At 41.6% G+C, this 72,089-nt stretch overlaps 2 protein-coding genes and 2 long non-coding RNA genes across 17 annotated transcripts in view; 1 reads left to right on the top strand and 3 right to left on the bottom strand.

The window, feature by feature from the left end:
- LOC111269212 (uncharacterized) overlaps positions 1–734 on the bottom strand; it is a 21,835-nt gene extending 21,101 nt beyond the window's left edge. For all 3 annotated transcript variants that reach the window (XR_002688037.2, XM_022852350.2, XM_022829894.2), the window contains exon 1: positions 106–734. Coding sequence is in view for 2 of the 3 variants with exons in the window: in XM_022852350.2 (XP_022708085.2) it covers positions 106–502 (397 nt within the window). In the remaining variant the exon portion in view is untranslated. The remainder of the gene's footprint in view (positions 1–105) is intronic.
- Positions 735–26,570: 25,836 nt separating this feature from the next.
- Positions 26,571–52,131, top strand: LOC111258532 (uncharacterized). 12 transcript variants are annotated; one of them, XR_015314270.1, is made up of 8 exons: positions 26,594–26,960; positions 31,700–32,121; positions 35,293–35,521; positions 41,462–41,700; positions 49,402–49,520; positions 49,802–50,042; positions 50,384–50,494; positions 51,691–52,131. XR_015314270.1 is itself a non-coding variant. In XM_086967613.1 (4 exons), exons 2-4 carry the CDS (start codon positions 32,098–32,100, stop codon positions 35,805–35,807), a joined length of 300 nt encoding a protein of 99 aa, XP_086823739.1. In that variant the 5' UTR covers positions 26,571–26,960; positions 31,700–32,097; the 3' UTR covers positions 35,808–36,645. The 12 variants fall into 12 exon arrangements, 1 of the variants encoding a protein (XP_086823739.1); XR_015315060.1 differs by having other exon boundaries at positions 50,335–50,494; XR_015316035.1 differs by lacking the exons at positions 49,802–50,042; positions 50,384–50,494.
- LOC111264883 (uncharacterized) lies at positions 39,731–40,448 on the bottom strand. Its single transcript, XR_002684370.2, has 2 exons — positions 40,084–40,448; positions 39,731–39,815 (listed from the first exon to the last, which is right to left on the bottom strand). It is a non-coding gene; the product is annotated as an uncharacterized LOC111264883 (long non-coding RNA).
- On the bottom strand, positions 50,814–59,371 carry LOC147754036 (uncharacterized). The gene is made up of 3 exons (XR_015311067.1): positions 59,059–59,371; positions 55,475–55,561; positions 50,814–51,332 (listed from the first exon to the last, which is right to left on the bottom strand). It is a non-coding gene; the product is annotated as an uncharacterized LOC147754036 (long non-coding RNA).
- Between the last annotated feature and the right edge of the window lie 12,718 nt (positions 59,372–72,089).

Raw genomic sequence — 72,089 nt, 5'->3', positions numbered from 1 at the left:
ATTGAACCAGCGATGTCTGCCTGTTTTTCTTTGAAGACCGCTCAAGCCACCAGGTCAGATGATTTGCACTAGATACATGACGCCGAAATCTAGCTCATTGCTTACCAATCACCCGTAGATTTACAACGGTGTTGATCGAACGAGCTCGCTTGAAGTCAACTCGACAGCGGTATTCGCCTTCGTCCGAGCCGCGAACAGGTTCCAACTGTAGCTGAGCGACGGACGATGATGAGGACCCCTGACTATTCGACCCAGCGTGTTGCACAGTCGTGAGCACGTCATGCATCGACTCGATCGGTGTTGAAGGTGGTTCCCGATGGTCGAAGCCGTCTATTGACGAAGTTGAAGTTGACGATGTCCAACCAAAAGTGAAAACTGCACGATCTTTGAGCATATCAAGGGAAGATTGTCGCGCTGACTGAAGGTCACCGCCCGTTTCCCGCGCGTCAATAGTGAATAGCGGAGCCGGAATATCGTCTTTGTACCAGAGCACAAGAGCCATCTCTTCGTCGCCGTCACTTCCGCTACTACGCCATTCTGGACCCGGAGTGACTGTGCATGGCAAGGATACCGATCCGCCCTCGATGGCCGTGAAGACGATCGATGCTGGGAAACCCGCACAGTATTTAGAACACGAACCAGAGGTATTATTATAAGACTACAGGCGGCATTGTAATCGGACAATTGCATGGATATTCGTGTTTTGCCAGTTGGATAGTTTGAGAAATCCAAAAAGAAGCGGGGATTCAATAAACTTAATAAAAAAAAAGAACTGCTTGTTAAGTAAATGTGTCACTGAGAACGTTCTCTTCAAGGCGCTCTGCTATTAGGTGCGATTTTACCTGGATCGTTCTACCTAGAAAACACAAAAGCGTCATGTCGTAAGAGTTTGTATCCGGAAAAAATTTCCAAATGAAACAAATATGCAGTATTTTCCATGTTAGCAGGCTAGCACAGCTGTCATTTCGAGTCGAGTAGGGCCGGACCACGAATTTTCCTGTCTAAGCTTAACCTATTTAATCGCCATTTATTGTGAGCGGGTAAATAACCGACAAGAATCGAAAGCGCCGCAACTGTTTACCTTGACCTGAAATACAAACAACAGAAGCGTACATATTAGGTCAAATACGTATCTAATGCTTCGTTGAGTTTCGCTAGTATTTCCTCGTAATTTGTACGTAGATCAGAAAATTATCTTCTCGGATTTCTAATTAACTGACCTTCACTTAAAGCTAGTCCATATGAAATAACGATATCCGGTGGTAATGTTTCTAGTCGATACCTGTATCTCGCCTATTGAAGGCTATTACCAGTTGGTCTTCACGAGCTTCGGTGAGCCGATATACACGAGCACTGCGATCAAACCAACGGTTAAAAACACCCGACTCTAAAAAAGCGCGATCGATTACTGGCCGTAATGGCTTTATTTCACCGCGTTGCACTATTTCATTAAAGTTCTTTTACATGACCCCGTCGCCCACCGTTCAGCCTTCAGCCCGTTCTATGAGAGGAAAAATGTCGCGCTAAATAAATGCCTACCTAGCATGTTAAATGTTACCTAGCATATGCCTAAGCAACCTGACACTCCGTAGTAGGACTATACTTAAAAAGTGGAGGATACAGCCGGCCAATTAGCAGGACAACTGAAAAGTCAGCTTTCAATAGCCTGTTGATAATAGCACACGGAAACTAGGACGCCTTGCGTTCTGAAAAAGAATTATTTCAGGTAAAGTTTCAAAACCTCCTTTTGTTATATGTAAAGACATTTGTAATAGCTTGAAATGCGACGGGTCGCCAACCTGCGATTACAGCACGTTCATATTCCGGCCGTTATTTCATTTATTATATTTATATTTCATGACATTTCCTCATCAAGAATCATGAATGGAGTGTCGATTCAGTAAAAGATGGAATTATATATATATATATATCTAATTTATTTAAGTGGGCTGTGTTTCTGTTCGGGTTTAGAGTTGATAAGAATGAGACACAATGCATTTTTCTGCTAGCTTATTACATTACATCGGTCAATGTCGGCCATAATCCGTCCTCAAGGCGGGTCTAAATTAAAGATCGCTAGCTTCATTTCATGCTCATGCATACCTTGCTCTGTCAGTTGATATATGGATTCTGGAAGCAATCATATCGATACGATGAAATAAGTCTCTAGACGCCAGGCCCATAGGGTTCCCTCTGTTCCGGAGGCTTTGAGATAAGGAAAAGTGAATTGATCAATGTACTACCATATGTTTGAACCTAACAGAATACGAATTCCAATATTGCATAGCTTCGTTAACTCGTGTTTTTAGAGTACAGCCATGCATAATCAGGCCACGTCCTCTGACGTTGCGAAGATAGCCTTAGCTGAAGTTAGGTTCTTCGGGAAATCATCCAACGAACTGGGAACAAGTAAGATATATGGAACACTGCGCACTGTATAAATTTTTGCTAGTTTAATATCTCTATTCATGTTTGTTTTTCGATAATAATTACTACGTACTTCACGTTACTTCCAGAGCCTTTCAGAAATAAACCCTTTGTTTCTTTTGGGCTTCACAGACGTATCTTTCTTGCAATGCTTGTTTTATATTGAGTATCGTTCTCAGTGTGTTTATGAAATGTTGTCTCAAAAAGCTAGCAAGTACTCCTATTTTGATTAGCACAACTTTGGTATACGTGTTCATCTGTTAATTTTCACTTAATGGTGATATTCAAGTTTGACTGGATAAATGCATTTATTTACTATATATTTTAATGAAAGATAATTGAATGTTTATGACAAGACAGGGATTATAATAGTAAGGTTTGTTAAACTCGGCTTGTATGGGGTGCATGCAAACGGGCCTTTGCCTGAAGCCTGAAAGCTGACTCTGCAAATAGGCATTGGTTTTATTTCAATTCAAGTATATTCCGAACTTCCTACAGTTCGATGCGTCACTAGAGCGGAGAGAAATTTAGTCAAATATGTTTAGTGTGCCTATACTTCTATATTTCGAATTTTACGTTTGCTATCGCCATTGAACAAGCGTCGCATCAGGACAGACTGCTGGATAGCTCCCAGCACGGAACGAACGTTGTCTTTCTGTCTGCTAATATGTTATGCCCGTTAAACAGATACGCCTTCCACTCGGAACCAGCAAGGTTGATTTTTTACTACTAACATTATGACAGCATACGCTGAACGCGTAACACATCAACAAGCCTCTTGTTGCCTGATGACTTTTTGTCCACGTCAATTCTTCTGCCCACCAATTCTAGGCTCACTGTTTCTTCTGGATATTATTGCCTTTTTTTATATACGCTACGTACTTAGGAGAAGCTCTGTTTGAGCAAACATCAGCTGGCCGATTTTCGATAGTTTTTTCCATACGATACTCTACAGAGTTTAGCGAAGAATATGTATCGTAGAATGTCATTCGTATTGTAGGAAATATGGAAGAAATCTTCCTCACGGAAGTAGCAGGTTCGTGCACCGAACAACTTATATTATCCAGCCATAGCCTTTTTTTTTGTGCAGCCAGGAATGGAGGAGTTGCATTGCTGCCAAGTACCAAATAACTCGCAAAATCAGAGAAGGTAAAACCGATCGATCATCTACAATAGCTATCCGATTGAAAAGGCTAGAAAATTCGTCAAAATGATCCAAACAATAATTTGTAATGAATTATCAAGTCCAGTAGAAAAACTATGCAACTGTTTTCAGGAGGAGAGTATATATTGTCGTCATAAAAGCCCAAGACACTTCGGCTTTATAGCCCGCCATGAGGCAAAAATTCGATCTTGATCTCTCAGCGTCATTGACCACAAGGTCGCGTAATGCTGTTTCAATCGGACCTCATCATAATAGTCCTACGTTCAATAGTCCGTTACAGGTATACTTGTTATTGCATTGTGGTTTTTTCCTTGGCGTCCTTCTGTTACGCTGCTTTATACCCCACTGGACACATCAATGTATTTTGTTCGGTCGTGTGGCTTTGGTGATTGATATTTTCTGACATTTTATTCTAATTATTCCTCTAATGGGTTTACCATCACTTGGTAGTAAATATCCTGCAGTTTCATTGTTACTGAGTCGACACTGTCCTACCGTTTACCTCTCACCCCCTTTTCTGTATTTTCCTTGCTGTTTCCAAGTGTAGTCGTCTTTTTTTTCGATATTTCATAGTAATAGTTGATTCTTTAGCAAAACCAAGTATATAAAAACAACAACACTATCACACTTGATTCTATCGAGGCAAAGATAAAAATTATTTTTTTACAAGCCAAATCTCATGTCTGCTATGCCGATAAATTTATAAGGTAAAATAAGCAGGTGTAATAAGTATGTGAGCAGGTAAAATAAGTAAGTGAGCAAGCAGGCAAAGTAAGCGGGTGTTCGATCATGCTGAAGATAAAATTGCCTGAAAGTCCAAAGCAATGGCCATCGGCAGTTACATCGCAATTAATACAATATCGAAGTAAAGCTTTTTAATTGCTTTTTTTTTTCTGAGAAAAGTTGATAACACTCAGAAGGGACGTATTATCAAAATGGAGGACAAACCAACGGTCGTACCTGCAACTGACTTTTATAAATATCTTTTTGCTGCTGGAAAATTGGCTACCGGTTTGCGTCTTGTATTAAAGGTAACCTAATCACAGGTGACACCGGTCAAGTGTCTTGGCCTTGTTTGTCCCGAGAGTTCCTGCTTGATTTTCACGGCGCAAGATTTCCATCGATGTGTTCGGGAACTATTCGAGCCGATTTGCATAACTTATCGTATGATTACTTATTTTAGTAGGCGAAGCCCCTACTTCCGACTCGACGACCTTAAGGGCACTTAAGATTATTCAAAAAGTTACAATTACCGTGAACGATCTAGAATTGACGTATTATTGACTTGAGTTAATCTGTATTTATATTAATTAAGTGTGCTAACATCGGTAGCTTCATGAAGTTTCTCTCTAAACTTGAACTTAACAGTGTAACTCTCCGATCAACGCATAGCTCTCTTCTATACGAAATGATACGTTTCAATGTGCTTCTCTATGTACAGTTTCTCAGAAATGTATTTAACATAGTAACACAAATACTTAAGTGTTCATTATAAAATATCTAATGCTATTTTATAACAGGTCAATGTAATGGAAGCAGCTATTACATTTAAAAATAAGGCTTTTGAACGGGAGGCTACCAGTAGAATTAATTAACACTTGCACTATTTCTCTAGCAATCGCTTCCGGTTGAGTGCACCTAGGCTACATTTCTAAATCAACAACAATTTTTGCCTAAGCCGAATAGAAAAGTTCGCACGCAATTTCAGGGTAATACTCTGCGTCAGTATACGTACAGGACTATTTTGCATAGGCCACCCTACGCAAACAAGTTCCAGAATGGTCTTTCGTTCTCTAAATACGATTGACTTCCTTCTTTATTTATCTTCTGAAACGCTCAATTTCACCTTCTTTCGTATCTCTTTATATCACCCAAATTCAAACAGCAAGGACCTATTTTCTTATTTATCGGTATTCTAGATGTCCAACTCACCTTTTTTGACGCCTTTTTTCTGACTGTACCCGTATGAAGGCTGTGACAGCTGCGCCTGCGCTTGCGCCACACGTCGTCCCCTTTCAACAACAACACCTCGGTCCATTCCCATGTCGGACTGTATTTGGCCCGCATCAATCTGTCCTGCGTCCGACACGTGTGACCTATGCCGCAATTGACCCCTCGTCGCGCGACCCCTCTTCATCCATTGTTGCATTTGCGAATGCTGCTGCTGTCCTCCAGCACCAGCCATCTCCAGCCGCACAGTTTCTAACGGCCACCGATCTGTTATTAGCAAACGACTCTTATGGGTATCACGGTTAGTACGAGTTCGAAGAACTGTTACCAATTTCGCCAGTCCTTCATGAGCAGATTGTGAAGTAGTGACCGACCGCCCACTAATTTCCAAACTGTGTATTTCCGAATCTTCGCCCTTCTTAGTGCTCTCTTTTGGGCTGTTTGATATAAACGGGTTGTCAACCTTGTCCTCGGTGGTATTTGGTCGTTCCCGGCCCTTCCCAGGTTTCGAGTCATCGTAAGTAACGTTACGAATGCTATTTGCCATTGACTTGTGTCCGGCAGAAAACAAAGAGGTCGCCATAACTTCGCCACTAACCTTAGCCACGTCAACAGCTGACGAAACACGAAGATCCTTTCGTCGGGTTTGGTATTTGGGTAAATAGTTCCTATAATGACGATGATCATCAGCATGAGTTTTCGTTTTCAACAGAGCTGCCGAACGTTTCGCACCTACAAGTGCTCGCTGTCTGTTATTCGCTAATGCAGCCGACCTGGTCGTTTCCTGACTAGCTTCATTTAGCATGTGCAGAGCTTTCGAACGCTTTCCACCGTTCGGATCGGCCCCGGTGACAACGACCGCAGAATTAACATGGTGTAGCGTTTCTGTTGCCTCTTGGCTGTAGTGATGCTGTTCCTGCTGATGTGATTGTCTTTTACTGTTGCTACTTACGGCAGCGCTTTTAGCCGCACCACAGCTCAGGTTATCACTACCAATACCGGGTTGCTGTTGCCACGCAAAATGCTGACCATACAGTTGCTTCAGCAAGCGACGTTCGACAACTTGCTCAGCGACGTGTCGATAGTCCCGAGGTTTACGATGCGCAGTTGCCATCGGCGGTGTTGAAAATTGCTCACTACCGCCAGCGCCATCATGAGGCGCCAGCACCATTTTCCCTCGAAGACCAGCCGATTTTTCGACACTTCGCTGGCCTCGGGACGCCTGTTTAGGCCATATACTAGTAGATGTCATAGTCGATATCGGCGCGGTCTGGGCTTGTAGCTGTTGTCCGGACCTGGGCAGCGTCGCTGGCTTCTTGAATGGCTGCGCATCAGCAACGATTGCTGTCAACATTGTCGCGTTACGATCAGACACAAAGTCAAATTGTCCAATCAGATCGTGCTCTTTTGGTCTAAATGCAAAGCCACCACTGGCTCCGCTGCCGCCGCCGTCGCCGCCGTCGCCGTCGTGGGGAGTAGATCTTCTAGAAGTGGCCGTATCCGGCCACAGCACTGCGATCGCGACGAATATAAGCGCCGGCGGCCAATCAGGCCACAGGTACATCCTCATATCACTGTATCATATCATCTGTGTGCCAATATGTTCAGCACATAGTGAAGCTACGGTGCAGCAAGCTGCTGCAGTGGCAGTAGCAATAGCAGTACATCAAAGAGACACGAGATAACGACATTTTCCTCTGCCAAGAACACTGAACAACCATGAGCATAGTCCGCGTCCTGTTGTTATCTGAAAAGACTCGCGCGAAACAAATATGGTTGAGTTAGCACTTTTATCGAGGCGTCAAATAAAAGATGCGTGACTCACGAGTACACCTTGGGTTCCATTTCTATATACGGGGCCAGCTGGTTTTTGCGTATTATTCTAGATATGAATAGCAGCTTAGACCCTTATATGTTCAAAAATCCTCTAAGGCTTCACTTGTGGCTACTCGAACATCTGCAATTACCCCTTAAATACGTTGAACATTAGATTAGTTTTTATACATCTGGCTCAATTAATTGACCAGTAATCCTGGAGAAAAAAGGTAGATGGCCTTCTTTGACATGACACGAATAGATTACCGACTATAGCTCAATTTAACTTCATATATGAAAGCCTGTATAACAGCCTTCACTAGTATACTTAGTATTGTACGGCGAACCTGTGTAGGTCCTCACCATTATTTCCGCGAGACTCATGACAGTACCTCAGAAGGCTAATCACTAGTAGGTAAAGTTCTAACAGAGCCACGACAAGTTTTCGTTTGTTGTCATAGAACGAGCCATTACGGCGATCGGCTTTGTGCAACAGTTATGGCTAACTATGCGCTGAACATTTTCTTTGAGTGTAAATATTGTAACACATTTATCGAAAATGTTGTCGAAACTCGCGTATTTCGTTAGTCCGTTTAGCCCGTTTTTATCTCTGAAGCAGTGTCGCTGAAATGCCGGTTTTCCGAGGGGACTTCACTCGGCTACTGACGAAAATTCAGCAGAAATTCAGCAGAAACATTTGCACTCTTTGAAGTACTTCTGAGCGTTACATAATATCGCGTTGATACATATTCTAACAGGTACATATGGCTCAGACTAGATGAATGATACGTAGATTAGTCTTCTTCTTCCAGGTTATCGAATGCTCCCGACCATTTCTTTTTATGAACGTGATCGAGTTCTCACAATGACCATAGCTATGCAAAATCAACGCTAAAATACTGGTTTTACTGGTTCTCTATAGGTGAAGTCAAGTTGTTAGGTGCAATCATTCGTATTAACTTCTCGAAGGTGGACTGGCCTCTATACGCTGCCCTGCCGTATTGTTGCCGGTCGCCTCGTAGCAAACAGTCCGCTATTGAAGTTTACAGCTATATATATATATATATATATATAGCTTATAAGATCAATATGCTTTTATCCAAATCAATGACCACCTTTTGAGCTGCCGAACAGACATGGTTGGTTCTAACAAGTATCATACTGGTGAATTCTCGCCATTGGCGTAATATTTCAACCTACGCTGTACCTGCGTGCACGTACTTCGTCTAGGAAATAGTCAGACAAAGCTGTCTGCCGGTCTATTGGCGCTTGCATCGGTTGCGACCTTCTCCAACGGCGACATCCTGCGTCCTGGCCAGAAAGACTACAGATAGCTATTTGTTGGCTATTCAATTGCCCGTGTCCACGGACACGAACAAATTCAAATACTTGAAATTGAGTCCTGCTTAGATAAAGCAGACGCAAAGCTGCTGCGGATGCTGATATAGACCTTGTCCGGCTTAACAGCTTCGTACACAGTATTAGGACATGGGGCCTCATACAATATTAATATACTCGTTATGCAAATAGAAACCGCTGTTATGGTGTTCTGAATTTGGAAAGAGTACGGCTCCTGACAATCTTCGTACGGTAGAAATCGTGCATAGTATATATGTGTTGCTAAGAGACTGAGGCACGCTATGCGTTTCCTTATGACGAGTTACGTCGCACGTAGCGAAAAGAAGTTGAACTTTGCTTCCGAATTAGAAGCTTAGAAGGGCAACAGCTCTTAGAAGTGACTCCTAAACTTCTCCTTGTGGATTAGCTGCGTTAGGGGTAGCTGCACAGATCGCATGCCTAACAGAAACGAATAGTAGCGTGTCGATATTTATTAATGTTATTAATAAATTGTATGAAATTACCTACATACAAGGAAATATAGCAGTCGGTCACTTAATTTTTGATTTTTTGTTTTTAGTCATCCTGTTTCCTTTTTTGGTTTCCTTCTTCCCTTTATCGACGGTGTCGGTAATAGTGTCGTTACTACTTCTGACCTACAAGGGAGCCTGAGTGCTTAACTGTGTATAATTGGCTGGTTTAGCGGTATGGAGCTAGGTTCGTTCTATAGATTTCATTAGACGATACGAGACTATCTTGCGTATAGTTGCATTTCGTTTGTATTTGTATTTCGGAAGTATATTATGACAAATTATTTCTAATACAATATATCTTCAAAATCGCCTATGGAATACTTTAAAAATTCAGCGGGCGAGTCCTATGTATGGACATCGTACAGGATGTCGATGATTTTTTTTCTCTAGCAGACAAAAGCGAGTGAGTATCGGTTGAGGCGTTCATCAGAGTGAATCAAAATCAGCAAAAACGGTCAACTGTTATTAAAAGGACTGTAGCACTTTCCTATGCGGAGAGTGATACAGACGCTCAAAGGAAGCTGTGATAACCGGCAACTGGTAGATGCATATTTACAAACGCTTGCCTATGAATGAACGAGGCCATTATACTACCATATTGCATATCCTAGTTCAAGGTCACATAGCCTAGTTAAAATAATCACATCAGCATATATCTTTTAGGTCTTTTAATAAATGGTACATTAAACAAGCTCCTTTCGCCTGAGGACGTGTTCAAAATAGGACAAACTACCACTAATCGATACTACCTCTGTACGAAATGTTATACATGCACTATCGCATACATATTAACTTGCGAACGTTCTAGTCGGAAAGTGAGCATTAAAGGTCACCCTTGCTTGAAATTTCCGCTATCTATCTGCCAGCATCTACGGACAGAATCTCAACTACGCAATTTCTGCGTGCTCGCTTTGATTAGTGGTCCGAACGTAAACTTGCTAGCTATCGTACCTAATCCCCCTAGCACATACGTCTACGGATAAGACCAGTGCTTCGACGTGGATCTCCTAATCGTATTGTATCTGACTCCCTTCTGTTGACGTAACTTCTGTTACAAACAAATGAAAAAATCCAAGAAAAGCGGAGTGGCTATCCATGACAACTAAGCTGCGCTTGTCCGACGGGATTCCTACATTCCCGACGCCATTGGCCTCTCGCGCCGAATGGATCTAGCTTCGCGCCGCACTGCTCAGTGCTCTCCGTAATCTCGCACGCAGTTCCATTGTTTATAAAGCCGACTAAGGGGGCCCGCGCAACTTCCGGCTTCTGATGCGATCGACGGCATCTTGCACGTGTTTGCGGCACAAAACCAAATCTTCCGTCATCCTGACATGCATGTTTTTGTCAGGTAGTATTCCGTAAAGATTTCGACTGTTTTCCCTGCCTACTATCCTATGCTCCGATCCGTTACCTAACCTAAATCGATGCCCAGAAGACGCTGTACCCGCCACGCGGCGAACAGTTGTTTGCGCACGGCACGAAAACCTCGGCTGCTTAAAAAGCGCAGATAGCTCTAACACCGTTTCAAATCAAAGGAATAAAACATGGTTTGCTTAAGTAGTCAGCTATGTGCTTTTCAATTTTCTCATAATCGAACGAACACTCTTTCAATCTCAATCAATTGTTCGCTAGTCGATCTGCCATGAAATGGACATCATCGTGCAGGTCTTAAGTGATCGAGTTTGCCCATGAAGCCCGAGCCGCACGCCCGTTCTGACATTACGTGGAGATAGCACAATTTATTGCGGCCGTTCACACCAAGAAACACCAGACTACCCAAGCTGGTTGTCTCGAATTACCCGGACTAACCGAACTTACAAAGTCACCCTCGTTGCGCTAAGAAAATTATTGAAAAGCGCTGAAATTACTGTTCTTCAAATGTTGCCCAAAAAAGTGAGCTCTCTGTCCAGCTTTTTTTTTTTAGCAGCAACCGCTTGGCAATCTCGAACTCTGGATACGTCTGCTAGCGAACCTACTTGTTTCGAAGGGTAGCGCTCATTCAGGATCGTTTGAAAGCTTTACCATGTCCCCTCTGCATCGATTTTGAGATCAAAACCGGCCGGGGCCACTCCCTGTAAATGCCTCCACGCCCGCTTTACAACCTAATCTAGTAGCCATTTCTCTTTCTTTGCTTGCCGCTTCTACTCCTTAACCCATCGCTTGGCCTTCTTTTCATCGAACACTATCGGGGGTGGCTAGCAATGAATCAACTATTCCAGCAACCCTTTTCTTAGAATAGTTAGCTCATCAAACTTAGTCCTTACTAATTATTCGACATTAGGTTTTCGTCCCTAGTATCCTTTAATAAGCTCAATACAATTAGAATGCTCTGTTCTTGCAAGCATTAACGTGTCGTTTACAGGCCACAGATGGTGTTGGAAATAGTGTTCAACGTAATTTCTAAAACAGATCTTGTTTTGGCGATTAAAATTTAAAGCGAAACATAATGACACGATAATGTCCAAATTTATCTAGTCCCACAAAAGTGGCAATTGCTAAAAATGAAGGCTACGCAAGTTGCGGTTCGTAAGAACTCGATGCAATATTTCGAACTATCTTTCGGATTTCTATATTGCTTCTCGGCTATGTCATCGGCAACGTTCGATGATCAAAAGGACCTGTTCTGTGTATGATTCACTATGTGCTCTTGTATGTGGCCATCGCAAGCACCCCCTAGAAAGGGTGCGCACCTTTACGTAAAAAAATCCGCTAGATCGGAAAATAAGCTACTACACACATCACAGAGGTCCCTAGAACAAGTTTCTCTACTCAGCTGATGTAGTCTAATTAATATTCAAATTTGGAGCGCGCGAAATAGCTCGGATCCTAACGGGCGTCCGTTCGGCATTAGATGCAAGGTAAATGCATGGCCAGCCTAACTGGACTTAACTGTCTGTATCCATCAGGGCACAGAGAGAGATCCGAAATTTCAGTTTCAGCTACAACAATTAGCCCGACTATAGTCTCCCATGTATGAATTGATCCTACGGATGCTCAAAATCAGACACGGGTCGATGAATACTGTCGAATAGATACCATTCCGAAAATTGCCGGACGGTAAAAGTGGCATGGGGGCTAACCCTGTAAATTATGCTAGTCTCAAGAGCGCACACAGCCTAGTCGTATCGCCCTTTGTTTACAGGTTAACATGCTTATCGCTTTGAGATTAACAAATTGACATCAACTTTAGAGAAACTATTGGGACACAGAAATAACGACACGTGCACAGCAATGAAAAGCCATTTTTTTTTTAAATTCTTCAATTTGAATTGTACGATTTGGCAGTGTTACAGGCACAAATCTAGGAGGATTCTTATGATACTGCACCGTTTCATCCATGGAGGCCTAATCCGTTTGAATAAAGATTTCCTCTAATAGCAAACTCGACAGATCGTCTGAATACGAAGTATTTATTTCACTGAGCCCGCCATTGACGTTTGTGTGTATTTATCAAGTACTCTAAATGAATAATGTCGCTTGAATATTCGTCATACCGTATAACGTCTCTTCGACGTAGCCTGTGCCCAGCTCAAGCAACGTAATTATGACAACACACAGATCTGTGCCTACGTGTTCATTCTAGACAACGGATTTGATTGAGCTGGGCGGGCTGTATTCTTCTATGTAAGCCAATATGGCGATGTTTCATCGATCAGAGGTGATCGACACGTACACTGCTATCTATCGGGGACAGGATTAATAGAGCGTCTCTCCTAGTACATCATTTGAGCGAGGTCGTACTTGCTAAACGGATTTCGTCAGCCCTAGCTACTTCATCTAGCTGTTTTTATTAAAATTTGGTGTTTGTATGCGATTGATTCATATTTGGAATTGGGGGGCGCAATTTTTTCCAACACCGAAAATTTCTAATGCTCATCTAGAAAAAAAGAGTTGAATGGGCGTAGGCCGCAGCGGATGGGCAGGCGGCGTCTGTATGATCGATGGGGTGAAACCGTCATGTAGTGCTAGAACCCTACCCTTTTGAAAAAACTGTGGAACTGTACACTTGAAGGCAAAAAAACGTTGACCTACGTTGAAACGTTGAAAAATAGACCTATTACGTCAAAAATGGTGATTTATGTCAATGACCTATTCTTGAACTGGTTCGGTGGGCAAATTTTCGTATCTGTGCGTGCAATTTCTACGTATGTTAACAGTCTAGATGCTATAAACAGCATAAAATAAAAATGCTTCGTGCCAGCGGCTCACGGTGTTTTTAATAGAACTGACACAGTTCGTTAGAAGATAAACGCAAATACAACAATGGGTCTCGATGCGTTATGATTTACAGTGGTCTTCTGCAGAAGAGTGTTGAACGACTGGATCGAAGAGCAGAGAATAGGGCATAAATTAATATACAAGCTTTGTGCTTAATTTTATATTGTAAAGTTTTGTAACGGTTAAGGGTAATAAACTATAAATATAAAATAACTAATGAACAGGGTTTGTTGTATGCAGAATATCATTACGAAAGTATGATATTTTTTTTAATGTGTTGAATTAATTATGCTACGATTTTCGATTTTATAGCAGATAGTATACTCATTTTCAATTTCTTGTATGAGTTTTTTTTTATAAAAAAAAAAAAAACACAAACATTTGATTCCAATACTTTGCTATTTATAATGGCAGTTAATGATTTTGAAACTAGAACCTAAAAACCCATGCAGACAGATCGCCTGATGAACGCTTTTTTCCAGAGTTTGTTTCTTAGAGATATTTCTGTTGTTTTCAAAGAAAAAGTTTTCCCATTTGTTTGGCGCTAAACTTCAACAAGCAAAAGTAACTAATATTGAAAAGACAAGGGGTAAACCATTGTGAAAATTTGATAAAACTGTGTTTTGAACTATATATATATATATATATATATATATATATATATATATATAGAAAGGCTCGCGCATATTTGCTTGTTCAAATACAAGGTTTTCTAAACCTGGGCACTGAAAAGAATTTTAATATAGTTATAATTCTATGATATTTTACATATCTATTTTGTTCGTCGTATCTCGAGATCCGTGCATTGTAAAATTCACGTAAAGCAAAGCTCTGAAATAAACTATTTACTAGCGAACTGCCTCTTCTACCTGGCATCGCTTGAAATGGCTTCCTTTGAGAAATTTCATAGGGTTTATAAAAAAGAAGTTAGGGCTGCAATTTTTACCGAAATTGACGGTTTTCGCTTGATCTAATCCCATCTACGCGCTTCCTTCCTATGTAACTACACATTATACAATACATAGGTACAATCAGTTGGCTATATCTACAGGTTAGCGACATGAAACAAAGGTTAATGGGTTTGCCTCGTCGCTCGCAATAACACTGGCTTTACCAACCGCGCAGGAAACGAACATTAAAAGCTTCAGATCACGTATCGAACATCTTTAGCGGTCGAAAAGGCCCGCTGACACAGACGTCCTGATAGGCAAATTTATGTAGTCGATATGCTTCCAGTCGAATCCACTTGTCTCGGAGGACAATGTCTGACATTCTGGGGTTCCACTGAATGAATGGGCTTCGGAAATGTCATTATCTGCAGGTTGGGTTACAGCAGACGGATACAGATGATAATACGAGATTATCTTACGTTGGTCGCGAATGTTTTTTTTACGTATGGCAACATACGCGCTTAAATAAGCGCCACCAAGTACTGTGTATATTATTCTAATTGGAAATCCTGTTGATCCTCAAAAGAAAATCAAGGCCTTTTGAAAATGTCATTCTGCATACGCGATCTTACACCGTCGAGCACATGAGATACGGCCATGGAATGAACTTTGATCTTCTTTTTGTCACCATTGAACGACTTGATTTGAAGGATAATAATGATTATTAATATTCTATTACTAAACTTTTGTTCAATATTGCAGTTACATAAAATTATCTTCTGCTGTAACTTCTTCTATTAATTTAAATCTGAATAAGTTATACGTTGTAGAAAATGCTTGTCTTGAGGTTAGCGCAGCGACCGGGTGCCATCGCTGAACCTCAGCAACGTGATACTAAAGGTTAGCTCGAGTGGTTCCTCATTCAGCAGTGAATTTTCTTTAAGAAGAAGCTTCACAGATCATATTCGCATATACGTAATGCAATAGTTGGAACCTGGCGACAGAATTCTGTCTCTTACGAAACCAGTTTTCTAGATCCATACCGTTATTTTACTGTTTAAAGCAATAAACTGTGGCACGAATAGCGAGACAGAAGTGCTCGTTCCAACAGCGGAAAGACTCCGACAAAACCGTTGACCAACCGTTAAGAGACATGGTCAGCTCGTTTCACTGCACCCCTCGACGCCCACGTTGTCCACAGTGTCAAGCGTCGTACCTTTTTTACCGTTGCACCGTTCATGTTATGTTACTAGGCCATTAATTGTAGTACCAATGGCCAAACAGGTCCCCTGGAGGGGAGAAGGCCACTCTGCGGTCGGACAGGAGCAGTTCAGCTAGAAGAGTTTAAAAATGCCTCATTTTAAATAGCGTTTCGGAAAATGATAAGCGAATGGAATCCATAGACAATTAGGATCGTGCGTGTTCGGTCAATATGGACGTACGATAAATATAAAGAGCCTTTTATCGCCCAACGGTCCTTAAATAGCGTTTTCGCAATCGAAACGTGTTTGTATGTGTATGCACGGCCCAATGCTGAACATGTCATACATACGGTTTTTACACACATCAGCTCTAATCAACGTTATAAAGTATCGTCGCGAACGCCTTCACATTTGTAACGTACTACTGTAAACAGATCAATAAACTCAACAAGTCCTTAGATCAAATCCAGACTGTATTTCTACATATATAACATGCAAACACTAGTGCCTATTCAACCTCGTCCGTTCATACTATATTCGAAATACATTTACTCGTTGAATTTACCTTATTGATCTTTTTCTACTTTCCCTCTGTCGATGCTTTTCCGTGTTTCCGACACCGACAGCGCGGTCTTTTTCAAAGATTCATCGAATTTGTATGTACAGCAAGTTTTTACAAAAAAATAAACAGCAGCCGAAGAAGTAGCTGCTTTTTCGACCTTCTGCTCAGCTGGGTTTTGATGGGCATCATCGGTCGTCACGACATCACCGCCATCCAAGCGATGGCTATTTGAGCTAATTTTTGCTTTTGTCATCATCATCATCATTAGCAAAATCTGGTTTTCTCTGTGACATTCGGGTATATACCAATATATAATGAAACCCTCCTGGATATAACCTAGAAAACTAACCGTTAAGTTGAACGAGTGAGAGGATAACTTTTCGAGCACTCTAATCTCTACTTTTAGTTAGGTGAGTGAGAAATACGCTGTTTGCACTGCCTCACGATACGGTCATTTGGCGATAACCGGAGCTGGAATAGTGAATGAATCGTAGGGTTGATGGAAGTTTGCAGGGGGTAAATCACAAGATTTGTATCATTTTGCATAGTTCTAGCAGATGGGGGCTTTTAGGTAAAAGGACCGATGGAGGGGAAAAACTGGTGAACAAGGTGAATTGGGGTTTAGATTTCAACCCAACCCTCGTTGGTCATAGGCAGCACATTATGTTTAATTCCTAATTAGAGTTCGCAATGTGGCTATAACTTATCGAAGTTGAGATTTCGCAAGAATATTTACAGCAGACTATGACACGAACTAATTTCGACAGGAATTCGTTAATGTTATTTTGCCACAAACAGCGATGTTTTCAATGTTCGGGGGGGGCGGTAGCGGAGTTAGGCCATATTTGTATTCTAGTTCCACTTCTAATGATCGTAGTGATGTACGTCGGGCACTATAGTTACTCAAATCCGGCGAAATTAACTAATATTTCAAATTAATCTAAGTTCAAAAATATCCAAATAAAAAAATCAGCTAAACGTTGGCAAGATATTGCGTTGCTGACCCGTTTGTCTCGTTTAACTGTCTAGTGCCGTATTCTCGCCGACACGACGCCGTAGATCAGCTGAAAGTACGATCCTACCTAACACATCGAATTCAAGGCACCGATGGAGAACGTTCAGACCTTGTTCAATGTTGTTCGTTAGCGGCTATTCGGAGCCTAAGGTTTTAACTGGCAAGACCCTGCTATGCTAATGTATTACGAAAATATCTAAATATGTATATAAAATACAATATATATATTGATGAATAACTTTTCGAATTTCCAACAGCGCATGTGGACCCGTTGACCCCTCTCAAGGCGTCGACTGTTGCCGATAGAAGCAATAGAATATGTCGTTCACTCTTTTATATTTCACTAGTTAATGGAACAAAGAAAAATGACCAAAATGTCCAAACCTGTCTGTATAGCGGTATCCGTCTGATCCGATCTAACGCTGATGGTATTCGAGCGCATTATCCACTTTCAGTTATGTTCGTCGAAAACGATAGAAACATCCAAACAGCTAATAAACAATATCAACGTTCACTGAGTCTTGAGACTGTCAATTCGTCCCTTGGGCAAACCACTTGAAAAACCCCAGTTCATTACAGGGTCGCCACTAATTACTGCCATCGTCGTCACTTGTATCCCAGTGTGTCACATCATTTTTAAGTACAATCAACAATAACTACGTTCATTGTTACTACTACACACTGAAATTGGGTCTCAACCCATGAGCTTGGCTCCCCAATGAGCTGGTTCATTTATGAACTATCTTCTGGGATTAGGTGCGATGTCTTTTTTTAGCTACACTTTTCTAGTAAACGCTTTCGCAACGTTTCGAGACCCGTGCAATCACTAGCAATCCCTGCTAAAACGGCCACTAAACACGACGGGAACATTTCCGTTAGACAGTAGACAAAAGTTTCAGCACCTCATTCGTAGGTTGCAGTCAGTTGGAAGGACAAGTGCTTGACGTCGTCGTCACGTTACGCGACGCAGTACCTACGCGGCCTGTCACCTAATGCATAACGACGAAAAGCTGCGTTATTTCTTTGCCCTTTCGTCTATGTAATCGACTTCCAAAGCTGTCGTATATCTTCACAGCACTCTATAGTATTGATTGAAGTTAAGTACGCAATAGTTCAGCTAATGAGGTAACTATATGTGTTGGTAAAACAGTTGGGCTGGTCTATGTTGTACATGCTGAGTCTATGGGACACAGTGTATTTGTTAGCCAACGTTCTAGGCGTTCTGAGGCATCCACATGTACGAACTACCCTAGGCTTCGTGCCCTAGGTTTCCTTCCCCCGTGCGTAAGTGGAGAGGATAGAAACGCCCTTTCCAGCAAAGGATACTTCACGGCGAGGGATGAATTCGCTGAGGTTGCCCACGGATCAGTACCATAAGAGCCATGAGCTACCTCTGTACTCTGTGAGACATTCATCCACCCCCCTTTGACTCATGTCATTATCCCAGCTTGAAACAGTGGAGTGATATTCAGCGCAGTCTTCTTATCTTAAGTATATCTTATACATTTAATCGCTATAATGGATTTTCTCAAAAATGTTGTAACCTGTCATCTAGAAAAGCATATCTGTCGACCGGTTTCGTGGGTTATTAAAGTCGATCTGCGAGAAATGAACTTCCTCTTGGTGGTTATTGATACGAAGCCCGGGTTTGTCTTTTGAATGCCAATGCTATTGGATATAAATTATTATTTAGTTGGTTATTTTGTACCCGGGGTATCATTTAAGAGTTTACCTTTCACAGAGTAATCGCCTTTGAATTCCTGCGGGGTAGTTCTTATGCCAAGTTAAGTAGCGAAGCTCAAATTGAAGTCAGGCCATTATTTCCCTTAAGAAAGTGAGAAGCAGGTGCATTTCAATCGTCTACTAGTATCCTTTACCCTGGTTAGCCTTATTCTACTGAGTGCTTATAGGTTTTCTATAGCACAGCAGATGCTGAAGTTTGTTTATGGTAGATGAGAATTAACAGTATGAACTTGAAACCTGAACACCAACATCGTCTACAAAGGACAATAAAAGGTCTCTACCAAAACTTAACGACTGCCCTATCATATCAACAAGAGAATACGTTTGATTAAGTCATATATAAGGAGAAGAACTTAGCTATTTGTTACTTATCGACTATGCAACTGTCTATTACAATCGTTTTCGCTTTAATTCTCTTATCTCAGGTAAGTAATATCAATAATACAGAGCTCTAAAGAAAAAAAAACAATTTGCTTATGACGGCGGCCTTGAAGACCCTCTGAAGTTAACATGCCAAAACCGGACAATGAGCGACCTGATTCACAGTTGCTTTCAATGCAATGAATTTCCGCATGTGAAAATCTTATATTGAAATGGAGTATTTTGCCTACAAATATTGTGTTACGCTGCCATGTTCACTTAAGTTGAAGGTAATAATAAGTTGCGGTTTGACAAAATGCCGATAGTGAAACATTTTACTACGCACGGAAACCTCTGCTGTTGAAGCATCAGTTGCCAACGGTATGCCCACTTATTTACATAGTTTTTTTCTTTACGTAAAGCATGCCGGTAGATCTATGTCGTTCCAAAGGCCTCCCCTAGGCTGTTTATGCGAATTTCTTGATTTTGACATTGACGATATGAACGACTGTGTTGATATATAGTACTGATCTACTTTTGAAGCTAAATAAAAATTATTTTAACATTACAAGTCACTTTGGAATTAATGACGGCCATAACTATCATGGCATTGTACATTGTGGTTCTTTGTTGTCCAAAAGCTATAACGTCTTATAGCTTACGCATTAGGATTATATATCTAAGCTTGCCTATGCATATTTTCCTATACTTGGTCATAAAATCTCTTTACCACCCATGGGGCTTTTTGAATCTACTCCGATCAAGTAGTAACCAAAGCGGCATCTCTCGGCATTACCAGCTAAAGCCTTATATGTATGGCGGCGGAGTCTCGTTCACTTAGTCAAATGCACATTCTAAAAACGGTCGCTCCCCATTTTCTGGTCCTTGAACAATTTCGTTTCGCTTCGCTGCGTGAACACCACTATGGGCTAAACCCAGTACTACGAATGGATCGTTTCGCGCTTGAAAAAAACACTGGTCGGACGACGGAACGAATTGCGCGCTGCCCAGAAACGAGGTAGCTTTTGGTCAACAATCATTTGTCAGCCGGGCTGTAAAATGTAACGGACATGATTAACGTATTATACAACAGTGCAACTAATCAACTGCAGCAATGATGAACGCGACTGCTGACTGAGTGAGGCTGACCGTCGGATAGTACAGGTAGACCATCTTAGAACGTCTACGGTATATAGCACGAGCTTACTTGAGTGCGCCTAACGCTCTACGTTGTGAATTAAAGCGTTTTTTCAATACAGGTTCCTCATCTAGCTTATCTAATATGTGCTGCAGTGGATTAGAGCATTACTTATAGCACCGTCTATCACTCTAGTAGGATTCGAACCAAAGACCCTCTATTTTCCTGTATAAACAGTGCAAGTGGCTTAGCGACCCCATTAAATGAGTATCGCCACCCTTGTGAGACGAATATATAACAATTAGCAGCGATTCTGAGTGCCAACTGAGATTTTTCCCTAAAGAGACGCAATCAACCTCATCTCTATTTAAGTTTATCGCGTACCCAAAAAGATGTAGCCACATCCACGCTACGATATGTCAAGTTGATGATATACCCTAGAAGTAAATGAAGTACTGCCACAAAGCAGAAACGTCTAACGCATTTTTGTATGCCGTCCCGCGTCCTCAGTTAAAATGGCGTCCTGAAAGAGGCAATCTGCCCGATGTTTCGCTTGACAGCTTGATCAGTTCCCGACATCCCGACAGACCTAACTAGCCCTCTGTCCGCAATAATATCGCGACCTTTCACTTTCTACAGTCCTGGCCGCATCGATCCTGCAAAAGGGGTGTTAGGGCTACGAAGCCGGGCCAGCGAGGTGGCTGACGAATGGTCGACTCTCTGAAGGGCTAACATCGATTGGACCGATTCGTACTTTAGCAAAAGACTATAGAGGGTAGCCCGAGAAACAGAGATTCGAGCTTGGCGAACAAACATTCTGCCGAAATGCGCCCTCTGACCTTTGCACCATGCGCCTTACAACCCGTATTTACTCATTGCGCTACTTATTGTCGGCCATGCCTAGTCACGATCAAAACGAGACGAGACGACGGAAGCTAACTGAGGTGCTAACAGAGGCCGTTCAAGTGCTTTCTCGAGAATTAGCCCCGCAAACAACAAGGTAGTTGCCTCCGGAGGCGCCCCCACCACCACCACCACCACCGCTGTTGTTGCCCCGATCTCTGTGGTGACCCCGTCAGGCGAACGTGAGATACATATTGTCTGCTTCATTCGTTTCACTGTGGATCTGAGTAGTTGTCCGTGTGCGTATATGGGCGGCCGGGTGAGAGACCCTATGTAGCTACTGAATGTGTCATACCATTTTGAGATGGCGCAATGCTTTAAAGATATTTACGCCTCACTTAGTCTTATTTTTTCTTGAATAAGGAAGAGGACAATCCTAGGCGGCGCAAATGGTACCGCGTATGGAAACGTGCGGGAAGCATCCTTCTTTTATTACAGGCAGGTTCCGCGAACCAAATATGTGGATAGCAGTAACTCTTCATATAATGTAGCTACAGTATAGGGCGATCTAATAGCAGCCGATTAGCTAGCTTAGAACTATCAAAGGAATAGTATTGCATCACTAATTTATTGTGCATCTCTTTGTGGCGCAGTTATTTCAGGCAGCTTTCCTTTCGAATTCGAGAGCTTCTTTTCGAGGCGGCATTCGATACTAGTCGAGAGTTCGTTGCGTGGACAGGATTTGATTAGAAAAATTAGGTATGAAACCATCACATATATATACATCACTTCTATCTCATATTAGTCTATAAGGCTGCATGTTTTAAGGCTATAAATCTTAGTCATGTTTCATCTATGACCTTAGATCCTCGTCTGCATACATATGTGTATACTAATAACGCGTTGTTAGCAAAAATTAGATGCCCACTTAAATGTGCAGTTGTAGGAAAACTAGGCAACATTATCTTAAGACAGCTATTCAGAATGGCACCCTATGTCTAATGTTGTTCTAATTCAAAACTTTGGGCTATAAGTCGCACAACGCGAGACCCCACCCGAAGACGCCACCATATTGGACTGCACACATATTGGATCTTCTTGCATAGCTTGCTCGACCAAGCGAAATCAACTAAAAGCCGTAGTACGTCTAAGCTTTATCGACGTTGACATCTGTTGACAGTCTGCTAGTTTATTCGTATGTGGTAAATCAATGCACAGTAATACGGACGGCCACTAGTCCTTGTTTCTGGTAAGCGACAGGTCTACAACGAACGCACCAGCAGCAGAACCAGATTGCGACCAGCCCGAAGTCCTGTAGATATCTGCTTTAGCAGCTACAGCCGCATTCTGTCCTTGTACAAGATATGAAACATGGACATACGAAACCCAAGATTTAGGTCACGTGGCGGACAGCAGGACGGTCGGTTGCTCGCAGCACATGAGATCCAGCCAATATCGCCAGATGCAGAGACGTACGTTATGACGGAAAGTAACTTACGATGTTCGTATTAATTACTAACCACTTCTGGGGCAAGCGTTTCCAGAATGCGACAATGCATCGGGAAAAGCAAGACATCCAGGAAACAAAGGATTTATATTCGATCTCGTTTAGCCTCGTGACTTAAAAGTTTAACATTCTGAAGTTAGCGGTGTGGAAAATTAGTAAAAGCAGCAATTTAAACCAAGCTATGACTTGAAGAGATAGGTTAATATGGTTTAATAGTAAAACCTGTTTTATCGTTTGCTGCTTAGGACAGTAACATAACTGGATGTTTCTTTTCTAAGTAACACATTGTGTATGTTTATACAATAGCACGTTTTAACAGAACCTACTGCAACATTTGAGATAATTTTTACGACAGTTAACCTATATAACCCGGTAGGTACAACCTAGCGAGTTATATACTTTATCGTAAAGCCTTGATGGCGATAATGTTTGGTGGTTGGTGCACACTCGGCCGTCCTACATTGTAAATGAAAATGTCATCCAACGTCTAAAACCAATATCTGCTTACGGTTAAGTCAGTGAACAAACACGCACGGTCCACTCTTTGAGCCCCAAATGATTTTAGTGGCACTATTCCCAAGTATCCCTTAAACGTTCTCTACCCTATACGGAACGCTTTTTAATATATATATAGAGTAGTATAAATAGGCGGGTCGCTTGGCTTTTTGGCGGTGACGCGGATAATAAAGTGTCTGAGCTTTGAGTTGAATAAACGAGTCTATTCACTTTAGTCCGCGCCTAGGTTTGGGGCTCTAGATTGATCTCTGCGTAAAATACTGCACACACGCGTCCTAAAGCGGAAAACGTGAGTGAGCTGGTCCAGTAGTAGTAGTAAAGGCGTACATAGGACGACCCAGTCGAACTTCTGCTGTGACCACTATTTTTTAAGTTTAAAATGTTAATGGAATATGTATTTAGTGAACTTTGTTGCTGTTCGCAAGTTTATTGTACTATGTAAGTGTTGTCAATTATTTAGCACTACGTAAATGTAAAGTTTGTGAAAGGGCATGAGCAACAGAAGGTGGAGCAAGGATATGGTGGAAGAAATATGGATGAAGGCCGGAAAATGGGAACAGTACGTGTTCCTGTACATGGTCGGTTACTGATTTAGGTTGTTGCAATGATACCTAGGCAGAGAAAGAAACCGAAAATTCGTATAACAATTCAATGGGACCATAAAAGAAACGCGCTTGGTTTCATCTGACAATTTGTTAATAGCAGCTAGAGTAACTTTGTAATTCAGTTAAGTTTGCTCAACAACTCTTGAGGCTGAAACAACAAGAAATAGAGACAGAAAAACGTGAATCGTAGCTGTTATTGCACAGCAAAACCCAGTACTAGGCTTCAGGCCGAGCTACGGGTAATATTCCGCTACTAAAATTCTGAAAGGTTCTATTTTTACTACGTATATAAACGGGCTGTTGTGGTAATCGATTATAAAGTTACAGTGGTCGCCTGGTGTCGTCTGTGCTAAAATAGCGAGAATGTGCGGTTTCTACATCGCATGTCCTGGCCAAGTTTCCAAGGCTGCTAAAATGTCTCAAAGGATTTTCGTATAACTTGCCTTTATTTGAATATGTAGAAGCATAGTAAAAATTCGTAGTGAATACTTCTGTATCGTACTCTGTTTTCATTCGATATGGCCAGGCGCATGTTTGACCCAGGAACGAATGCTAATGCCAGATGCCCACTCATTGCTGGATTTAGCAAGAACACGATTAGTTTATAGATAAGAGGCCTGCGATTCTCTGCTGCTTGGATCTGGACGGCGTTAAGAAATCGATGGACTTATTTGGTCATTTGAACTAAAGTCGGCGTAGATGTAGCAAGAAAGCTGGGCACCGTTTCGCTCGACTGGATATGCAGAGCGCTCTCGGTTTTTAATTGCATATTTAACAGCGGTTCGTATCTTTGAAAATCAGACATACGTCTAGAGCCACTCGTTAGATGCGATCTAAGCTCCAGCCGATCTTTCGTACCGCACAATTGATGCGTCCGCTGTTCGCCGTCAAAAAATTGGCGTTTACGCAACAGATTTCGAAATTATTCCCTGTCGCTAAAATTGCGCCGCACTGAAACAGTACAACCGAGAAAATTATCGTATCGTATAAACGCATATAACTATCTATAATCAACCAAATCAAATCAAAAGCAAATATCTATAATCGAGTGTTCGTTGTTTATTTATATTTAATGGTAGGTATCCTTCGGTATAGTAAGAGATCATTTACCAAGTAAGTAACATAGATCCCAAAAAAAAAAAGCGGAATACCATGAAGAAAGAAATTTTATTCATGATATCCAGCTTCTAGTGTAACGATATCCATTTTACGCCAACTTAAAAGATGTAGCAGGTAACATAAGGCCAAATAGAACTTTGCAGTAAAATTTCTTGGTAAAATGACTTTATATACATACATACATACATACATACATACAACTAGTCTTCATCATAATGAAAATCGAATATATTATCAGCATTTATTACGTGGAACGACCGACTCGATTTCCGAAGTTCTTTATTCTCTGATCGAGTCCTGTCTTCCGATTTGCATAACAGAGCCACTTCTTTGTTATTCTTTGCAATATCCAGCTGGAAAGCAAGTAATACGGGCAATCGGAACTCGGCCGTAGGAGGTCTGTAGAGAGACTAGTACTAGCGATTGAGACTTATGGAAATTCGCGCTTAGTACGTCTGCTACGAACGTATAGCGTGCATGTATATATCAGAAACTCATTTAATATTTTTAGCACAACCTTCATATCTGGTGTAGGCTGAGAATGAACGTACGTTTTCGCCTACGCTGTACGTTCAAACTGAAACTTTATCGCGCATAAGCGAAGTTTTGACATTGTTTTAGAAAAAAAAAAAAAAAAAAAGCTAGAGTTAGCGGATACGTGTGTTTGCTAGAAAAGATATAAACAATTAAAAGATACAGGCTTTATCAGATCTGACCACTAACTGGCTTCGCTTACAGAAGGTCCGTACATGCTCATGCTAACTATACTTAACGAACAGATTAATATGAATCATAGATTCAGATAGAATTAGAGAAATTGGTTATTTTCTCAATTGTGACATTTCAGATGCGGTCATCAAACAGAGTAGGTCAGTTTTTGACATGGTTTATTGCTACTTTCGAACCCTAACTGCAAGGCTGTTTTGTTGAGAATATATATATATATATGTCCAGAAAGCTCTTCGTTTTATGCGTAGCATATACGTAAATAGGGAACTACTGTTGCCTACGATAGCTCTGTGAATTCTACAAATAGCTCAACAAAATGGCATTATTGAGAAAGTTGATAAATTATAGTATTTTTTCCAATACCTAATGTGTTTTTTTCACTTTAAACATAGGCGAATACAGTTTATCGTTGAGCTATTTTTTCTTCGGTACATCTTACCGCTACCATGACTTAAATAAATGTTGATTTCATTTTACAAACTTTCCAAGACGTCTCACCTATCTGTTACTGTACAGGATGACTGCCTGTTTCGTCTATAACTTACATCTATCGCCAATTTAACGTGTGGGTCTGTGTACTTTGGTCAAGTATTCCGCTGCTGACGAACGCCCGTATCACCTGCATAACATATGCGATATAGATCGGTACAAGCTTGTTTTTTGCCATTATCTGGCCTTTGGGCAACAACAGCGGCAATGGCCACAATAAGCAGTTATCTGCACCGGCTGCTTCTGATTGCTGGTTTTTTTTGCCGCCTTGCCGACGTCTTATTTGTCTCTTCATTTGCGTCCTTGCCATCCGCGTCTAGAGCGCTAAGTACCCGTTTTGTCCACCGCCTGTATCCTCTCAGTTTTGTTGTTTCTCGTCACATGTGGGTATGCGCATGTGCCGGTGCGAAAACGTATCTACAGATGCGTGACGCCAGATATGCATTAACGTATCGTTCTGTTCCATGTTGCCCCACGGTTGCCCCTCGCTCACAGGCCTAGTTACGCAGTATGCGCTAAAGCGAGCACCTCCCGTCATACGACGGGCCGATTTCGACGCTATCACTCGTGTGTACCGTCATAGAGCTTGGTCGACTCACCGCGTGGGAACTCAATAGCTAGTAAAGTCCCAGTTTGGGGGTAGAGCTTGTGTTCACACTGTCGACGAGTTATTTGACAAGAGGTCTAGCTTTGTCTTCAAAAGGACAACATCGAGCGCAAGTCTGAATAGCGCGAGACGAACCGAGGTCCGGACGACGTGAAAGCGATACGCCCCAAGCACCACGGCCCACACCACGTATGTATATATATTTAGAACCTATACAGCATTCAGCTTTTTGGACATGGGCAAGAGACCCGGGAGCCGTGTGCTTAAGGGGATTCTAAATGTTACTACAGCTGGCATGCTATGAGCACTATCCATTTTTTTGTTGTAGCAGTATTGGTGGTCGGACCTATTTGCAGTCGGGTCACCTAGGCTGGCACCTGCCTGCCTACCTGCCTTGTATTAACTGGAAATTGACAGTCGAACTGTCTCACTCGAAGCCAAAGTTATTATTGTTGCTATGTAACAGCTGCGAACTGGCTTGCTCTCGTTAATGATAATGCGATTTAAAGCGTTGGGTTTGAATAGAGACATATCAAAACTGGCAGTGTGTAGTAACGACTTACTTGTCATCTGGAGCTTCGTATTCATTGCGATATGTAGCGTCAGTACGAGCAGTAATAGTGAAGTTAATAGGTGTAACTTAACTAGATCTGATGGGTAGAGGAAAGTCGGATAGGGTGGTCACGTCGGTCATAACTTCCCGAATTTACGTTGTAAATCTTTTTCCTATGGTATGTTGTGACACCCGACAATCCTTTGTGCTACCGAGTAGAAGATAAGGCAACACCAAATAGGGTCTCCATAGCCATTAGGTAAATGTAGTGTTATTGCAGCGTAAGATGTAATGCTGTGTTATTGTGTCCATTTAAACATTTTACGTACATAATTAGCGCTAACCTGGCAAAGTCTGCATTGTCAGCTATTGGAAATGACTTCACATGAAGGCATACAAGCCTTTAAACAGAAATTTAGAGCTGCGCGCGCTTTTTTGATTAGGTCGCATGTTCTAGTCGCTATTACTCGGCGGCGACAACCTTATGTCATGTCATACTGACGTTGACATAAGCTGTAGCGTTGGTACACTGTTAAAGATTTTGTTGACCGCACGTTCTCGTGCGTTCTAGACGCTATGAAGCACCCCTTCAAATGCAGTCGAGTGCGATTTAGCCCTGAGTTGCCCTTCAGCGTTTGCACATATTGCTGAGTCGTCTTAAAGACAGTAGCAAAAAAGCCGGCTTGCAGTGCCCCATAAGCGCTCGGCGCAGAAAGCTATAGAAGAACGCGTGCAATTCAGAGGGATTCGAATAAACGTGCTGTATAAAGTTGCGTATAATCTACGATACCTAACGAACGCTTGTTATCTGTCGTCACTGCCCCCTTTTAGATGGTCAAGTTGAAGAGAACAGAGTGCAGATGTTTTTGAGGTGTCAAAACACTCGGGGCCCAAGACTCGCTGGTCCGGTGAGGTAGTGACGGTCAGCGGTCCTAGAGCCGTTTCAGAAAATAGCGAGATAAGTAGGAGTCAAGAGACAAACCTCATGCATAATACAACGTGTGGAGGAGGAAAACATAGAACTGGGAGGTTCGGGAAAATGACCGTTGATGCCGAGGAAAAGTCCAACGGGGACAAATTCTGCTGTTAAGGGCTTCGGGTGAGTGAAGGAGGGGCGGGGGTGTAGTTTTAGAGTAGCGGATTCGGAAGATGTGTAATTTAAGCTGCAGAGCACGGTGCTGTTACGCACAAGGGCGTTGCATGTTGATGTAAGTGCATACGCTCCACGAACCGGCATCTGCGTCATGTTGACGGAATTATAAGGGAAATCATCGCTATTGGCTTTTTTGTGAATGGTAAAGAAGAACGAAAAACAATGTGGAAACTCATTAAATCACTAAAGAAACTTGAAATCATTATGCATATTATTGCTAGGAAGAAACCAAAAAAATTACCACACATTATGTAGTTGTTTGTACCGTCCGCCGAGTGTTCTAATAGTTCTCAGAACATTTGCGTTGTATTCATTCAAAGAAAAATGTCATAATTATGAAACGTTTTGTGTAATATTTAGATAGCTTTTAGGTTAGGATCACAGTATCGGTTGTTATCTCCCTAAACAATCGGTTCCCAAAGATAGTCTTTGCGCCCTGGGGCCTGTACACCCCACGTTGGATACGAACGCGTTGCTTGTGTCGGCATTGCATGGTCAAGATAATTCTTTGACTAAAATCAACTAAGACTGGCTTGTTAGCGTTATCATCATTAACAGCACACCCAGCGCTAGCGTTTTGTCAATGATTATCTGGTTGGATTGTAATTTTTGTGGATTTCAACACTAAATTCTTTGAAGTTTATAGTTGGTAATAAGTTATCGGTTCTATAGTTCTGTACTCTTTTGGTAGGCCTTTATTGAATACAAAAATATTTATAATTGTATCCACGTTAGTATTGCTTGAAATGGATACTATACAGGACTGAAGAATAGGCTCGTTCAGTCTTAGCGATTAGGACCTGCGTTTTGGCTATTACAAGACAACATTGACCATATGTGTAATCTACTATGGGGAAATAGTAAATAATAATAAGGATAATGACCGTAATCAGTAATTTTTAGACTATCCTTAGACAGTGGCTATATGTGAACAGCTTACTTTGCTAGGCAAAGTGACATAATTGCAGTGGATATTACGGAAACCCCGACGAATTCCTTTATTTAACCAAGCGTGGTTTTTGAAACTCTTACCCGATTGGTGTAGATTAGGTCTCGTTCTAAAAAAACATAAAACCCAATTTTTTCCAATCTGAAAACTATTTTTGTAAAGTGATACATGGGGTAGACATACATATTACAGTACGAAAACGAAAGAGACAAGAATAAATATAAGTTTTGGCCAGCTAAGTCACGACTTCCATAAGCATCAGCGTCTCTATCTCCCGTGATTCCTTCGTTTACTCGCACCACACATATTCATTATTTCTCACCTTGACGAAGGCAACAAGGACACTTTGCAGACCCCTGCTCCTTTTTGATTAACATTACGCAAGGCCAGCCACGTAATCGGCTGAAAAGGACGATCACTGCCCGAGTTGATATTGCGTGCAACGGTTAATAATACTAATAATAACAATAACAGTATCAGCATTAACAAAAGCAAATAACAGCGACTCAGACAAAGGACGGTAAAAGGGCCAATCAGCTTTACGATGACCCCGGCCACCCCAAATAAGACTCTGCTCTATCCTTTTTTTTTAGTGTAATCCACATTTTATATCCAGGTCCGTTGTTGGACCAGTAAAATGTCATCTTATGTTACTGAGGAGTGTCGTCGTTGATGCGGATGGATACAAGACGGAAGTGGTCAGCATTTGGATTCTGTCGTAACGGAGCTATAAATATTTTATTTTAATTTTCTCTTCGTACCAATCGCTGTTCATCTTTTTAACGTTCGCTGTTTAGTTTTTTTTAAAAGTTACTTTAGCCAGAGGGTGAGTGGGGTTTAGTAGATGTTGGGGATGACGTTTAAATGAAACTATGCAAAGCAGCGCCAGCTGGGGCTAATGCGGGGGATGGGAAGTCTTTATTGACACCCTTTATAACTGTTTCTTGGCTTTTCATAACGTTGCATCATATTATGACACGAAGCATAAGATACGTAAGAGTAGCGCTACAGCTGCGCTAGACTTTCCGTTTTTGTGGGAATTAACGTAGGCCACAAGCGATTATTATACAGATTTTGCACAAAATTAGATAAATGCCATTTGCTAGTCGCACTTGAATCACAACAGATTTACGAGCTAAACAAAATAGTAAATTATCTTGAGGTTTTGCTCGGTTAACTTAGTGAAATGTATTTGAAACTTAATAATTGTTAATTCATTCAATACACTTCATTAAACCTAAGGCGTGTTTAAGGCTTTTTATACTACTATGTTTATAAGGTCTTGGCTTTCAAACTTACCTATTTAGCTATCCAATTTAATATGAAATCATGTAGAACACATAACAATAAAACATAACTTGAAAGCTTTCCAGTAGCCCATGGGCATATATATATGTATGTGTATATGTATATAATAGAAGCATGGGCTACTACAATTTACGATTACCAAGCAAAAAAGTAACGACTTCTCGACAAAAAGTGCTACACAGATAAAACGATTCCATTTTTTGGACGCTCAGCAACTTCACCTCGATGGCAATACTCCTTCAAACATATTTATAAGCGACAAGACCTTTTTGACGGGATACACGTTCAGGACCCGCGGGATGCGATTTGTATCAGTATTTCTCTACTTGCCAAGGTTTGACACTTAGCAGCCACCATCAGCAATATTGCTACCACCTTAGCGCTTCAGGAACGTGAACCGACACACTGCCTCGCCTTAGAATTATTTGGTCTCGACAAATTCAGTCTGTCTTAGTCTTGGCTACGATTTCATGATAATCGAAGCCTGTTGACTTAGGTTTACTGGGATGTAGGTGTAAACCGCGAAAATGGTGAAGACAATGACGACGACGGACAAGAATTTGGGAGAAGGGAGTCTGTATGACAAAGGCATTATAGAAGAGAATTTAGGATCCTTTCAATATTTCATGCAAGCTAACATATGTCGAACACATTTCGCTCAAATAAGCGCGCACAAAAGGGCCTCTTAGCTGAGCCCCTTAGTATCAGGCTGTTACTAGCCAAGCCTGGCCCTGTTGCTCCTCTGAAGTCTTAGTAGAAGTTGCTATTTCCGAGAATAGATATTAGGACAGTCGAAAGGAAAGCCTCTATTTTGAACAGGTGAATCTCTGGTGCTCCAATGAGTTAGGTTGGTCAGGTTTGGTATTGATACGGGCCTGCCACTCGATGCCTCAGTCGTACTTGGCCTTTGTCGTCCTTTTTGGTCTTTTGACGGTACGATAGTTTTCCCCTGCCTCCCGTTCCAGGTCCTTGATTTGTGCAAGTTGTGACCGATAGATTTGGTTGGCCACCTATTCGGCCATTGACAACTACAACTGCTGCAGCAGCAGTAAAAGGAGCGTCAACGATAACGGCTGTAACTCGAAAGGCTCCTTTCGCCGACCGGGAACTATCACGGACGCCATGGCGGACAGCGTTACATTCCATTGTCTATACAAGTTACATATAAGCACCATGTAACTTGTATAGAAGATGGAAGCAAACCATCGTGTGTCGACGATGTATTTCCCGATAAAAAGAGCGTGAAATAGAGGAGCTTCTCGGCGGGAAGAAGCAAGGGTTTTGTTCTTGGCCTGTATGCATTGAAAGCTCTAAGCGAGAGGGACAATTTAGCTTAAACAATTCATAGGATTGCGAATAGACAATGGCGTACGGTGACGACACAAAGGTAAGCTTTTTGGATTTTAATGATACATGAAATACTCTAATAGCGCAGGCATGGTACTTTTGTCGGTACGCGAAATCTTTGGATAACTTCAAATGTATGCTATTACCACATGTCAATATGTTTAATATCATTAACTGTATGTATTGTGTAATTCTACACAAAGGCAATGTTTCGTCTACATGCCATATACGTGCCCAGTAATAGAAGTATTTCCCATTGGAAATATCAATATTTAGACAACATAAAATCCTAGATTTAGTCCGTTACAATGGTTGATATCTGCAATATTTATACAATTTTACCGCACTCCAAAAGTTTTGCTTCTTTATTATTAATTTATCAGTTGATATATACAGAATTTAAGGCGCGGACCTGATACTGACGATCCGAAAAATATCGGTTACCTATTCCCAAACAAATGAATAGGAAAGTTGTAATGAATAATAGAAGTAAAGGAACTTTGTATCTGTACACAATAAGTTTGCAAAATACTTTTATGAATCCAAGAATGAATTATAGACGAAAGAAGATAAACACAGTGAAGTGCCGTGTGTACGAAAACTTGCCAGGGACTTCGCTATAGCATTTAATAAGTATCAAGCACCTGTAAGCTCTGTAGGGAGCAAATCAATAATAACTACTATACTGCGCCATGTAGTTCATTCAGTTACTATTGAACACTGAAGGCATATTGAAAATTGTCCATAGAAGAGTTACAGACGCGACTACCTTGACCATGAGTATCTAATTAAAAATATAGATTAAATGTCACGTTGAGGCGTTTACCTGGCCGAATAGGTATCGTGGTTCAAATATCTAAATATTTGACTATTTAGAAAAATGTGTAATGATAGACAACGCTACCTATGGAACATTACGAACTTACTGACAATTTGCAGAGCACCTGTGTTACTACCGGAAAGTTAGGGTTACTTGCTAGATCCATCAAAGCGAAAGTCGCTTTCAAATGTTTTATATTAGGAGAAGAGTGCGTTATCACTTTTCACAGATATATACTTGAGACATGTAATTCATTGAAGGAACATGAAGGGTCGACATCTCCGCCCCTAACGGCTAACGGATTCAATTTAATACAGTCTCACACAAGCAGGAATAAGTATGGACCGCTTGCACGGATCCTGTTAAATTGATGGTACCATCATGGTCTTTAGGAATAATATTAAGACAATGACACTGAAACCATATTTTCAAAAGCAGCCACTAGCAGCCAGTTCGTGGGAGACGCATTCGATAGCAGCTGTCTTCAGTTACAGTGCGTCGTTAAAAGCGTGTGCGATAAGACCGCAGTCTTAACAACGAGCCTCTCTTCCTCACTCCAAAAGTCAAGATTTCATTGAATTTTGTCTCCTGTTTGGCTATACGACCGGCGGACGCGTTATCTAAATACGCCATTTACGGCAGCATGATGATTTTTGAACATATGGAATACGGTGGACCCCTTGGTATTCAGCGAGTAAGACACGCTTTCCTTGGATTTCGAGACTAATACGTACTTTCGTGCAGGAAGCATTTGGCGACAGAAATTCCCTACCCCATCGTTTCAATTCATTTAAGGTCCCACATAGAAGCTTCTAATACTCACCAAAGAACCACGAACAACCTACAAAGCAACATAATCCGAATTTAACGACGGAATAAATCGAGTATGTCGTCTGTGAAACTACTTAAATCTACAGAGAACTACCGTACTTCGAATTCGCCGGGTGATCCCATTGAAAAAATAGATCGAGGTAGTAAACACTCTTTTTCTTCTTATGCCTTTGCTATTCCCTCTCGTTACAGTGGCGCCACCGAGTTCAAATTAATTTTTTCCTTCCCATGACGGCATCGCCAGTATCAGTACGTTCTTAGTTTCATTATTCTTTTCGCCTTGCGAACCGGCGATACATTAGCGTTGCGGATGAAGCTTCTAACACGGAGGTGTGCATGGGGCCCATTCCGGAAAGCCGGGAAATGTTTCCTGGTAACGGCAGGCCCCTACATGAAGTCGAACGCATGCACTCATCCTGTCGTCGTTCCGCGATAGCGCATGATCCTGATGAGACAGAGCAAAGCCATCGAACCGACTACAGTGCCGAGAAGAGTCACCGATGGAGAGATCGCGCGGGGGCCGAATGTTTGCCGAGGGTAACGATAGTGAGGACATAGTCGTTTCTTCCCATCGATGGTGGCTCAGTCACATGTGTTGGCCTGTTATACGTTGCTGCCGTTTGCTTATTTTTCAATACATATAATTCTGTTCTGCGCGCGAAAGTTGTGGAAGAAAGAAAGTAAGCGGGAACCTTCCTACAACGGAGCTCATATTGCTGTCGGGTGGAAGTTTCCTTCGTTTTTGAAACACTGCCGACTCTGGAAAAGGCGCACAAGGAAAAACGAAATGGCGGGTAAAGGGTTCGTTCTTTCGACTTTACCAAATCAATTAGTTGTTTCACTTGAAGTCGGCATTTGAAAGTATGAAACGTACGTTTACGTTTCTGGAGACCGCCGCGTTGATTGTCTGCACTGCATGTAAAAATCTTCTAGGATTCAATCATGATCAGTTTGTTCTTATTGCTTTTTTTTGCCAAACGCACGATTTCGACAAATATATATGACCTATGAAGCCACAAGGAGAAACATATATAAAACCTGTTTTGCTTCTTAATTTTGTCGCACAAGATTCACGCTTTAACCACATAATGGTCAATATTTCTGTATTTGTTCAGCTTCATTTGGTCACATAGCAATCGAACATACAACGGAAAATGAAAAGAGCCAGAACACGAACCGACGTAAACGGGTCTAATAATGGTCATTGTTAGGGCCATTCTGTTCTTACAACTGTGACAACTATACGTCGTTTGTTTCGTAAACGAGCGCAACGACTAACAACATACGACTGCCAGCCACTGTTGACCTTCAGCCCGACTGCGTAACACTTAGGTCATGCGGGTTCTGCCTTTGCCGTTGCTGCTTTCGTATTCCTCCTTCACTTACTTTCTCAATACGAAACAAGGGAGCCTCGCAAGTTAGGCAAAAAATGGCGAACCATGAAGAAAAAAATGACGGAGTTTTATTCACAGGTGCAGCCGTCACCGTTACCCATCTGGTTCTCCATAATACCTCGTGTTCAATAATGTTCATGTCACCCGTACCGTACTGTCTGTTTAGTCCATAGCTCGCCTTGGGGATTGGCTGTATGCTAGTTCGACGTCAATCGCTGTGCTTCTTGCCTATGGATCGTCCGGTGCCGTCGTCGTCGCCGCAGACCGTGGGCTTCGTGCTGTAATGATGACGAGCGGTGAGTTGTGGCAAAAAGTTGAAGGAAGAGTACTGACAAAGGGGAACCAACGACGAAAAGGCCAGACTGGTGTTCGATTCTGGAAACCGAAACAAACAGGTAAGTTAGCACGTCGAGACTAACGAGAGAACTTCATAGGCGATAATGACATCGGAATAAAGAAGTAAAAACGGAATAACAGAAGGGAGCGGCCAGGAAAAGGACATGTATCTATGTAGCAATCTACAGCTTAAAAAAATGGCTGAAAAAGAGAAGTAAAATAGAGTAATAGAGACGCCGTCTTGTGTCGCAACCAGCCTGCCCTTTATAAGTGCACTCCTTTTTGACGGGATGCTCAGGAGTGCTTGCAATGGAAACCACGCACGTGTCAGCGGAATCCGTTTAATAATTGATCAGTCCCACTGATACTGATGTTCGAAGATCGTCACAGAATTTTAAAGCTTGTGGGGGCTTGGAAAAGGAGGAATCAACTAAAACAAGAAGACTGAGATGTCAGCCGTTTAGGACAGCACGCCCTAATGCGATTTTTCCACCCTGATTCCTCGCCCCCCGTCGCTGATGCTGCCATCGTTGGGAGGCTCAAGGTATTGCCGATAGGTCCGGGGGCTTGAAAGAAACGATAGGTATGAACGATTTTGGTAGGCTTGATCGCATCGGTCTGCTGTGGCCTGGTCTGGCCTTCTCTGGCCTGGCGTCGATTTCGAAACAACGTGACCATCAACACAAGTGCCATTCAATTTGATGATTGGCAATAACGCGACAACGACCATGCGCCTGGATGAGTAGAACATTTAGCTAAGAGCGAACGGTAATAAATTGGCCTATGTCTACTTCACCAATGGTAGGGTATAGCCCTGAAGAGATCGTTGAGATGCTGTGAAAAATTTATTTTCTAGCTATCGGTGCATGTGGTATATTTTCGAACAGATTCTATTTCACCTTTTCTATCTATAAACAAGCTACATTAGATAATTTTATGTGGCTACATTATGTAGGAGTTTCTGACACCTAAATAATGATACTTTTTGCATACTTGGTAGTATTATAAATTAATAATATATTTGAGATAGTCTGCATCTTGGTAGGGCCAGTACTATTGGCCTTTAACAGGGCTATTGGGTATGAAATTCCAACGAAAAATGACAAGCAATTATATTGCGAATATATATATATATATATTTAAGCGAAACATTTCTATGTATAAACGAGTACATATACTATAAATAAAAATATACAAAGAAAATATCTATAATCGGCTGTTTTTATTTGAAAACTTGTAACAATTAAACTTGATTTATTTCCAGTCCGGTCCCTGTCCCTGTACCGGTACATCGTACTTTACACGCGTGAAATTACTATACACTGTGCTGTTTTTCTAGCATACGTTTATGTGTGCTATACATATCACCATTTCGTCATGCCCTATCAAAGTTTGCACACGGCTAGCAATAGTCCATTTATTGTAAAGCAGTTACATAGAAAATCTTTCGGCGGGCCTATCGTATAATTCATGTGGTTTAACAGCTTACACATGATCAGACTGGAATATTTCATGTGTTGAATGGGCCTGTTAATCAATGAAGGCAAAATTTAACTGTACTCAACATTGCTATCTGATTTAGGCCGAGGAAAGTTAATTGATTTTAGGATTGATAGTGTGTCTTACAGACGTACGTACGACGTTTACCATGAAACTTACCGCGATTCTTGCACGCCTGGAGTGTCTACTACTCTACAGGCTCTGCTCAACGTCGCTAGTGGACTATTCGAAAACTATCTAATGACTTTCTAAGTACTATGGATACTGCTCTATGATCAGACGGTCAATGATCATCACGACTGAAAAATATGTCTACTCCAAAGCTGAACTTAACATGCGTATACTTCTAAGTTACCTAGGAAGACAGTCACTACCCTACTAGAGAGCATAAAGTGACTGTATAGAGCACATGCTTTTATATATATATATGTATGTGTGTATGTATATATACAACAGAATCGCCACGCTACTGAACTACCCAGGAAAGTTTCTTAGCCACGAGCTCTATCACAATGGTTTCCCGTGGTCATTTCTCCAGTAGGGCCTTCTTCCGTTGATAGGTAGATAGATGATATTGCCTTACGGGAATAAATTCGCAGACAATCTAAGTTTCGGCCGCAGTTAATCACAGTTTAACAACAAAACTCCTCACACGATTTTGTTGTAACGTAGCGTCTGTGTTTAATAAGCGTCGCAAATTGTACAACGTTCGTATTTTCTCTGGCCCCTATTAGTCATCCGATACTGAGTTGGCAGTGATCACTCGAGGAGGTTCTATTGAGAACGGTTGTCCCGCTACAGAACAATACCCATATTCGCGGTATAGTGTTGACTATTCGAAGAGGAGGCCGAAAAATAATTGGCCTTGACAGATGCACATACTAGTCGCAAAATGAGGTTAGTAATTCAACCCTACTCTGCACTCTGGAGCAGCGGTATCGGGAAAGGCTCGAAGTTTCGATATTTCGGCATGGACATTCAAGAATTCTGAATAGGCTTTAATTTACCTTAACCCTAGCTATGGTCGTGCTTCCATGTAGAAGGGTCCATAATAGCTGGTCGACTGGGTCAGACCTGCGTGCTGACAAGGCTTGCTATCTAGCTTGCTGAGGATGAATGATGGGCTCTTCAGATGTTGATGTACATGTATAATGTATATAAAATGAAACGAAACCACTTTTCAATGATGTCATTTTATTTTTAGTCTTAAGCCCCGTATAAAGTAAATTGTCACTCCATTAGTTTCACGCGCACAGTAACACAGGAAATACGCTAATCAATTTATTTTTCCCTTTAGTGTACACATTATCCTTGTACTTGGACCCTTACTTCATAGGAACGGAGCAGCGTATGCACAGCCTAGGAAAAATGTCTCGACGCCGACGATGCTGCGGGCGTCATAATCGCCAGTCTTTCTTCCCCTACATAAATCTCTGCCGCGACGCTATCATAACCGGAAATTAGTCGCTTATAGTCGTTTGGTAGAGCTTTACTACTGATACACAAAAGAGGACAGAGCTACATCGTTTAGGCTAGGAGATATTTATTGGCAAGTATATAACAAAAACTGACTCGTAGGACGATAGTGGATCATTGCACGTCGCAGTTCGTAAGCGAGTTAAGACAACAAAGACGAGTGTCGACCAGCAAGCGATTCAATGAACCATCATCCGGCGATAATTCAAATTCTGTCCAACGTCGCTACGGAACGCAAATAGCATCATAATACTATTACCTGAAAAGCGTTAAACGTTCTTGTCTGCAGTATGTGGACGAAGGGAGGTTGCCCGGCAAGGACGGCTAGATCCCTACGATCCGCCTGTGCTGCCAAGATGAGGGAACACGTTGATTACGGAAACGTGTGATCGATTATTTGAGGTTAACCAAGAAATATGACTGATGAGGCTGATGGATCCGGTTGCACGTAGACGAGGAAAACATTTTCTAGGGATGGCGTGAGGCCACTGTTGTAGGTCGAGAGTAATGGACATTGTCTAGGAAATGTCGTTGAGGGGGTCTCCGTAGAAATGTATGTGATGATTGCTTACATTACAGTATGCAACTATGTTTTTTTTTTAACTAAACTGTTTTTATGATTAAGCGCCCTTGTTCAGATACAGAAACATTCAGCAAAAGATTCTATAGTAAAAAGCTAAAGGCTGAATTGCATTTGCCAGCATCGCGCGCCCATAAAGTATATTTTCAGGACAGGCAGGTTTTAAGGTTAAAGTAGAAAAACGAATTGAAGATTCAATGCATTTGAAGTACAGCCTTGGGAAACCTATAGATGCTCCAGCAGCAGCAATGGCAAGCGTATACCGTCAACCTATTTCTGCCCTCTGAACGTTTGCAAATACATGCATTAGTCAACTAAATAATGCCCACTTTTTATAAATGTATATATGCATATATATATATACATATATCTAACTTAGATGAAAGGCACGTGTACACAAAAACGTACATTGATACATCTATACAAATGATAAAAACGGGGTCCAAGTCAATAAACCACGGAATGAATTTACATGCAAATAAATAAATATAACCCAGAAGGACAAACTACTACATGTTGGTATAAACGTTAAAAATAGGTCGTTCTGTTCTGTCTAACCAAAAGAAACATAGAGAGCGTCTGAATGTATTGATTTCGAAAAGCTTTCCACTGGGATACGGAAGTTTATAAACATACATATACATAAACATACAGATAGAAAGCTATTATCAAACTTTCAACGTTACGAGAAAGAACGCACAACAATGCCTGCTTATTTGGTCAATTGTTGATGGATTTATTAATACCGGAAGGTGATCGGAGTGATAACGTGTTCGTAAACTGGTTCCATCTGAAATCTGACGTAAAGATAGTTCGCTTTGTATTGAAGCTATGCTTCACTCAGTCAGTGGTACGGGACGGGAAAGTATATATTCAAACTGTAAAGACGCTCGATTAGACTAACTGGAAGGCCGCGTTAAGGGTCTTAGAGGAAAAAAGTTGACCCTTTTATGAGCTATATGCAATAGTGATTATGAAATGATGCAGCGCACAGGAAGTACTAAAATCAACATTTCTATACCTCACGCGTTTTCATTAGACTATTAAAAACTTCTAAAAACTCACTTTTTATAATTTTTCATGTGATAGTTGACGGAGATTTAATCAATGTAACTTTTCCTCTACATGCGTCTTTTGTTTGACCATTACACAATAACATAGTAAAAAATGTCTACAGACACGTGTATGGGACGAGTTTATAAAATGCCCTCCATTTTGCCGTCTGTCATTCAACACGTTTAATAGGAATTGCACAGGTATGTCTACGCACAATCACACCCGAACACGCATAGATCCCTTCCCATAGAGGTGTTTCCCGCCTCATGGCTTATAATTAACATGCCTAGAACGTGGTGCGCATAACGAGACCTGCCACCGATTATATCCGCACACGGCACCTCAACAACGTTCGTAGCCGGTAACACCAATGGTAACAATATACAGGCGCCAGTCAGACGTACGTATTCGTTGACAACGCTAAAGGTCATCTGTCATGTTCTCTTTCGCACTCTGTATTTTGGTGACCCGTACGTTCTCTTGATCGTCAAGCGGACTTTGGCGCTAGTGCTTCCGTTACCGGCACCGCTGTCGCCTCGATCATCTGCTAATTTTCTCAGCAAAACCACGCCAGAAAACAATCAGCGGCTGTACGATAGCCGTGAACCGGTGATGGCACAGCAGGTCGATGCGTTCTGGGGAGGTTGTTACTGTTATAGCTGTGCCAAAGTCATTTGGTAAACTGTGGTTAACATGATGGACCAACACGTCCCTTTTTTGTCATCTTCACAAACTTAACGATATGGGCATTGCCGTTGTGTCTCTATGGCTGATGCTCATACGCAAAATGAACCGGCCCTCTTATGCTAAGTTCCTCTTGTCTACAGTCCTGTGAGTCTGGCTTATTACTGTGGAGGCGTAAATGACATCCGCTCTTATTTTTAGGTGAGACGTCAAACTTACTAATCTTAGTAATTACATAATGAATATGAGCCTATCGAGCCTATAGGACAGCTGTTGAAGTGACTTGCAATATGTACTACAAGTCAATTTCATCTATATTCAAGTAGGGAAGAGACAAATGTATGTCGCCCCCTTATACTAATCCCCTAATTACACCGATGATTAGTACCTATTGGAGTCAGACCAAAACCAGGAAGCGTCAATGTCATGGTACTTTTCAGTGAAATCGATCAACACGAGGATAATCTCTGTTCTTAATAACTGGAAACAAACCGGATGTTTGCATGTGAATTTGTAATTAAAAAAAAAGCTTTGCTTTAGTAACGCTTGTTAATGTGTGTGTGTAAAACGTTTGTTAAAGAAAGTGGTCAACATCAAGTATTGTATTTCGTTGAATGACTACTAATCGCTTATTCTTTGAATAAATGTGTATTTAGGAACTAGTCTATTTGACAGATATGTACTTATATTGATTGTGTTTCAGATTCTCAATTGTATCCTATATATCCTACACATATTCAGGTTTCAACGCTACCTTGTTTGTCGTCTTTGGGGCGAACGAGGTTTGTGGGCCTTTCATCCATTAACAAACTTGCTGTACCTATCGTAATGTTTTTCGTCCTCGGATTCGATTAACACTAACACTTCACAACAACAAGACGCCGCTTCAAGCAGACCTTCGTTGCTGACCGTATCGCGTTTACTAGCGATAGGCCGACAGAGGTAAGGATTTTATAGTTATGCGTGGGGTCGTGTCAGCAACAACGCCCTCCTATCAGTAGAAAACATCCTTGTTTCCCCTTGCTTTTCCCTTATTCGACTCTACTAAGATTACTTTGTTGAATGCTAAACGAACCTAGGTTAATTTTCGAGTAAGGAAGACGAGCGCAAAACCGCTTCGGCAGTGGATCAATGTCAAATATTCTAAACGTACAGCCAGATCCTTATATCTATATATACTTATATATACGTCGTTCGGATATACGGTTACGTTCTTTTAGTTAGTGATTATAATAATTTAATTATGATCATCATCAAAGGTAACACTTTGCTTTGCTTGTGTAAAAACAACTTAATTGGAGTATTCTTACTAAAAAGTATCCTTTTTTTCTGCATAAATAAAATAATAAATCATAGGAGGCGCAGCTTCACTGTGATAATATAAGTTGTGCAAACTTAATAGATAAATGAAGTTCTCATAAATAGGTTAGCAATTATCGGCGTACGAGGCAACATGTGAATGCGGAGTTTGTTTTTGTTAGCATCTGAAATTGGCTGTAAACAGGAAATTTTATTTGATAAAGCAAATTAATTAAAGGTTTTTTATATATTGAATCATCTTGGATCTGAACAATAAGGGATTGCTTCAAGAACCGTCCAGGAAGGTGCCCACAGCATAACTGGGCAAACGTAAGTTTTACGGCGAAACCCGCGAGAAGTATGTTTACATTGCCAAAAATCAGCCCAATGTCAAGCACTATATGTCATGTTTCGTTCCATCAGTTGTTGGCAACTCGATCTGTTGCCTTCGTTAGATAGAGACCCACGATCACCGTGTTTCTTACGCACAAGGAGACGCGCTAGGTGTATTCTCTATTGCAACGGTTACGGCCGTCGCTATTACCGCGCATGTGTGAGAACCGGCACTCTTGGCGGGTAAAGTCGCTGCCAATACGGCATTAAGTGGAGTAAGAAACCAACGAAATGGGTTTATAGGGAAACTTTCTTTGGGTCTCGCCGTAAATTGAGTCGCTGCTATCATAAGCTAGGCGCCATCAAAAATCGAACAAAAATAATCCAGCCGTCTATGACGGTGGCGAGGCCGGCGAGGTTCATTCGTTCTCATTACTCACAGTAGTAAAAGAGCCATGATTTCTCATTGGCCTTGAGATGGCGAAGCGTTAGCGTCATTGCGTGCGACTCGGACAGCTAGCAGTGGCAATTTGAATTTATGACGAGCGAGACAAAATCTTCATTGGTGAACCACTTATAGTTCAAGTAATTAAGTTATCCAAATAGGAAAATTAGTTTAACCGAGACCCATCGAAATAAGCGGCCTAAATGCAGTGATAAATGCATAAACCTTAGAATGGTCTCTATTATATTAGAAGAGACTCTGCCTAACGCGACGCTTTGAAACTGGTCAATGCACGAATGCACCTCAGCGTTTACACCTATCTCTGAATTTCTCCTCCTTTAATGCAGAAACTTCAAAATTTCAATAGCTAACTTGCTGCCAGCAATCCATACGGGTAAGCGACATTGCATCTTAAAGGCTACTTACCGGTTTGCTATGTATATACACATAGTGCTCCAATCTTAATGGTAATAAAAGTAGTTTATAAGGCAAACTGTAATACCGCCCTTTTCAGCTAACACGTAAAGTTAATTAGAGATCAGTGTCACGGATATCTGTACATATTGTCGTTAATCTATTACCTGGTTCGAATCTTAATAAAATCTTGATACGCTTTGCTTGAGGCCCAGATCGGTGAGGTGAGAATGAGGAAAGAATAGACGTTTAAAAGCTGATCCTCTGCGGGAAGTCATGCGATAGCGTTAAATATGCTGGTGCCCGAAATTTATCGCCGTTTCTAGTTACTAGTAAAAGCTTTGAGGCGCCGCAAACGTATCATTTGCTAAACATCTGTATCGTCTTTTTAGATAATTTGGCTATGGCCTATCAAGACTATTATAGTTGATCATCTTTGCTCCCTTTCACTAATTGGTACTAATTTCTAATCTGATATATAGGAGAAATTCAGATATTTGGCAAATACGCCACTTCATCCTAAATCTTATCTCTTCTGTCAGGTTTTTTTTTCGCTTAAATAGAGACTGGTTATTATTTGCTGCTGATGTTTTCGAACGTCGTGTACAGGAACGGTCCAGAAAACGTTCGGTAGACGTAACTCCTTTTACAGCCCGTGCAGAGCCTTCTTTGCAGCAGATATACGCTTTTATACATTTTGATATACTGCAATATTTGCCGTGATGATTGTGGCTTTATTCTGTTATTGTCCAATGTTTACAATCAACACAGAAATCACTGCAATATATTAATTGTAACACCAACTGAGTAAACACTTGACGACTTTCCAGGTGACTCGTTTTTGAAGCAGTATTTGATTAGGTGTTTCTGAACTAGGGGCTGGCCCCGTGTAACTCCCATTTGCAACGGTTCTAGAACAATCGACGTTAACCCTAAACGACTGTCGCTGTTTCCTTTATCATGGACTCGGTCAACGACAATCTCTCATACGCGCAATGCTCCACCAAGGACGTCTTTCGAGCCAGAAACTGTTGTTAACTGACAGTATGAAGCAGAAAGCGGAAACTGCATAGAGAAGATTGTCCAGAACATTCAGAATAGGATCTAAGTAAAAATGTTGTTCCTTTTTGCAGGTCGGTCGGACGTACTGAACATTAGCCATACGTGCAAGTAACTAGGTGTAATTTTTTATCATAAGTTCAATTTGCTCCCCTCTGGCCTCGTCCAACTAGAAACACTGTAGCCTCTAGTGGTCGCAGGACCATTCATTCAGCCAAACCTGAAATATCTTCAAGGCTCCGTGTATGGCAGAGAATACTTTCTGTCTTCCCTAGCTTTCTGCCAACCTTCAATAATCGTCGATACGTTTGCGTTCTCCATCTCTACACAGCAGTCCCAGAGCGTTACTTTTTCCGCCATCGATGTAGCCAGCCAGATATGGCTGAGATGGTAGGGTAAAACCGAATCTCTCCACCGATGAGAGGTACCCGTGCACAGTCACGCTGCCCATACGTGGCTAAGCGCAGCATGGATAGCTGGTACGTGTTGTATGCTGCTCCTAGTCCGACGCACGCTGGCCTCGATAATCCATGTTCGCTCTTTCTCGAATCGACCGCACATCGCCACAGTCAAAGCTAGAATATGGCGTCTGGCGTGGCTGCAGAAGGCAGATTAGTCGATTATTCCAAAAGCACCTGTGTATATAAAGATATGTATATGTGCCTCGAGTCATATATTACATCTGCTGAAGCCACGAGGCTAAAACGAGGATGATAACTAGAAGAGGATGCCGCTGGAAAGAAGAGGTTGCAGGACGACGATGTCAGGGCAAGCTGAGGACTGCATGCTTCTACCAGAAACTCGAAGGCGGCATATTTGCGAAGTTGATTCTACCAACGCCTGCGATCTATGACAGATTGCTTTGCACAGGGGACTACTTTTTGCCGCGCACCGTTTCGTCTACTAGAATGCGTCTTAGCGTTGTTATCTCTGCGACAGACAGAACAACGCTACTGCGAAAAAGCTATAGAATTAGCGACATTGAGAACACATGTCCCGAGAAGGACAATTCCAAACCTGGGGCACAAAAAAAGAGGTTGAGATCGACGTCAAATCAGCGTAGGTAACCACCGAAACGCGGAACATTTGGATTTCGCGACGAGCGGCGATTAAGATGGCATTGACTGGGATGTAGCTGGAAGCTAGGCTTACGAAACTGTTTCGTGCTTGAACTAGTGCATTCAGGCATACATATATACATAGATAGAAAAAACATTTTTGTGTGGAGGCAAGCAACTCTGTGCAATTATATTGGGCAACCCACTTGTCGAGGCTTCCAGCTTAAAAACTGACCGGTGGTTGGTTCCTGGCCAGTTCTGAATATTGTATAATAAAGTTAAGAGCCTGGGTGTCGTATTTTTCAAATGTGTCAATTTGAAGAAATGCGTAGTAGTCACTAACCACTAATAATTATGAAAATATACACGAACCATTAGTATCAATAAACACTTAATATTTATAGTGACAAATAAAGTAGTAAAGCCATTATTATAAACATCCTAATTTTTAATTTATGTGCATAACAGTTTTTTTTAGACACGCGAGAAGAATACAAAGGTAGAACTAAGCACACGAAGTTCCTCACTGTGTTATCTTCAAAGTGACCCGCCGTGCTGACTCAATTTAGGTACGTTGTCTCAGGCCCCCTTTTCGTATCTGTGACACTCGTATTCATAGATTTTGAAATCTGTAAACAGATATCTAAGGTTGGGCTTTCAGAATAATAGATACAGCTCACCGTAAAGCCATGCTTTCCCTTAAATTGATCCGTTTGCAACAAGGCACTAGATTTCCCAAGCCAATAGAACTAACAATAATAATAAAAAGTATGCTGATCAGCAGGGGGTAGAATTGCCATGGAATATCGTAAAACTTGCTTCACTAATGATCGTAGGTAAATCTCGAGTATTTTGGTAGTAAATTAATTATCTTTCCTTCGACCTTCCATTTTATTTAGTTTTCAATGTTTGAGAACTTAAATCGGTTTTGATAACGAAGAAAGCAAAGGTTCCGTAAAGATGTTCAATGATGTTCTCAAGTAGTGATTAGACTAGTTAGCAATATTCTCTATTCATGCAGACTGTGTCGTAGGTGTTTCTGGAGGGCTTTTACACAACAACTTCTGGCCATCAAAGGCCATCCCCCCGTCGCGTCGAGTAGTTTGCAAGTTGTTAGTGGCTGAAGTACCTAGTGATGGTATCTCAACAAGCTATGCTCACTCAGTGTGAGGCAGACATCAGAAAAAGCAGCTTTTGTCGTGTTAATTTATGTCACTCTTCCGTTGACATTATTTATCAAATCGCGTTTCCTAGTAGAGTGTCGTCAGCGTCGTCACGTTGAACGTGATGGTATTCGCGAAGACGTTTCCTCTGGAGACAGAGTCCCGTTTCTAGGTTACAGGAGTACTTGTTCCAATTTCAACAGCTGCAGCGATAAGTGCCGTCTGTTTCAATGTCTTTTGCACGTTGCCTCTCCGCTCAAGTTCAGTCCAGCAACTGTTCATGCGTTTGCTATGGTTGAATGGGAGATCTTGAACGCATCTAAATATTTGGAAACTTCGTTTTATGTTGTCTCTGCATCTTATAGATGCAAAATTCACTTTGTTCTAGATGCTTTGAAACGACTGACATCGGGTAAACTACATACGTAACTAGTAACGCTCGGACTGATAGCTTATTTTGTAAGGGTCAAAACACTTCATAGCCTAGCAGTGTCCATGGTAAGGGCAGTACGCTTGGGTGGCTCAACAGCAATCAATCGGAATATCGACTTTTACCATTATCTCGCCTCACAGTCCATAGCTGCCCACAATCTTCCATTGTCTCCCCTTCGACCTCACTAAGAAAAGGGATTGAGCTGGTCTTCTAAGTGCGACCCAATTTGCCATATTTAGCGCACTAACCGTCTCCGAAACGTCAGCGAGATATATAGACAGAAGCTGCCAGAGTTCGGTTAGGGTTCTTTTGTGAACGAGTGTCTGTCGAGTCCGCGACATCTTATGCAGGTGTCGCTTTTTATGATGACGGATGTTTACTCTCTCATGATCGTTCAGCAAAGCAACGTAAAGTTCAGTACTGGTCTTCATTTACTCAGATTCGTTTTTTTGGGAAATAGTCATTTGCTCTTTGCACGCAGGCATCACACATGTTGATAATAGTGGCGCTCACAATAACTGCGATAGGTATCGACATCACAGGCAGTAGCGCATAGGACAAAGCGTCGCGAAACCTTCACCACAACGGGCTAACAGCACTTTGCCGAGAACTATTCATCGCAATTGTGGATCAGCCTTGCGATACTCATCGTTGTTAGTCACGGAAAATGTACGTCCAGGTTCTTACCACTGATACAAGCGGACTATGTTGATACGTGCCCCCTTTCGCTGTTTTGCATGATTCGATTCGTATTGCTAAAAGAGCTCAGGCGTTTACGATGGCCGGTCAGAATTGCTATTCGACTCAGGCCTAGCTAGCATTCACAGTCGAAAAGCTAGATAATCAGTAAAATAGGTTTCTGATCGAGCGTGATCTTCGATTTTCTATAATGCATACATTTCCTTCATGTAAAAAGAAATAATTTCCATTCAAATTTAGACCAACATTTGCGTTTACCATTTGCTTGCCTAAAACAGCACGGTATAGGAATACGTTCTCTCTCTATATATATATATATATATATAGGGGGGGCAGGGACGATATGAAAGTAAAAAAACTAATTGATCATCTCACAAGATAAATCTTACTTTACTATTTAGCAGAATGGTTAGTACGGAGTGCTGCCAAGCCGTAAGTAAGCGCAATGCATAAAAAAAAACTTTCGTAAATTTTACAAAACTACCGTTTAGTCAAGGTATTCAGGAATTGCGCTTCCTGGTCAAGTTACTACGCCATATAATATATTGACAATTATTTAGGTTTGCCCGTAGGACTGATGGCCCCGTCGGCCTTTAAGCCTATCGTGAGGCCGATAAAGTAGTTCTAAACAACAAAACTCCTTGAGGTGACAACAAAAAACAAGGTAACCGTCAACAGTGCAGCATGTTGTACGCGAAATCGTGTAAAAATTCAAAAATGCAACGATCAAATGTAAAATGCAGACGTCTACCGTCGGCAGCATTTGTGCTTTCTGATAAGGTCTAGGAACAGAAAGCTTAAAGGTTGCCAAAGCCTAATCTCGTAGTTTTCTATAATTGGGAGTAAGACGATAAAAATAAGTCGTCTAAGTATTAGGTATTTATAGTTCTTAAAGGAATGAAGAGTCAAATATATTTGAACGAGAAACCTGTAGATTAGCTTGAAACCTAATTAGCGTTGGATAATTAGACTTTAATAGTAGACAGATAAACTACACAATGGACGAAATCACTAGCGACCTATTAGCTGAACTACTGAGGATTTAATGATTTAAAAAATCTTCGACTTTAGATGTATGTAGAAGCCACGCGCTCGCGACACAGGCCAACCAGGATTAGTTGGCTAAATTCCCTCTATCTGAACTATACCTCTGTTGGGTGTCGTCCGTCGATACGGGCGTATAACAGTTAAGTATAGCATCGTATGCTTAAACACCTTCAGTCCATTCTATGAAGATAGTGTCATCTTTGTTCGTTTGGTCGGGGCTTCGTATGAGACTTACGGAACGTAATAGAAGCACTCTGCCGCTTTCATGGGCCAATTGCTCTTTCATGAAGCGCATTTAAATTAAGCTGAGCCAGTGTTATACGTTCCAACAAGTCCAGTTAGAATATATGACTTTATGCAACCGCTGCATGCGAAACAAGTGCTTGTTTGATCACTTATCTATCACACAAGTTATCTAGTGCGCTAACTTACAAGCAAACTGCTGAAAGTTAGGTTTCTTCCCTGACGACACGAGGATGTTCAGACATTATCTGTACGAGGTAAAAACAATGAAAATACATATTAGCAGTTGGACATTACATTTTTTTCATTTATTTTATATTCAATTTATGTAACATACACTAGCTGCACGAGACGCGTATCGTACGATACGCTCTGTGGTCTGCTGTTAACGCAAGCGCATCGGTCCTCAAGCGCTTACCTAAAATAGAATGATTTTCGCTGAGAAAACAGGTTGCATCACCGGGTCAATGCGATCGTCGGATCAACGTTGACGTTTGAAATAGTTCCCTGACCCTGATTATTAACAATGTTATCTGCGGTTCATCTCCGCCACAAAATCAATGCAAAAGGTACGTTTTAACGGAGCTTCGATTTATTTCTAATAGAAGAAATTATCAAATCTGTTTGTTTACGTGCTACACCTGCTTAGTCGAAGTATATTGACTAGTGGTATCACAGAGAGGTCACGCTACACTTCAACAATGAATCGTTCCTATCTTTGAATGTATCCATGAGATATATTTACTCCGTTTGGCAATCTTCGTCACCGATATTCGACTATACCGAGGAAGAAGGTCCAGCAAGACCACAATTTGCTCGCTGTGCCATATTGTACACGCGTATTTTTCAGGGATAGTATGAGTTACCTTCGAATGGCGGGCATCAAATGAGCCAATGGGGCACCGGGATGACGAAAAGCGTATTTAGAAAAGGGTCTGACCAAAACTCAAATCGCTCAGACCAGCAGTTTGTGTAAGGTCCGGGTGCTATCATATCTGTCTGAAGCGTTTCGAACAAATGAGGAAAATACCTGCTACGATTGACTACCATAGCTAGAAACACCAACGTGCCGAACCCTGCAGAAATGACTGGTACTTTGAAAACTTTACACAGATAAACAAAATATATTAACAATATAGAAGCCGTGTGTCAAATTATGATTGAGTAAGCAATGATAATTCGTTTTTGTCCTTATGGTTCCCTATATATGTGATTTGCAAAAAAAAAAAACTGGTAACGTCAAGGTTGCCATTGATCTCTGTCAAGTTTGATAAGCTCTGAGTTAAATATCAAAAATTGCAAAAAAGAAGACAGTAAAAGAACTAGTATTTGCGAAACGATAAAGTACATACATGTAACATCACGATCTTTTACGACTCGCAGCTAACATTTAACTTTTACTCACCGTCCATTGAATCACTCCGGGTCTAAGTCGGGAGGTAGTACTGCGCGGCTCAACCAGGAAAAGGCCCGCGACATTCTACCTGGCTCCATTTTCGTTTTACTCCACGTTAAAGGCCGAGCTAACTGCCTAGTATCAGCCGTAAGTTTTCCTTCATCTCTTGGTGACTTGCGGGTTTCGGTGGACTTCAATGAGTTTTTTTCCCCATTTTCATACTTGGCATGTTTTAAAAATATATATAATAATTTTCTAATAAATCAAATAAAAGCAAATAATCTTTATACCATAGGGCGCTATGAAATAGACGATCGGCATGACTGCCATCAATGACTCTTATTTATAACGCGAACTAATTTTATCTAGTTAGTCCCGTAGAAAAATAAACCTTTCCCATTTCATTAAGACCTTTGCTACCAGATATTGCTACCGCTATAGACATAAGAACAAGTTCTACTCAGAATAATATTGTTGATTTTATTTAATAATTTATTTATAAAGAAACAATTGAAACATACTGAACTTTGCATAAAGTTACATACGTACACACAAAATTGTGTTGCGTTCAAAAGCCAAACTTAAATTAACTGCAGTTGCAGAAAAACGCGTCCCGCGCTATTATGATTTAATTGCGCAGAATTTAAGGCCTCGTTAATTTACCGTGTCATAGGAACGAATAGTGGTGCTAGGTGGCGATGCTTTCCACAAGCGAAGCTTTCGCTTGATCAACTTTTATAGATGGCAATACGCGAACATGTATACGACTGCCTCGATCCCGAGGCTGAGACGCCTCGAAACGCACCGTTCATATGGGGGCTGTGGTTCGTCAACGATGAACGCCATTTGAAAGGACGCAAATGACTTCAGGCCGTTATTTACATGTTACGGGGAGTCATTAGCAAACGCTCGAAAGCGTCCATGTCGTCATCAGCTCAGCAGAAGTAGAAGCCTGCAGGCACGATATGTGAATTGACGATATTCCCTGTAACGGCGAGGAGTGTGTAAGGCTCTTGGAATGATCCGTGTCGGAGGTTCATCAACGGTTAGATAGCGCTTGATATGATATATTCCCAATGATGGGATTCGAGGTATAAGTGAGTGGATAGAAAAGAACCAATCAAGGGTACGCACATAGCCACGCCGCTGGTGCGACGATTACAATCCCCAGCAGTCTTTCGATGCTACAATACAAGAACTTTTCAAACGTCTTCGTTTTATCAACTAGTGTTAATCTTATATAAGCTTTAATAAACGCTAGATAGCCCGATTCGTATTACTGAATGAGGCATACGATTGTATGGGGCGGGTATAGCGGTAATGCGTTTGTTTGTTCATTTCAGGGCATCTATGGCGGTCTGCAAACTGAGACGCAGTTGGTTTTATGTAGGAATCTGGGCGTTCTCAGCAATAACGACGGTAGCAGCAGATGCAAATGCGTAACTTCGAACATTTCTTTTTGCTAGTAACTATTAAGTAAATTCAGTGTGTTATTACTATGATTGTAATGTGAACTATGTATATAAATGCAGGGCGTTATTACGTATTTCGACGATAACAACCCGCATACAGACCTGAGGCTAGCGAAAACGAAAACATTGTTTTTGTGTCCGTGGCATTTATATGACGTGATCCCACAAAAATGAATGTAGCAACGCGCCAGTGATAAAAAAACATACATAGTATATATATATATATATATGGGGGGCACACAACGGATATGTGTTTGTCGAGAACCGTATGAGATGTGTCATTTGCATATAGAATAAAGTTTTTGTTTCTTATTATATGTCCTTTTTGTGTGCGGTCTGTAAAGATGAAAATTCGTTCACAGCTTTCAAACTGGACTTCAGAGTGGCTTTCCCGCGAAACTGTTGAACGTCTATAATTGCCCTACACTATAGCTAGGCCTCTGAAAGGGGTGGAACTAGTGGACCGAGTAGATACATTGGTTGCCAACCAACCATTACGGGTCATCAACATATTGGTGAGCGATGTATGTCGTTCTATACTAATTGAATGTAAAAGCCAACGTGTCAGCCAGGGCATATAATTAAGAATACTTAGCAAAAATAGGTGGCACGAGCCGATTACGAACAGCATAAATTCATGTTCATAGTACATCAAACCACTCTGTAGAGCATGATATGACTGGTCTCGCGGCACGACAGAAATCCGCTATCTGACTGCCCAAAGGATGGCAATGATCCCAAGACGCCGGCACATACAGAAATGCCCATAAACGAACGCGGCGCTATCAACTTGGCAGAAGTTTGTCAAGAAAACGGATGAAGTCTTGCAAGTACACGATGTTTCGCGGTGGGAACACAGAGTCCTCGTTGTTTCTGGGAAAACCTTTTGAAATTTTGAGTGAAGACAAGCTAGGTTAGGAGACTTTTGGCTCACTGTGTCGGGGATGTTTACGAGGCAAAAATGGGCATATGATAAATACGGTATTATACGTTGATAATGATGACTGACTGAGGCTCCGATGCCGGCGCGGTCGCTGAACTGGCATATTTGAACTACAAAATATTAGCTGACCCAGACATGGAGTACGTTAGAATTGCCAATTTTATTGCTATTTCGTAAGAAACTATTAAAAATTGAAAACATACTTCCCACAGATTTACTTGGGGAGAACCTGGTATCAGCTTTAGTGGATTGTAAAATAAATGGTTATGGGTCTTGGTCGCTGGTGGTAACGCGGAACATTGGGCGAAAGATCACTATGGATTGAGGGTAACACCGGATGGGGCGATGAACCCAAACACTCCCCTTTGCGCTTTTGGCCCGCGCAATGAATAGCCTCGTGAAGCAAAAGGATGCAATCGGAAGTAATGACGCAATCATAGGTAAGTAAAATCTACAGTTATGTGGTGAAGTCAAATCGGGGCGAAAAAAATTTCCTAGGTGCCTGACCTAACAGGTAAGAAGTTAAATGCTTCTGAATTGGCGTACAATTACATAATCTGTTGTCAATGTTGAAAAAAATACTGCACTGAAATTTGGCTCCTTCCGTATTAAAAAATCCTTCCGTAAAACGTCTCCCGTATTTGGGGTCCATTCAGGCCTCAATGTATAAAACTCTATAAAGGCCGAATTGCATTGTTGCTGTACAAAGTGAAAATTCGTCCTTAAATTCCTAAAACGGTATATATTTGGGAAATTAGTTTCGGTGGATTAACTTGTAGGAATCCGCTCTGGATCAGAGAAAGTGCGGATGTAGCGTACAAATGACACAGTATGTTTATATTAATTGTATAAAATTAATATATAATGCTGTTTCGATAATAAAAACAATAATACAACGACCGCTCAAAACCAACTAATTCTCACAGATTTATAGTTGTCTTTGTCTGTAGCAAAACCCATAAAACGAAGCTCCTAAATTGAGGACATTCGTCTGCGGCAATTTACCGATTACTACTTATAGAGATGTTATTATGACCGTCACGGTTTTCCATGTCAGCAGAATGCAAAGAAAATGTGTCAGTTCATGAAAAGTCGGGACGCGAACACGGTAACCCTAAAAAGAACGCTGTAACACGCCTGACAAAACGTTAAGGGACTAATTACGGACAACATCAATTTCAGTTCATAGTGCATCCGCTTAAGCCAGTCTTCATTGTACGACCGGTCTTGGAGGGCGCCAGAAGTCCACTGGGACACACGTGCGAGGGATTTAACTGGCCAAAGTATATCCCCCCAAGGACTATATAGGGACATAACTTGCGAAACCCATATTCAGATGTTTAGAAGCGCGTCTGTGATCATCAGGCTGAAAAGGCTGACCATGAAAACGAACTTAGCCTCGGCTACAGAATTTGGTCTTGAGAATATAATTGGTGTTTAAAGCGTTTCCGGAGCCTTTGAGTCAGTGTGACTAAAATTAGAACAAGATAAAGAAAACGTCTAAGGTGACGTCAAATGATAGGGACTCTGGTGCTCACTACGTGATCAATTAGCATATTTGAAAGACAAGATCGGCTGACCGAAACTACGATAAATTTTCCATTCTCATGGTTCATCGCTATTTCATAAATAACATCTATTGATTCGGGGTTAAGCTGCGCGTATCTGCCGTAAAGCTACATACAGAATATAAGCGCCTGCGGACATTGATTGCCCAATCTGTTTGACGCTTATTTTTTTCCAGAAGGACAACATAGCATACGGTGACGTAAAATAGGAAACATCTTATTCTGTGATCATGGAAGAGGACTGATCGATTATTAGTTCTCGTGAAAGTTCACCATCGGCAAACGTTAAACGCTGTGTGTGATAGGTACGCTTGAATTTGCTCTTTGTGCTGCCTAGCACGCTATAGACTTATAGAGTCGATAGTCGACGCACCTGGGCCGCCAAACGTTAAAGAGAGTAAAAAATACAAACAGTGATCACTGTTTCTGCATTTATGAACGTAATCGACTACCTCTGATTGAAACTGCAGAATCACCGGAGGCGCTTTTAGGGCGGAAAACAGTTTAAGTTCATGACTAAACGCTAGGCAAAATGATGCGGCCAAAGTTATACGAAAAAAAAACTGCGGCTGACTTAATGATAATAATACAAACTACGCGTGATTTTCTATTACCACTCTATATCTTGGGTGAAGCCGAAGCAGGCAACGGTCAACCAGGAACAGCCTGTCGATATTCCGTTGCCAATATGAATTGCCAGATGAGACCTCAGTATGGATTACTCGCAAGCTGCCAGTGTGATATAGAGGAAATACGAGGCAATCGCAGGTAACGACGAAACTCTACGGAGATGGAAGCGTTAACAAGACAGATACCGGACCCAAAAAATTCACAGAAATTATGGAAATACTTATCACTTAATTTATTAAATTGACGAACGTATCTCGGGAGTGCTTCATTAAGATGTTCGAATTAAACCCTTTTGTATTAGCGCACAGAAGCCTTAAAAGCTGACATTGAGCTGCGGCACCCCTAACGTAACGGTCCATGCGATTATTCTTTATATGCTATTTATCATTCACGTTTTCTAGTAACAATACTAAATCTGCGCCACTTAATGGACGCCCTTTACTAATTGCAAATAAATTCAATACGTATATGTGAATAGAAGCTAATTTTACCAGTTACCTTTGATGATACGTACCGCTCTATGAAGAGATTCCTATTACCCCTTTTGTCCACGCGCTCGCATTAGTGGAACAGGATCAGACCATTGTACTCTCCTCCAAGCCTAGAATCGTCATAGAACAGTTCTGATACAGCTTCAGGAATATCAAACCACTAAGTAGCGGGTAGTTCAACGGGACAGAGTTCTTGCCTTATGGATCCGCAAATATTTGAACATGACTAGTACCGGAAAATGACTGCTTTTCGAAATTTCACTACGAATCCGCAACTATTTTCACAGGGTTGTTAACAGGGGAGACACATACCTAAGCTTGATTAAGACATCCGTCTGTTTTATCGGTTGCTAACAACAGTAAGCGCACTTGCGTCCAACATCTATATGTACATCCATCATGTTCTGGGTACCGCTTGACTCGTACATTGCCTGCATTCAGTTGTTTCTAGGCTATCGGGTAGGATGTATACCGTAAAGTCTATCATAACATCCAATCAGGAGTACTGAAGTGTGTATCGTAAATCGGGCACACTGTCTTTAAGCTTCCAAGATAATGAATACGACTAACATCGAGACATTGTAAAAACTAGAAGCGCTCTATTAAACATCAAAGTGTCACTTCGGTTAAAGAAAAAGAGCCTTCGAGCGTTATATTAGCATAGATTCCTGTCAGTAAACTACAAAAAAAAATAGTAAAGTGATTTTACCGCACAGTTCAGAGCCAGTGAGGAAAGCCATAGACATTGCTCGCTAAAGTCGAAGACCTCGTCTGAGCAACGGCTAGATGAATCGCATCGAAGTAGTCGGGCACGCATACTGCATGCAATAACTAAATAAACATCTCAAACGTTCTTGCTGCTTCTAGAGCAAGGTTAGCGGCCAGGTCGCGGTAGAATATATTACTCATTGAAGTTGTGTTATCGTTCTTATAATGAAACCACTGCCCATAAAAGAGTTAACTGCAAAGTGAAGCAGGCCAACGCATATCATGGCGTTATGATGTTTGTAGAATCGCAATTTCAGTTTATTTAAGAGGTTGAACTCGAAAAAAGTGTAGGCAAGATTTTTTTCGTGGTACATTCAGGCTCCTATACTGTGCGTAGCATCAAAGAAGCTGCACTGCGCCATAGGTCTATCGGGACGCGTGGCTTTGTTTCACCGCCAAAAACCATTTCGAGAGACGTCGACGATTGCAAGCTGCCATTATCGGTCACGAAAGTCATACGTAGACGCTTGGAAGCATGCGCCAGCTCATCTGCTTGCCGGAGGCGGGAGCTTCTGAACCAACATCTGCGATTTGATAACGGTCAGCGGAGGCACCTAGTTGCGAGAATTGTGTGTAGGAAAAGATCTGATTATTAGGCTTGAGCACGAACTCGGGGACGCAGTCTACAGAACAGTGAATCTAGGAAAGGCAGTAGACAAAGAGCGACCGTTGAGCACAATCGTTAAGGTCCCGGATATCATCTGGAATCCCGATGTTCACAAGATTGATGCATCGGCGTATTTGAAATGACAAATATTGCCTGAACCGAATGAACATCTCGACTGTCGGGGTTCCGGGGATCCGTTCTCCTAGCAGCATTAGAAGCGCTGATCTTCTACCGCTGAAGAGTAATCACATGCTTTTCGGGCAGAACCCGTCACAAGCTCTACAGAATCGTAAAGATGATGGCAGTGGACCTTCACCTCTGAGAAATACGCGGGCCATTGGTCAGTGAAATTTTTAAGCACGCCCAGTATAGTGTACGGTGACGTAAAACCAGGAAACACTGTATTTCAAGCCGTCGGCAACATATTTTTCTATTAGTTTCAGCCCGGATTGTATTATAGGCAAACAGGACACGCTGCTCGTACTTGATAAATACTGTTCCCTGGCGTCCAGAGTTACGCTAGCAGTATCATAGGGACTCGAGGTTCGACATGTGGTCATTTGTATTATATTAAATTAAGAAGTAGGATGATTCAGAAAAGGTTTGGCCGCACTAAGGTTAAGGGCAAGCTAAAACTCGAAATATGACGTTCTTAATCAGGGCAATATATCGAGCTGATAAACCGATTTTTTTTCGGACCGCGACCAAACATCCCAATTCCCTAAATATTCAAGTCCCTTTTCTCCTAATGCCCAAAGTGTTTTAAGCCGGATACAGTGATTAGAATATGAACTTCTATTTGGTTAATAATGTATCTGCTAGTGTGTACAGCGCTCCTGGATATATCGATTCGGCCGTTGTCTGCCGGTCACAGGACCAGATGCCAGGGAAAAGGATGCTACACTGGACCCGTTCGAGAAAAATACATTTTTGATAACATGAGGTCTATGCGTGAGTGTTGACTTTCTATTGGTGCTAGCTGAATCTCGATGCAAGTAAACATACTTGGCATTATCTTGTGTTAGGGTACGCCAAGAAAATAACGTTTCGGTATAACAGTAAAATCCTAAAGTGTCGTAAGTGCGCCGATTAAAATGGACTCTTAACTCAACGCTACGGCAAATAACAGGACAAACTTATGTAAATTTAAAGTCCAGTGCTGCCCCATACACTGTTGGACCCGTTAGGCAGGATAGAAAATTATATAACGTTAGCCTTCTCCACTCTAATGAACATATAGGTTAACCGCTTGGGGAATCCTCCACCCTATGCTGGGCCGCTTCGAATGACCCACCGAACATATTAACTAGCCCTCTTAGATCCCAAAACTCTCGTTTCATTTAAATGTTAGGACTAAAGACGACTTGCTGCTTTTGGCCTTTTTTTTAGCCACGTGACGTGATAGGGCAGGCTTTGCAATCGCCGTTAAGGCATCTCCCTACGTGCGTATGCATGCATATAGTGCTAAGAATATTATACAATCTTTCGAAACTATTCTATACATATACGCACACTGTACAATGTGAAATTTTGCTTCTGAATTCTAACATACCCACATTATGTATAAACATGGTACACACATACGCACGCCCTTAACAGAGTGTACATTTTATGAGACAAACCCTATTTTTTACAGAACCAGTTATGATATGTGGGTTGAAATTGGCCTTATTGCTAATAGCAGCTTAAGGTTCGTATCAAAATTCGGTACCATAATGACGCAGGCATTTTATCAATATACTTCTATGAGAAATAACCTATTTTTGCATGCTAACGCTTAAAAAGTGCCCATAGTATTAGGAAATCAATGATACCATGCACACTGCAGGAAGGGTGCGGTAGAAAATTAAAATGCCATAGGTTTAGAATTCCAACTCTTTTGGGTCGTGTAATCAAAAAGGCTAGTAAAATTTGACGTTACCTATTTTTCTTTAGAAGATCGTTACTATTACATGCTGTAATAATGCGGAGTAACCCTGAATCAAAGCAATCTGATTAGCAACTCCGCTTCGATGACAGTCACTACGACACCTATAATAATATGTGATCTATTTAATGTTTAAGCTAGCACATATTACTCGCGAAATGCTAGAATGTGATATTAAATTAATCGGGAAATTTTTAGTACACTTTAAATGTTGCTAACTTTTATAATACATTGATGTTCTTGTTGAAATTATTTTTTGGGCTTTTGGCGATCTAGCCCCAACACCATTAGGACAGCACACGAACCTTTCGCCCAGTCGAAGGTGCATCCATAGAGATGATCTCCTTGTGGACCTAAGTGTCAAACTTCTGCTTCTCATTCCGAATGTATTGTTGCCCTCTACGCCACTGCATGTAGATCTAAACAGATGTAATCCAGTGAAGCACTATGTGGATCAAAAGCGGGGCTAAAATTAACTTTCCGGACACCGTAAACGAATCTAAGCACAAATAGATGTGCTCCACGGCGGACTATCTGGGCTAATCTGTGTTGTTTACGTCCAATGGGTAACCGTAAGAAAATCACGTTCTGTATGATATCGTATGGCCGAGAGGTCTTCTGGAGAACACATGCTGTTTATGGTATGAAACTGTGCTTGATCCTATCGGAGCGCTGCTGCGATTGGTGCTGATAAATAACAGGTTGCGCCATATATATATATATGTCGCGCGACCTTCTCGCCTTTTTACTATTCCGAGGTCAAGTGGAACAACATCAATCGATAACGTGTAGGACACAGAACGTCTTTTCAAGACTCACTTTGACTATTGGGATCCAGTGACGGTAAGTCAATGGATGTAGGCTCAGCTACAAATCTTCTATGTGGCAATATAGAGCAGATAGTCCAAATTGAAAATTTGAGTACGTGACAGCAGGTAGTACAATGGAAATGCTGTAGGTCGAGGCATGTGTTGGGAGGTGTTGATGAAGGAACGAGGAACGTTACTTTACGTAATTTAAGAGGATTCTCAGTGAAGTACGCATCGCTTCACTACCTGACCAACCACGATTTACAAGAAACAAGGATGTACAGCATGTAGCTACTTGCAAAGTATGTGTGACCAAATAGACGTTTCGTTCGTTTGCGAAACCCTCCTTTTAAGAACTTTCCATGGACACGAAAGATACCCCCGGTGCAGACGATTAACAGCTTAATCTTGGTGTCGTTACACCGTAACACGGTTCACCGCATCAGGAGGTTTGTCTGGTGTAATACTTGATGCTACTATTTTCGTTTCGGATGCGACCTCTGTCGTTTTTTCGGGACGTGCGTGATGATGCAGGGGTCTACGTTTTCGATATTCGATTCCTCGAGGAAAATCGAATGAAATGTAATTTCGATCCATAGAAGCCAAGGTAAGATACGTTAGGTGGCAGCACGTATGCTGAATAAATGCTGAAAAATAAACGTGGGCCTTTACGAGGTAATTCCAGCAGAGCGCCCGTCTACTACACGCAGTATTGACCTACCGATCCTTTCTGCGCGGACGTTTTTAAAGAGAAACTACGGTATGCTGAACTGCAACCGGGGAATACTACGTGCCGCCGGCCGGACAGAATGGCAATGAATATCGGTGATCTTGGCGTGGGATACATTGCTCAATCAACTAACACCGAAGCGATTTATCCTGCAAGTGTACTACTAACAAGATCGTCCGGAAGTGTTCTCAGCTCGATACAAAAGCCACCGTATCTATATGCTACTCGCCTGTACGCCCAGTGTGTACTTCTTCATGTACGGAATCCCCGTAAGTTAATGCTAAAGTTTGCTAAGGTGATCGCTAAACAGGGGGCAGCACAGCAAGTCGTTGTACGGTAATATGTTATACCTATAAAGGCGGCATGGACCAGCTAACAGGTCCAATATAGGCCAGAGATGAACGACCGATTAAACTGGATTCAGCGTTTAATCTAGGAATAAGAATTGTAATAAACACACCGCTAAGGTGGCTTGTGAAGCGGACCTGCGAGATCTGCCTGAGAATGGCTTCGTCTACGCCCACTTATCGCGTATGAGGCCAAAGCGAACGCTTTCATGCATTCATCTTAGACTACTGGATATCTTAGACACATTCGACTGAACTGACCTATTTTTGGCTTTCGCCGCCGGCACCGCTACCTGTCAAGCACGTATGGCCCGCGCCATCTGTACGGCCAGAGTCGTTCTAGCCTTTGTCTCGTTCCGAACGCGGGTCGACCTCGGAGCAGTTTACGTCGACCATGACGCTGCAGAGTGAACTGTATACGTGAGTCGGTCATAGGATTGATATGGCTTTTCGGAGATCAGCACAGACAGTCTGATCAGCTAAAAGGGGAAGAGGAAACTTTGTCAATTTAGAGCAAATGCTGTAGAAAAGTCAGGTCTGCATAGCCTTTTGTACGTGTACCAACTTTGCGTGCCAAGGAACAAACATACCCGATTTTGTTGTTGAAATATTGTTAGACTTCGTTGAGAGACTCGAAATAAGTGCTTCGAGCTTTGAGTCGAGTTCTATTGTTAGCAAGCATCGCTTTAGACGGTTGGCCTTTTCGACCACGGAAGAGTGTGCATACGCCCGGTTTTGGATTTAGTGACCCTTAGTTTTGGTAGACAGGTACATTACTATTGTGGCATAATAATAGGAACAGGTTTATTTTTTTAATCTGTAACTGTGTATGGTACCTTGTAAGTTGTGGTTTTACCGAGAGTAGTTAGTGTAGAATAAAATCAGCTAGGAAAAAACGGGGTCAGTTCTCGGCGTAAGCTCTTTTCCGTTCGATCGCTAAACGCCTGCTTGATTTAATATATTTTAATACCATATTTTACTACTGCATACATATACGTATATACTTTGCGGGTAAATCATCGAAATTCAGTATTGTTGAGCAGTACCGTAGGAAGATCCAATCAACACATGTTAACAAAATCAGAAGTTAAGTTATGAGAATTCAAGATTGTGCTCGAGCAACGGGATTCAAAGCAGTACGATACAAATCCAGGTGCAAGCAAAAGTTCCTGGCGAACTGACGACTTATTCTATGACTTAAAAATAACAAGGCAAAGTGGAAAGACAAATTTTGTTTGTATTTTACACAAAAAGTGTGCACTTAGATTACACATGTAAACTTAGTGAATTCATCGTAGTGCATTGTGATTGGTTTAGTATTGTTAAAGCCAAACTATTGATGAAAATAGCTCAAGTGGCCTTTAGTCTCTTGTGCCTAATTTAGTCAGCAAAGCGTTAATGAACCTGCGAAATGTATCAGGATAAAATTGGCCGTCAGGGCAAGGTGCTATTCAGTTATTTGAAATAAAAAGTACCTCTTCGGCCAGACCGCACTTCGTATGTGTTTAACACATGCGGGATAGTTAGCAACTAGAAAATTTCGACTATCCCGAAGAATCGGATGTTTGTTTTTAGAGTTTGCAGTTATCTTCGAGGAACCTCTCATTCCTACAAAAAGTCTTCACCGAGTTCCGGAGGACCTGTAGTTTCTTCAAATCAGAGCAGTTTCTACAAAGCCGAATTCTAGCCTCGAGAAGCCGTTGTGCAAATATCTTCAGGGGATAAAAGAAACACTTACGGGTTTTAGTGCTTGCCAACGATCGTTGCACTGCGCCTTGAATATTGCGGACGCGAACGGAACTTTTACGACGAACCCGTTGATGGAGTAACGAAATTTTGGAATACTCAAAAAATTGTCAGTAATGCAATTTTACCAAATCTATCTACATAATATTCGTAACTAATCTGCTTACGGTCAGTATATTATATTTTAGAATTTATCAAGTGTAAGCGTTTGATGCAATAGAACTGGTCCGGATACCGATAATAACTTCTCCGTAAAATCCTTTTCCTAATTTGACAGGAATATTGTGTAGGTAGTAGTTGATTTTTCCTAAAGGATCGATTCAAAAATTTCTGGTGCTTCACAGCAGTTAAGTTACGCTCAGACTCAAGTTACATACATATATTTTATGTAAAGGGTGACTGGCTAAGGTACCATTATTCCGATATAATTAATCGCTTAATGCGACCTCGACAGTTGACAAAACGGAAAGACAAAGAAATTCATGTCGGAATATTGTGTAATTGTATAAGACGTTCGGAACAGAAAATTATATAAAACATTAGTTCTAGTTGGAAGCGTTTTAGGCAGGTATTCCTTGTGTTATGTTTCAAGTATCTAAAACGGTTGAATTCGCTAGTAAAGTCAGTGAAGGCTTTCGAACAATATGGCGATTCCAATTAGGTACTGTAGTGTCTAAATAACAGCCGAAACATGCAGAATTTGTTCACCTCAGCAGATGCGACAGGACGTCAAGTCCGCGGACGGCCTGCGTATCGGACGATCGATGCTTGAACGAACGCCCTGGCTACCGCGCGTGAAGTCAGCGCAGTCCTCTATAGTCAAGTTTCGGCAATCAAGCGAGATATTTTTCCTGCTTCTACGAGCGGGGCCGCCCTTTGCGGAGCAATTCAGCAGTAGCCTAATCAAATCTGTGAGGACTATAAAACAATAACCGCAGGAATGCCCCTACTGAGAGGTAAACGCAGACATAAAATACAATGATTATCCTCCAAATAAGCAAATGCAAAGTCAAGCTATTTTACACTTGACCTGCATCATTATGGTGACACTCGTTTGTGGCTCGCCGAAATGACTACAATTGCCAGCAGCAAAAGGTTTCACTTAACTTTATCGACAGCAAACGAACTTATTGAGTTATGTGAAGTTAAAACGACAATTATTGTTTATCCTCAAGCAAATATTAACTGAGCAAAACCATCTAGACACATCATGTAAACAGGCCTTACAGCAGAGTGAATCTGGGTAAATGTCCTCTTTTGAAACCACTGGCGAAAAGCTATAGAATACCAATAATTTCACACGCTATTTAAATGTTTGGTTTTAATATAATAATAGAAAGAGGGTTGCCTTTTCAACCCAACGGTAATCTATATGCACATTCTAAGTTCCAACATATGAGCCGCATAATTGTCGAAGACAATTTTAAACCAAGCCATCCTCTAATACAATGCATCGTCGACAAAAATTTCATTTTAATTAATCTTTTCACGGATGACTTCCTCCTTTTTATGTCTAGAACTTTTTCTTTACCACCGGTCAAAGTTGGTCCCATCATTATTTTTTACTACCATGTTGTTCCATTGTTATGTTCGGTTAAGGAGCAGACGAACTATTGCTAACCACAGTTTCAACAAGTTCCATCAACTCTTCGGCATTCCTCCTTAGCTCATTGCGGTCTTTTTCTAGTTGAATCTCTAGTCTACCCTCGTTTGGCTTAGCAGTCGCCACTTGCCTGCAACCTTGGCTTCCCGCGGGCCAAGAAATAAAGCTCCCCACTTGAGTCATCCTGGTTAGTTCAAGTGTTCTTTCCTCCGCGTCTTTTTCTGATCCATCTAGCGACGGCTTTCCGTGCGCGCGCCTGTTTCGCCTCTAAAATATAACGGCCCACATCGCCATGTGCGACACGCCACAATGGTGTCCTACCGTAGCGGTGTCTTTCCCCGGCCTCGTCAATCATATCCTGTTTTCTTTATCTTTCACGCAGAAGTTGTACAATAATACCGTCATTGATATCGTGCACTTTTCTATGTGGCAAGCACTAAAGGGTCATCTGAGGGACGCCGGCCAGCAGCTCAGCAATCGAGCCTGGCCAACGAGCCTTCTTGGTAGGTAGTCTATTCTTTTCTGCAGAAGGCACTCTTTCACCTATGGCGCTTCTGCAACTTTATCTTTCCGTTTGCCGTTTTCACTTTATTGAGACTGCGGAATAGATGGCTGCCTTTCTATTGACCGTTGGTATTGCAACCGGGTTTGTAACAGCAAGCGCTTTTCTCTCTTTTTTGTCAGTTACCCTGGTCTTCTCGCAATTTTTCTTCCATTCTACCATATAAACCTCCTCAGCTCGTTGCGCATCGTTTATAAGAAAGAGATGCAGCCAGGAACACGGGCAATCGTATCGATGTTTAGAACCCGAGTAGGGGCAATCGAGCCGATAGGAAGTACTCTTTTCCTCCTTTTTTTTTCTGTACGTTTCTTTCGACAAGAAGCTAGAGCACTTTTCTATGGTTGAAAGCATCTAATGCGAGCCAGAGACTGCCGAACACTAGTCAGGTTGTGCAGCGTCCCGTCCTACCATGTCTTGACTCTTTGAGAACAAAGGCCAAGCATACATTCGGGGGCACGCGCGCGTCCACACGTTGGGAACCAGTTCAACATGTTTAGACGGTGAAGGTTTAAAGCCAGTTACGGCGACGTTACGGCAGAGGGGAACCAAACCGGAGCGAACACGCCAGATTGGCTTTAATATTGATAGCTCTTCTGCTTCTCTTCCTGGCGTCATGCGCTGTTGTTTGCTTGTAGAGCGGAAGTGATCATTGTCAGTGTCCGCGTATTGAAACAGGGGTAGCGGACACAGAAGAAGTAGAAAACTAGCGCAGTTGCGCGCGGCCGAACCGGCGCTTGTGCGGTCCACAACGGAAAGAAACCTCTGAATGTTTGACACACTCGAACGTCGAATCGCTACTCGAAATATTAGAAAAAAGTACTGGTGGAGATGAGTACGGGAAAGTTGAATGGGGAAAGTAGTGGCTAAGTGGAACGATGCTTGAAAAGGTAAACGAACTTACTGGAATTATAAAGTCTGCTAGAGCTACCGGTGGTACTAACTACTAATAACCTGAACAAAGTGATCACAAGGCTTCCAATGTTCAAACGCTTTCAGTGTTTAATATTAGCAGGCTAGTCTATGGCACGTGAGAGTACACCTTAAAATAAAACTGCAGCACACTAGTACACTTTACATTTTTTTTAAAGGAGTAAGAACAATTTTCTCCATGCGTGCATACATGTCGAGTACACCTATACACGAGTATATTGGTCTTGTTTTACATGAATCCATATTGTGTCAATTTACTTTAGTACGTAAATTTCCTAGGTACTAGTTGCTGTTATGAATCCAATTACAAAATGTGTAAAGGCTCTAAGTACAGCTCAGTATGCTACCCTTAATATTCTTCCCTTTAAGGCTTTTTGAAGGACTACATTTAGCATAAAAAAGGACACGTTATCCTTCGTATCTTTTTTTCTTAGACAAGTCCTGTTTAAGTAGACGTCCTAAATAAAGATAACCGTTTCATCGTTATTCTAGCACGTGCATGACCTTCAGCTGTGGTATGCCAGTGACGTGCTGTCGCCATAGAAGTTACAGTTCTACCAGGCGTGTGTCCAACATGCGAATGTTCCATAATTTCCCACGAGAGAAACATTACTCAGATAGAGAACTTCTAACATATCCTTTACTTACTATTATTTCTAAAAAAGGTAATTTCTGTTGAAGGCATTTTTACGCACCATTCACCGTGGATTAATTATTTCTCGAACGGAGAGATGGCTTGTATAGTACGTCAGGATTCAACTTAACTTAGCATTAGCTGCTTGTGTGTGACAACTTACAGTCAACAAGAAGATACTATGAAGTGACTTCTGGAGATATCGTCGTTTTTTTGTTGATAAATAATCAGAAATGCAGGTTTCTCAGTCGTCGTAGTTCTCGAAAAGAGGTTCGCTTGGTACAGACAAGACAGTGGAGGTTTATGGGGGTGAATGAGCGCCACTAATAGGGTTACGAGGTAAGTAGTCTGCCATACGACTATGGAAGTTTCCTCTTCGCGGTGAACTAAGCGGAGCATATGATTATATTTCTGCGTTAATTTTTATTCATTGCTCTTTTAAGTTGCTGTCTGCATGTGTCAGAGAAACTCCGGCTGTTCTGAGGCCAATGCTAGCAAAGAAAGACCAATAATATACTTATCCCAAATTACCTTCATAGTATTTTTTTAAATTTAATTTGAATCAGGAACGGAGAGAGGCGTTGCCACAAACGATCTTAATATATTGCGTACACATATTATACCATGTAGGCTGATTTTATAGGTCATGCTGTTTGATAGGCCGAAGCCAAAGGACTAGAACGGCTATACTTTGCCGAATACTGAATCCATAGGCCAAAAATCTAAGTAATCATGATGAGTATTTTACAATAAAGTCCTAACCAGGAGACTAACATATTCCTCCTACGTATTTTATAGTTGAGCAAGGATTCTGAGTAAAATCAAATTTTGCTCTCGCAATCAGCACAATATTCATTGTTCTTACGTGCAGATATTTTACGGGCTTTCTTTTTTATTCTTTATCTTCCTTTAGCTTTGGCTCTAAATTCTGTTACAATCCGAAAGAAAGTAACTAACTATACTCCGCTTTAATTAGTGTTTCTATTTCTCTTTGCATGTTACTTTTCACTTACTTGTTTTTAACCTAAACAGCCTGCTTTCGTTATACCCTTGGGTAGCTACAGTAAAAACGGTAGCACCGCAATATTATGGAGCGAGTTCCACATAATTTCGGAATGATATCGTCTAACAAAATCAACAGCTCGAGGCGGCGTGGGACCCGGAATAATTACACTGATGTGGCTTACATTGTAATCTTGCTTTTTCCGTACCACCTGTGCGCGACCATTCTCACGTTCCAGCCCCGCGCGATTCGTCAGTGGATGGCTGGCCGACGGTTCACACTGCTGAACCCTTTGTACGAGCGAACAGCAAAATATTAAATGTTGTTGGCAAAGAAGAGACCACCAAAATCCAGCGACGAGAAACATCAGAAAAAGTGTACGGAAGTACGGCAAAAGGCAATGCAAGGCAGAAATCTGTGAAATAATGGCATTGATCACCCGCCTTGCCTCCGGGGCCTAAGTCGGCCGCAAGCTGAAGGCACTGAACCCACCAGAAACAGCGGGCAGATGTTGCCCGAGGCATCCTTCTTTTAACAGCCAGCCTCGTACCCCAAAGCTTTTTTCCTTCGCTTAAGATTTAACAACGAACTTCACACTAAGTGAAACTTAGTTATCAAACATTCAGCCAATAGAAAGCTCCGCCGCAATAACCGACCACGCAGACCCGAGGCAGGCTTGAAGCCAAACTCCGCTCAGATTCCGGAAAAATAAAGAAACACAAGCGCGTTCAGCAATAGCCTTAATTAGTAATATCAGGCAAGGGACGCTAAGGTGCACCTCTGCTGCCGTACTATGCGAACAAAAAGCAAAGGGATACCGCAGAAAACCGGAGCAATGGACAGGGCTGACTTGCACGGACCCGAGAGCCAAAACAGCTCTGGAGAGAGGAAAACGGGATGTGTAGGATTCCATTAGTTATCTGGACGACCGCCACTATCCCCTAGAGACTTCCATAATGTTTCCTGAAGGTAAACTACGGGATGCCCCCTCTGACCGGAGCGTCCTCACTGGCATGCTTCCTGCGAAAACACGTCCACTGCAGGAAACGTCGATTTCGTAAGTTTTTGAAGCCTGAGTGACGGTTATGACTGTCAGTACTGGTTGATCTGTCCGACCCTCTTTTTCGTTTTCCCTTGATATTTTGCCCAAATTTAGTAGTAAGCCCGACGCCCTTAATTCGTTAGATTAGTGATCACGCTCATTTATTCCTCACCAAATTAGAGATGTATCTGCGAAGATGCGTTACTACTGAAAACTCCTGCTGACCTCTCCTCCGACTGGCTTAAAGGCCCACATAGAGACATTGCTTGCGTGTCTGGCAAAGGTCGTTCACCATCAGTTTGCTCGTGAACTGCGCCTACGTTTACGCTGAGGAGATACGCTCGCATATGCGTGAAATGTGCTTAAACAACTTAGGAATAATCTGTGGCAATACAGAAAAATTAGGTTACTGATAAGGGTGACGAATGAAAGAACAGCATAAAGACTGATTCGTTCTGTTAATATGCAAGCACGATCTTCATCGATTATCACGTGCAGATGTAGACGAAAACGCCGATAAAGATTTGTCGTTGTGAAGATCTTCGTTTTGAAGGCAACAAGTGAAATAGCCTATGAAATGGAAGTACATTAATATAAATTCGGTCAAAAATAGTATGTAGCTACAAGGCGCCTCAAATGTTGGCTGTGCCATGCTTTTGCAGCTATACCACTGTTCGTTCCTATTGCGAGCTATGCGTTAATTATGGAAATACAGATGTTAACTGATGAAGGACAACATGTACTTTCTACCAATGGTTTGTTCGTTGCTATGTTCTCTATTGTTTTTTTCTCCGATCTTCTTTGTAATTTAATCACATATTACAGCTCCTCTTTCTAGAAAGAAGTGTTTGTCTAACCAGTAAACCTGTCACCTCTATGTAACCTATTTTCTAGTTAACGTTTTGTGATTTGTGGTAGTCCACATGATAGCGAAGTAGATAACATGTTTGCTTGCCATGTAATAATATGGGCTGAAGCAAGCCCGCTGCGATGGGTAATATAGCGTGCTGAACGATCAGGGAATGCTTTAAGCCTCGTCTTTTTGCGTAGCTTTCTCATTTCCTACCATTATACCATACTTCACCGTCCTCCACTCATAAGCAGGTTAACACTGATCTATCTTACGTGCGTGAACGTTCACCCGCTTTGTATACAGGCGTAGTTACAATGTATTTATGGCCAACTGCACATAATATATTCCTGCAAATAAACGACAATGGGGTTAACACGAACGACCGAACAACGTAAACGACACTTATATTTAGCGGCAGTGCGCCCTCCTCTTACTTCCAGCTATTATAGGAACGTATCGGCGTTTGTTTTCGGACTATCGTATTTAGGTCGATTTTTGATGGAATCATTCTCTCACCGACTCACCGTCAGGATCGCCTACACCCTTGCGCCGTAGATAGGACCAGGGTACCCTAAAATGTGGGTGGACAGCTTCGTGGCTTAAGATACCTTCTGCCCTTCGGCTTATCCTTGAGCACAAATCATTCAGGTATAATCATCAGCGTCTTCCAGCTGTGAATGACAAGAGCCAGCAAGAAGATAAAAAAATATGCAAGAGCGTAGAATGAGTGGCTAAATGACGCTCGTAATAGACAGCTTCTCCGTAAATTTGAGCTAGCCAAAAGTGGCAGGGTCTCTTTTTCAATTTCTTGCAGAATGTTTCTCTGGGACATGACTTCACTTGCGCATAATTTTACTATGCGTTCCTGATTTTGTTTAGCTCCGCTGAAGATCCACATGTCTCCCGATATTTTGCGCGATACTGATTTAGCGCGAAAGGATGATGTCTTTTACCTCCCACTTGTCCTAGTGGCTGACTAATCTTAATAATTAACTTACACCGACATACTACACAAAAAGGCTCAGAAATGAGGCCACACGCTCCGCTACCTGTACAAGTTATAGTGTGTTGCCACCGATGAGGTAGGGCCTGCCTCAAAGCTCAAAATGGCAGGATCGAAGCAGGTGCGAACAAAATTCTGCTTTTATTTCTTGTTTGCCATACAAGACTATCTTTCTTCAGATACTCGTCTTTGATCAGAGCAGAAGATTACAGAAGCATTTCTCATATACAGTGGTAGACGAAGTATCAAGAAGCTTAACGTACTAAGTTAGTTCCGAAGGAATCTGTCATTAATGCTGAGTGTTCAATATATTCGATAACACGGCGCGAATAGTACTTCTGTTTTTTCTGCTTATCTTCGGTAGTTGGTTTTATCTAACCTTTCATTTCACAATTTGTTAAGCCGAACGCTCATGTATAGCCATTTGACAAGTAAGCGTACGTATTATGAAATATTTAGCTATCTTTAAACATACGCAGATGCAGAAATAGTCCCTGGACAGTATGAGCTGTATATCTTTCTAGCCAAAACGTTTTACTGCGTACTCGATGACGGCTACACTCGTTTCCAGAAACTAAACTAACTGATCTAATAATAACAGACAATGCACATATATATGGGACTGGCGAAAAGGTCTGACCGTTTTCTAACCAAAATCAAAGCAACCATTTTTATATTCTACTAATTCATTCGTTCATTTTTGTCGAATAGTATATGGCATTACCCTGTTGAAGATGGCGTCCCTTTTGGCCATTAGTTTAGATCGATTCTTTTAACCTTGTTAACTGCTGACAGTAGAGGTCTGAATCAATCGTTTTGCCAAGGCACGATTTTTTTCAATATCACCAAACACATAATAGCACTCTTTTTGACATCAGCCCAGGCTTTGCCACAGGTTGTGGAACACAGTTTTTCTTCATTTACGTGTACGATCCACTTTTCATCACCCGTCATCAGCAGCTTTAAAAAAAAAGGTTCGATTTGTTTACGTTTTTGCAGCGTAGATTACTTTGTGCCAATATGTCGGGCATCGAAGCTAGAACATCGAGCTCCCTTTTGTAACCGGCTTTCTTGAAATGGTTTAAAACTTTTTGGCGATAGACGGATATTTCCTTAGGCCTGGGCAGCATGTTAAGCAATTCCATATATACATATGTTAATACATAAAAAAGGCATACTCGGCATTACCAGCGGCAATCCGCTCGCGTTCTTGTCGCTGCCCCTTTTCGTTATGTGTAACATACAGAGGCTTATTCTATTCCGCGTAGTTGGCTACGGCGCTGCTAGCACAGGTGTTAGCACTGGCGTTATAAACGACATCGCTTGCTGGACATTACTATCGTCGTAGTTACTGAGTTCTCACGCTGTCGTTGTTCCAGATGTGATCTATGTCCCAGTAGGCCAAAAGAAGAGCGTATTCTTTGGGAACCTTTTTTGTTACTCTTCAATCAGCCCCAACGGGCCGGTTCTTAGGCAAGCCTAGCAGGTGCTATCACTGAGACGGTTGACTTACCCTAATACATAGTGGTGTAAGCGGTTATGGGTTGAGTAAATCGCGACGGTTCGAGTTTAATCTTTTATTGCCATTTTCACCTCTAAGGACAAACGCGTAAAGTAGGGGTCTTTCGTAGTGCGAGAAACACATACGGAAATGGAAAATTCCAATTCTTTTCATTTTTCTCAACAGAGTGAGGACTAAGAGAACGGGCAGGGAAAGAAAAAAATGGTTCCCCTTTACTACATTGTGACGAACACGACGGAACGCGAAGGTATGTATGCGTGTGCCACGCAATTACATCCTGTGTGGAACGGCGTTGGTGTCTGTGGTGGCTCCGTCTAACAAACCCAGTGGATCCCGTGATGCGAGTTAATGTTTGACTTCCTATACTTTTTCGTATAGCAGTGTGCAATGCCTTCTCATTGTGTCAATTGTCCCTAGAAAACGTAAGGTGGTCTAATGCATGCATAATATGATGGCCTACAATAAGTCACAGAACGGAAGACCTTATAGCTAGGCCTAATTAACTAGTGTTTAATATAATATAAATAACAAACAAAACGTCACATAGAGGAT

This window comes from Varroa jacobsoni, unplaced genomic scaffold (assembly GCF_002532875.2).
Source record: "Varroa jacobsoni isolate VJ856 unplaced genomic scaffold, vjacob_1.0 scaffold_2, whole genome shotgun sequence".
Lineage (NCBI taxonomy): Eukaryota > Metazoa > Arthropoda > Arachnida > Mesostigmata > Varroidae > Varroa > Varroa jacobsoni.
The sequence above is the reverse complement of the archived record's forward strand: the minus strand, read 5'-3'. Positions and strand labels throughout refer to the sequence as shown.

Bases quoted from the DNA above. Each gene is read 5' to 3' on its own strand.
- LOC111258532 (XM_086967613.1), top strand. From the start codon at position 32,098: ATGGCGTACGGTGACGACACAAAG. The intron at 32,122-35,292 runs GTAAGCTTTTTG...CTGTCTGTTTAG, and splicing joins CGTACGGTGACGACACAAAG to TCCATAGCTCGCCTTGGGGA. The intron at 35,522-35,760 runs GTAAGTTAGCAC...CGGGATGCTCAG, and splicing joins CTGGAAACCGAAACAAACAG to GAGTGCTTGCAATGGAAACC.